The sequence below is a fragment of the Ruditapes philippinarum genome, unplaced genomic scaffold (assembly GCF_026571515.1).
Source record: "Ruditapes philippinarum isolate M1 unplaced genomic scaffold, ASM2657151v2 ctg629_1_1_1_1, whole genome shotgun sequence".
Taxonomy (NCBI): Eukaryota; Metazoa; Mollusca; class Bivalvia; order Venerida; family Veneridae; genus Ruditapes; species Ruditapes philippinarum.
This window is the reverse complement of record NW_026858135.1, coordinates 208,018-280,106: the sequence shown is the minus strand read 5'-3', so window position 1 is coordinate 280,106 and position 72,089 is coordinate 208,018. Positions and strand designations below refer to the sequence as shown.

At 30.0% G+C, this 72,089-nt stretch overlaps 1 protein-coding gene across 1 annotated transcript; it reads right to left on the bottom strand.

Annotated features, from left to right (window-relative positions):
• Window positions 1-42,601: 42,601 nt before the first annotated feature.
• Window positions 42,602-61,074, bottom strand: LOC132752247 (homeobox protein engrailed-like SMOX-2). The gene is made up of 2 exons (XM_060742564.1): window positions 60,052-61,074; window positions 42,602-43,539 (listed from the first exon to the last, which is right to left on the bottom strand). Exons 1-2 carry the CDS (start codon window positions 60,737-60,739, stop codon window positions 43,232-43,234), a joined length of 996 nt encoding a protein of 331 aa, XP_060598547.1. The 5' UTR covers window positions 60,740-61,074; the 3' UTR covers window positions 42,602-43,231.
• Between the last annotated feature and the right edge of the window lie 11,015 nt (window positions 61,075-72,089).

Below are 72,089 nucleotides of genomic sequence, written 5' to 3'. Positions count from 1 at the left end.
TTGATCGCTAAATGTTAAATTTGGATTTTCCTATCCTAAGAATGTGCCGTTATTGATAATTCTTTTACATCACTTTGTCATTTTTAACAAACACAATAATGTAAATTAATGTCTCCATTAAAAATATATTTGTTCGTGGGGTTTTATGTAAGATTTATGTATTGTCAATGTTTTTAGTTACCTAATGTTCATTTCTTGACAAAATATGTGTCTCTTCACGCAACAGCTTTGTTGAGCATTTTCTGTAATTGCAAGGTCAAATGGTGAATCTGCACTATAGCATGGGAGGCATATGTTTGTCTTCGTTCAAATACTCGAGCTATCTCTAGAGAAACATTATCACCTCCATGTCCGAATAAATGTTTTTGTAACAAGGTAACTTCATCAGTGTTACGTGGGTAATTAGGGAGGACAAAATAGAGGGGATATAAAACAATTATCTCAAGGGTGAGGTGAAACACACGTTTACTGGGTGATAATTACGAGAAATGGTCAGCATCTGTGGAAAATAGGAATCAGGAGGATAAATAAATACCTTGTCACTCATACAAATAGATAAACATTGGAGATATGGTGTTATGATTTCGGGGTGTCAGGGTAAAACTAATAACGAATCATACGAGATTTGTTTGGATTCATAGCATTTTGTCATTTGTCAAGTCTCCTGTTGCTGTTTTTCTTTGTAAAATGCTTTTGTCAATTCCGCTTGTCAGAATAGATTTGCCACGAAAAACATTATATAAATTGTTAGAATTTTAACACACGACTTTTAACTACACACGGTATAATTATTAAAAGAAATAACCTAACAAATGCACTTATACTCAGAAAAATTACTCCATCATTAAAGATTTTAGAATGCTAAAAATAAATCTAATATTGCTTTTGGATTACATTTTGTCATTCCCATCAAAGCAAAATCTGATATTCAATATTTGCATTAATATATCAAATCAGAACTGTAAAATCCTAGGGGATATTGAAATGAAGAAAAAGATGACGGTGAAAAAAAGTTAATTGTAAACAAATTAGTTACTTATCAAAATTTCACCTTTCTAAAATTGTGGAAATCTATATGAGAGCCATATTTTCTTGCAAGAAGAAAAAACTTTTGTTAAGTTTGTATATCCTTGAATTAAGGAAAAGGATAACTACAGATTTATTCATTTGGCCTGCACTAGATATATTGCATATGATTAATTTATATTTGATGTTTCTAACGCTTAAATTTTCCTTGATATATCGCTCGGAATGTTCTGTAATTAGGCATCTTATACAATAAGTATTTAATTGCTCGTCGACAAGAAATATGATAAAATATATTATTTCTAAAGCTTTCCTAGCATTAAAATCTCGTGTATTTTCAGACATGCGTATTATAAATTTACCAGCTTTAAAGTAAAAGATATCAATTTAATATTCTGTAAATTGAACAAGCACTTCTAGTTAATCGTATATCTGACGGTTCTTCGGCAGGAATTACAGCCCTTTCAAGTATTCATTTCATGTTACGTAAATGATCATTTCAAGTAATCTTCTGATTACATCAATATAGACCTGGAATTGTGAATAATCGTTCTTCGCGTAAATTACCACGCTGATAATGGCGGAATGCTAACTTCTCTGTCATTAAAGTGTAAACGTACACCTATTTGCTAATTAGAAAAGAAAATTATTTGTTTTTGCAGAGTAATTGGTACGTGATTATTGTAAATTGTTAGTGCAAGAGTATATTATCTGCACTGCACTTATATTTAAGACATTGTTTTTTCTATCAGTGTTTATGTTTGTTACGCTGGTGCACGAAGAAGGTGTATCACACACAGCTAATGATATTTGTGCCAATTATTCCAAAAATAATAACAATTAGCGATAAATGAGATTGCACCAAGATCACGTCTACAAAGAAAACAGAATATATTAATTAAAACAGATATTAATAAAGCACTTATGTGTCAAAATCTGGGAAAAGGTGATCCCTCGGAAGCACCAGAAACAACAATATTATATAAAAATTGCAGACTCGGTTTGGTTGAGTTTGTTCATGAGAGAGATACTTTAAGTGCAACATCTCTCACGCCACTAGCACCAAATGTTTTTCAAATTGTGTATTTGGTTTTATTTTCCGACGAATACTACAGATAAAACTATACATATTGATTTAATATATCTAAATGAGTTTTGGTTTGGAAGTTTCATGGCAGGCATATTATCAAAGAGTACCGGTAATTGGTTATCCGTATTTCAAATGAATTGCTGCGTCGTTCTTGACAAAGTCAAGTTTAAATTTTTTTCTATCAATACTTACCTCTAAAAAATATTCGATGCACATAGTTTGAACGTCAACAAACATTTCCCGACACAAATATGTAATATAATTTTCAAATTAATGTCAATTTAGCGATAGTTTACATACATGTCCTATTTGTTTGCAAACAATTCTTTCTTTAGCATTCCATTAAAATAAGATTTAGAAATTTTTCAGAGAACGAAATACTAGGTTTTGGTAAAAAAATAAACGATTAAAATCTATTGCATTATGATAATGATTATATTTAGTTTGAATGGTAAATTTTCAAGAAATTATTGTTTTAAGAAAATTTGATGAATGATAAGTAAATATCTAATTAGTTTGTATGCAAGTTTTCAACATGCGTTTCGTACACATGCAATATTATTCTTAGCAAATAAGCGACCAAAATATTGATATATTTAGCAAAATAAATAAACAGATAAAAACAAAACAAAAACAACAACAATGAATTAAATAAAAGTCAAATGTGAAGATAAACAAATAGGAATAGAACAATGTTCACAGAACGTATCATATAACAACATTATTGTTTAAAAACTGAAATGCTTATGATGCTTTAAGCATGCATTGTATCTCCATTCTAGGACATATGAAGACCAGCTTCATACATTTCATTAAAGATGGAAAAGTTGGCAGTGGGGGACATGAATTTAAATAAATGTTCCGTTACACAAAGATCAAACTCGGCCGTAAAAGAAAGCCACAGAACTCCATTTTATTGCAATCATTGTACAAAATCACACCTATCAAACCTATTAGACGTAACAAATTTAGAACAAACATATAAAGTCCGTTTAATCATATCAAAATGACTTGACTTCAACTTTGCCTGCAAAGAACTTGCTACCATACTTACGTTTTGACCGTTAAAAAGCTTTCGGCGTCGGGTGGTGTTTTTTAATCAACTGAACATGTGTATAATATCATTTTTTTCTATTTTAAAGTATTTGCTTTGTTTCGATAAAAATGTGTTTCCTGACAAGTGACTTTGATATGGAAATAATGTCACATTTTAGCATAGAAGATACCAATCGCCGATATATAATACAGCGAATATGAGATCAATGGCATTCTTATTAACTACCCGTCGCATGTCATTTCATAGATCAAGATATCAATGGTAAAGCTATAATGTTCCAAATATTAAGTCAAGACGCACATTTACATATCGTTAACATTGACATATGCACCTCGAAACAAAAACATTTTTCTGCCGTGTTTCGTGTCACCGCTAAATTCAGAGATAATATTCTTCTTATGTGGGTATTCTAATTACTGTATTCACAGTTATCTATGACCCCAATCTTTGCAAAAAAGGGAACAACTTTAAATCGTTTTGTACTGGGTAATCTAGCAGGAGACATTTATTATATTCTAACGAATATTAGAAATCATAAATAAGCTAAATAAATAATTAAATAAAACCACGTTCAAAATCGTCACTAGTCGTGTTTTTCCTTTCCTCTTCCTTTAAATATATTCATTAAACAAACAAAAAACTGTTTTGGTTGCCGTTGTTATGCACCGAGGATAAATTCTTGATAACAATGTTCTTCTTTTTGCCTAAAAACACCTGAATCTATTTTGTTAAAAAGAAAAAAAGGAAAAAAGACAGAAACATTAATATATATTACTCATATTGTTCAAATTTACTTTTCATAATATTTCGACTGAGAGAAGCAATAGGTTCTATTCACCTTTACCCTTTGCGGCAACAAAATACACGCAGAACAAATCTGCAGGAACATCCTTGTCCGCTTGATAATCGCCTGCAGTATTTGCTACTCAGTCAGCGCCAATGTTTAAAATATTCCTAAGATCATGAATCATAAATATTTATTATTAAACGGAAAAGAAGAAGAAAAAATTTAATCTTAACACATGTCGTATTATGAAACATATGTCTTTATGTAATTTGAAAGATGTATGTCCACTTTGTCGCTGAGAGATTGCCTTTAAATATTGAGGCATCATATTTGCAGCCACTGTTTATTCCTGCGTGATCGTATCCTTCGACTAAATGGGTTCGAATAATTAGAGTCTATGCATCCCTTAGCTCCAGCAGGTGAGATGATTCAGCTTTCCTGTTCAGGCGCCATATGACCTTAATTGTGTTGGTTTGCCGTAAAACTAAACAAAATCAAACCAACAAAAGAAACATGAATGTAAATATTGATATATGAAAATAACCACTGTATATTTATAAATAAAATTTGAATATTTAATCACTGACACTCAAAAGAAGAATTTTGTACCAAAACCGCACGCACCTTTTTAAATGATCAAGTTTAGTGGATGAGCCATTAAACCAACAGCGTTATTAACAATACATTTGTGTTTGAAATCATTCGCGCAATGAAAAGGGACTCCGTTGGTGCACCACTAACAAGAGATATAACAAAATTGATTTAAAATTGGATTAAGAACACATTGTTACAATCAATGAACACACACTTGGACAATCTATACATGTAATGTGAATTTATCGTGTATTTATTTCTAAAAATTCACTGACATGCAAACTAAGTGGTAGGTAAACTTGTGTATTTGTGCATTCAAGAGCGTTTCCGCTCAATAAAATCCTTAAGTCACGTTATTATATCATACGATCTTTGTGACATTCAAAGCAGTTTTTGTCTTTTGGGGTCAGGGGATCAAATTCATGGAGTTGAATTTTTGTTAAATCTGATATGGTGGCATTTGATACATGGCAGGCAAGACCTACAGTGTCAAAGGTATAGGATAAAATACCATGATCTGACAAACTAGGACAAAAGTGGAACAATTTAATTAAATAAGTTCAACCCTTGCGCATTTTTTTCTCTAAAATATGACCATCAAATTGGAATATATATTCACTGATTTTTGCTTTGCAAATGTATGTTTTCAGAACGATAACCCTGATTTTGACCGATATGAATTGTACTCAAATTACCAATAACACAGCTTTTGTTTTTATATATTATTGCCATTGCATATATTGCACGTAAAGTGTTTTTTCAAAATGTACACAAAATGTTATGGTTTTGCCAACTTTGCTGGTACATGTATGTTCCTTGTAAATTTGGTTTTAGAAACGCATTTGAAAATCGGTAACTTTTTACAATTCTAGATAAATTTACATGTTTTATGCAATTAATGACTGATTTTGCAGTATTTGTATTTACTAATGCGTGGATAATGCAGTAAGGGCTATTTTTGCATAAACTAAAATATTTTTGGCAATTTTCGTAGATTTTAAGTGCTTTGCAATGTGTAAGTTACTTTCTATGCTCACTTGACAATAATTTTACTTTTTAATACATTTAAAAAAATTGTCACGGAAAGGAGCATAAATCTTTGGGGCATGCTGCTTTAAAGCTTTATATTATTTAAATTTATCAAATTTTTCAAACAAATGGAAAAAAATAAGAAAATTTACCTTCTGGTTTGAAAAATAGTGACGATTTAATTCAAACTTTTGTATCAATGTATCAATTGTATATAAAAGCAACAACTATTTTTGCCATCAGTTCAAGTACGATTTTATTTAATTCATCTTTATTCAACTTTAGAAACACCTATAGTTTTAAAATAAAAAAGAATATCAGATTCATTTTGGTTAATTAAAACAGGTATGTGTCAGATTTGATAAAAAAAATAAGACGGCGGGTTCAGAGCCGGTCATATTTGTTATCATTTATTGGGACTTGCTTATATCTTCATAAAATAATTAATTAAATATCTAGATACAATTTGAAAAAATTGTGTTAATAATAAGGGAGGTTTACTAACCAGAAAATATAAATATTTCAAGTTGTTAAACTACCCTCTTTCCACTCATTTAACATTAAGAAGTACATCATTATCAAAAATATCTTATTTCAAGAATTAAAAAAAAACAACGACGGGGGGTTGAACCCACACCTCAACTCTGTATTTTCATATAGATAAATACTCTTTAAAAAGGAGGTCTGCATATGAGGTATCTATTACCTTAATTTTAGAACATTTTTTCTATTTATTACTGTATTTGTTAACTGGTTATATATTCGTCTTTATCACTATTTTTCGTTTTAGATTAAATGTTTGACAGTTTTGATTTTGTATTATTTTTTATACCGTTATATGTACAATATTTATATTTTAAAGATGAGCATTTACCACATTTGAAGTGCTATTTTGAAAGTTATAAATAATTTACAATATCAATTAAACTTTTTCCAATTAGTTGCACCTGCTCAAAGTTTAAGATGAAGAATCAAATATGTTTTAGAAACAAGTATTTACCTAAATTTACAACCGGTGTTTGTCCTAAGGGGAAATATTTTAGCGTTTAAACTCTAATAATAAATATAGGATGCATGAAAAATACTTATTTCTCTTAAAGATTCGGGCCTGAAATACAAAATATGTTTATATGTGCATTAAGATATCATTGATAGTTTGACAAATATCAGGTTTTCTAATATCTTAAGAAAGATGTAACATAAAAAATAGAATTTATATGAACCATTTTACATTATCAGTACAAAAACACAAATTTGCATAAAATTGGAATCATACAAATTATGGGCAATAAGACATATTTCTAAATGATAATTCTCCCCTTAACACGTGCGTTTGGAGCTATTACGCGATTTATGATTGTTTGATGGTCCTATTTTCTGATTACTAAGATGATTACGTAAAACATATTGCCTTTTCTTCAAACTCATACATAGGAACTATAAAATATATTAATTAATAATATGGGTTGGGAGGCACTCGTTTCTTGTATAATTATCGCACATTTTTTTACAACAGTTGCAGTTGCATCGTTAGACGAATCTAAATCCTCTACGTTTAATATCTAAATGATACTACGATTAAACTCGCGGATCTTCGCCCTTAAGGCAGCCTGCACATGTTTTATTATCTTTGTGCAGGTCGTTAAGCAATTAAAACTTTCATAGCATGCATATAATAATTTGTATCTTAATAAATTCTCGTAAAAGAAGCACTTGTAAAGAAGTTTATTTATCTTTATAGTTCTATTTGGATATGCTAGTGTAATTGAATTATTAAATGAAGCTTTTTGTAGTAAAGCCATTACCATTTCTTGAATTGAAACTGTTTTGAAACCACGAATTACTAGTAATGTTACGGTCTGATCAGGATCCATGCTGTTCGCTATCAGTTTCTCTATTTGTTATAGGGTTTGTAAGCGAACAGCATGGATCCTGATCAGACTGCGCGGATTCGCAGGCTGGTCTGGATCCATGCTGGTCGCAAACCCATTATGTTGGTTTTGTCATGGCGCGGCTCATTAATATATTTCGTGCATTGATACCGAATGACAAGAGCATTTTGTGACAGCGATATAAAGAATGGGACGAGACCATACAGACGTCAAGCGCAAAGTATATATACAAAGTATTATAATTAACGCTGAACTTTGTTTAAAGTAATGAAAAGGCGTATTAAATGTAAATATTGTGGCTATTTTATATGTTTCAATCAATCAAATTGCGAATTCATATAGTTATATAAATTACTATACGTAATGTAAATTTCAATGAAAGAATTTTTTTTTAAACTATAATGTTTTATATAAGTATAATTGTTTGAGATGTCTTGCATGATTATATATTTTCTACTCCATTTTCAAATCAACACAAATTGTACTCTGAATATCAATTCCTTTATTTATCATTATGTGCTTTACCACTGCAATATAATGATATTAGATTTGATATACTTTCAGAAATACGTTCCTGCTTAATCAAGCAATCGAAGCAATACTCTGAGATCTAAAACAATTATCTTTCCTAACATTCAAGCTGACTGATTACACCAAGATTATAAATCTATATTTATAATTGAGCCGCGTCACGACAAAACCAACATAATGGTTTTGCGACCAGCATCAATCCATCCGCACATCTGATCAGGATCCATGCTGTTCGCTTACCAACCCTATTACAAGTAGAGAAACTGATAGCGAACAGCATGGATCCTGATCAGATTGTGCGGATGCGCAGGCTGGTCTGGATCCATGCTGGTCGCAAACGCACTATGTTGGTTTTGTCGTGACGCGGCTCATATGTATATAATAACTGGTATTATCATTCTATCAAATAATTCAGGGAAGACAAGATCCTTCGTGAGCAGCAGCAACAACAATAACATTAACAACAAAATACATGTAGTTGAAAATTTCAGACTAATTGAATCTGTTCGTGAGAAGTAATGGAACGTCCAACATCTTTCATGTCATCTAATACCAGTTTAAGCGGTATTCAATATTAAAGGCACATTAAGGCCCAAAATGAAGAAATATAACATTCTTTAAAAAGGGAAAACATGAGTTTCATTACGTTTAAACAGTGATTTTAGAGAATGTTAGATGCTTATCACCTGAAACAAGTAGAGCTGAATGGATAATTTCTTGTCCTGTAAGTGGCAAATGTAAACTAAGTAGAATTGTGACTTCCATATAAATCAATATAACTGTATCTATTGCCAAAAGGCAAGAGAAGCAAAAGATGACTCAGAAAATTAGCCAATGAGTAACATTTTGGAAACTATAATTGGACACCAAAAATAAAAAAAACAAAAACAACAACAACAATTTTACTAATAAAACTAAAAGCATTTCTCGGGCAAAATGGGCTTTTGACTCTAAAATATGCTCGAATCAATGCTCCTGAAGCATCAGCAGATTTAACAAAACTACAATGAAGTATAGAAATCTACAATAAACTGATTTATAGCTGGGTTTTTTTTTGTAAAAATATCTGGAAGGGGAGATCTCTCAAGAGCAATGAGAAACAAATCGATGAAAAATTGCAGACCCGGTATCAAATCATTGAAGCAACTTATTGTATATGTAAACATGTTCAAATCTATTTATATTACTCTGTTGTTTGCTTCCACAATTTGATGTTCACCTCAAAACAAACGTACGGCAGGTTTGTCCTTCCAAAATGAAATAATTGCATGCTTGCTGATTTAAACATGTTGAACTTTTGAAAAACTTTTATGAAAGTTGTGCTGTTGGTTGAGGAGAACACAAATGGAGAGCTAAAAGGTGATAATTGCAGACACAATGTGATTAAGTCACACCCTTACCAGTGTCTTAAGCAGTGTTAATTTTTCAACAAGGTATCAATGGATACGATACAAAGATAGAGTGAGGAGCATCTTTTACAGCCACCACACAGTACTTGGCACCCTCTGTGATTAAGGCATCTTTATTGTTATATACTTGAAGTTGGTAACATTATTTGCTGCTAACATTTTCAAACAATGCCTGATCACATATGTGTTTGTTTCTGTGAGACAATGGTAATTTTAAATCGCTTTGTTGTTTTAAACAAACAAAAAAAAAGATTTCTATGCAGAAAGAAATTCATCACAGGATAAAAACTTATTTATGTTACTTTCTTATTATGGTAATGTGTAAATCAAAATAGATTATTTAATTAAGTGAATCATGTTTTGTTGGCTTGCTGTTTTCAAGTTATTAAATTAGCTTTTTTCTTTTAATGTTGTAATATTAAATTATGTTAACATGCACTAAAATAAAAAGAAAGTGGAGACGTTGTCATCAATTTATTCTATTTTAGACGAAGCAACCGTTAAAACATTTACTATAAATAGCTACTCCGCAAGCCGGTGCTTGGGAGGTTCATGTAAAATAGTTTGGACGAAGTTGCGGTGGTTAAGGGTAAGAATAGATAGATAATATAATTTATATTTACGTTTATGTTTTATGAGCCATCTCAAATGAATTAAACGTGCGCGACCAGACTGTCGCTTTGTTTTCATTGACTGTTAAGGAATGATTCTGGAAAAGTATCAAAAGGTCATTCAAATTATATATTTCATTTATTTTGAAATATTCATATCAATTAACTTCTTTTTTGAATTGGGAATAAAGATTACAATTTCTTTATGTTTTCATACGATGAAGCACATGTAGGAAACTACCGCAGAATGTCAATAAAAAAGACAAATATGTTAAAAGACATTTTCCTTATCTAAATAGTGTATTTTTCAAACAAACTAAACTAATCTTTTAATATCTCGGATTTCTGTTTCTTTTTTTTCTTTGTGTTTTAAACTGTATAAAGATTCACTTTAAAAAGTTTAGTAATCATTCTTCACACGACGTGTTCCAGGTATCATTCCTCATGGCAAATATATTTAACATATATTCCATTGGCAATTACCAGTGTTTATAACCATATGCTTCAGCAGAAGTAGCGATAAATAATGCCAACACGAAATGAACACGCATTTAAGGGCCAATCATTCTGCTGCAACCGATCTGCAAATGCCATTTCATTCGCCAAATTGACGGGCCGTGACTGATTATCGTTAATTAAGTCGGTAATGACAGACTTGTACCCATGCCGTCGGAGTTAAGTGTTTAATATTATACGTTATTCATTACAGTAATGACTTAAATTGTTAGTAACTTAAGCTCGGTCCTGTAATTAAAGAGATATAATATACGCAAACTAAACTAGTCAGATATGCATAAATATAATACAAGGGACATAAATCAAGGTAACCAAGCTTGATTTTTTTATGGAAGATGAATTTCTTTTAAAGTACGGACTGCAATTCTGCTTGCAACACGGTTGCCTATTATTTGAAGCGCGGTTATAGATTATAGAAAACAAATACTGCTAGCTGATTTATGTAAAGCATTTGACATATCGGTAAAGAAAGTTATAATTATTTCGCAACAAATTTCACGGTAATAAGTATCCGAGATATAGTCTCGAAGATTTATGAATTATGCAAGTGTACGTAAAATGCATTGAAAATTTGCAACTTAATATTGGGTTTAATGCTTCTTTCGGAAAAGTTTAGCAATTATAGTCACAAATTTATATTTATAATGATACATTTTGCTGAAAATAGATGGCAAAACGCCGTCGTAAATTACATAAGGTGTTCAGTTTGTCTGAGGGGTATTTTACCATGTCAGTAATAGATTTGAGCCTCAAAATCCATGAATGAATAAAAGTAGTTTACGCGATAAGTATCTGATATCAGGTCCTTTATAATTTTTAGACTATTTTACAGCATAATTGATATATTTTATCAAACCATTACTTATATGATATCAATCATTCTTACTTACATAAGTATACGTATATATTAAAGTCAGTGTGAAAAAACAATTTAAGTGTGTCTTTATATTTCTTGGTAATGCACTATAATATTTGTTCACATACATTTTTTAATAATTATAAAAAACACTTTTCAATCCAATTACAAATAATATGAATAAATGATTCATTGATTATTTGTTTATTTGATTGATTGATTGATTGAATGAATGAATGAATGAATAAAAATAAATGAATGAATGAATGAATGAATGAATCAGTCAGTCAGTCAGTCAGTCAGTCAGTCAGTCAGTCAGTCAATCAATCAATCAATCAATTAATTAAGCAATCAATCAGTTAATCAATCTATCAATCAATCAATCAACCAATCAAACAATCAATCATTCCATTATGCTACTTTAATGTGCGCATCTTTCTTGTACATGATATCTATTTTTTAAAACATAGATACAACATGCAAATCATTACCAATGATACGAATTACAAGAAAACTGGTACTCTTAACAGAATGTTATGGATTTTTATACCTAAAAGGTTGAATAAGATATACTTCAGTGTTTTGTGATATACATTGACGAAATTTTGTACGAATGATGATAAAAAAAATCTTAATTGTCTCATTGAACGATCATGGTGTTGCTATAGGTTATGTTTAATAAAAGATAATCTATGATAAAAATTCATCTACTTGAAAAAGGAAAACTAAACGCACCTGTTTACATTACAGTATCTTAAACAAGAGGGATTTATCAATATATGTAATTTATAATATAAATGCAATAAATATGTAAATTAATTGCTACGAATCAGGGATTGCAGCGTTTGTTAATACATTAAGAACAAATGTTATTTTCTTGATACTATAAATAAAACCTTGTAAAAATTATATAAAATGCTCTTCCGTTGCATACTTTATTACATATAATTTTAAATTAATACTTTATTAATGGTTATCAGAATTAAACATCAAAGGGTACACAACTTCTTCCGTAAGTTTGAAATAATTACGGTATATTTAATGCTTATCATGCAATCAATTTATTTAGATATATAATACTAGGAGATATAGATATTTGCAATTATCAGTGCAATAGAGAAATTAACCCTCCTTATTGAAAATACTGTATTGAAAGTGCAAATTATATAATATAATATGAATTTAGGTGTGTATAATGTATAAAGGTATTATCACTATTTTCATTTCTTCCTGAAATTTGGTACATACACTTATATTGCTCAGGTTCACAATGCAAAGCACAGTCGATCCATTGTGATTAATGATGATATAAAACATTTAGTAAAAGGAATTCCACAACGTTTTTTTTTTCTCTTTTATTTTTATTTATCTTTATTTATTTTCTTTATTTATTATTATTGTTATTTTTATTATTATTATTATTATTATTGACATTTTTTTCTGCATAATCCTTCTTTTGAAGCAAATTGACCCGAAATAAAATTCGTTAAATACTCAAATCGGGCAAAATATCTCACACACAATCTATTTTCAGTTATATTCCGAGTATATTTCTTTATTTTTATTTTTGCATATGTTTCCGTTTTAAAGTACCCGGATGATCTATGAAACAATGGAGTCCTTTTAGATTTTTATTTCTTTTCTTGATTTTGAAAGTTCATAACATTACACATGTTCGGTATTTTAGGACATTTTGGATATGATGTTTTCTTAAGTCATTAAATATACTAAACATTAATACCAAATTATAAAAACCTCCAATGTACATAAATTCAATCGCCATGTTTTCTGAAGAAGGGCGTCTTTTTATCTTTGGTGTCCTGTTATAGTGTCCAAAATGTTAGTCATTGGCCATTTACCAGAATAGTATTTGTTTCATTAGGTTTTTTAAACTTAGTAGTTATATTGATTTAATATTTTGTATGGCGGTCAAAATACTGTTTTGCTTACATTTTGGTACCTTTAAGACAAATAATTTCACATTCAGCATTACATTCTTTTGCTAATACGCATCTAACATGCTCCAAAAACAATTTTTTAAACGTTATAATACCCATGTTTGCACTTTCTAATGTAGGAAAACAAATCAATTCTGAGACATAATGAGTCTTAAAAATACGCATATTAGTTAAGAATAACAAGTCAGTATATCATGAATCCTTCATAGTTTTATCTCTTTTTACTGAAAAATTATCAATGAAATATTTATATTTTCAAACTATTTATGAATTCTAATTTCCCTATTTTTTTCAATTCACACCTGGGTACGGGTGGTCTAAATTAGGTTTTTAAGAATAAATATATCACACTCAAATAACCTTATTTTTATGAATCACTTTTCAAGCACTCCAGATGACGGAGAGTAAAATAGAATTGCCTACACAGAATGTGTGTAATTTACGAGACATATTTATTGTTATATATTTTATATCCCGAATAAATGAGCTACCGGTGGAAAGAATAATTTTTCACAATGTTGAGATAAGGATGAATGATGGCCAATAGAAAAAGTTCAGAGGGTAGGTGTGACAATGAGAACCCCATATATCTCTACATTATATCATCCCAAATCAGGACACACACAGGTCCTACCCGATACAATCTAAACACATTTAAAGGACGTTAAAAACCGTTAAAATGATATACACCTTTTTAGCAATAATGATATCAAAAACAAAATAAACCAAAAATTACACAGCTGTATTATTGAATATTATTTCTTCTTTAAAATACTGGTGGTCAATTGCGTACATAAATAGTGAAAGGAAGACATGAATAAAAAAAAGCAGCTATTTGGGGATACTCTTTAAAAAAAAAAAAAAAAAATACAGACTACTCTCCTCAACTTTTAACTATTTTTACTTGCACAACGCCTTAAAATGTATCATTCCGACGCAACGAAAGAATGGGTTACCTGTATCTAAACAATACAACGATGGCATTGATTAGCTTTATGTAAACAACACAACGAAAGTATGAGTAATCAGTATCATTTCGACACAACGAAAGCATGGGTTAACTGTGTCTGAACAACACAATGGAAGTATTGGTAATCTGTATTATTACGACACAACAAAAACATCTAACCAACACAATAGAAGTATGGTTAATCTATATCACTACTCCGACCCAACGAAAGCATGGGATATCCGCGTAAATCAACACAACGAAAACATTGGATATCTGTATCTAACTAACACAACGGAAGCATGGGTAAACTGTATCACTCTGATGGTAAACTGTAGCTAAACAACACAACGAAATCATGTATAATCTGTAACAACGCATCAATTGTGGTAGAAAGTAATATTAAATAATACTTATTCTTGGGTTTGTTTGTGTATGTGTTTTTGTTGTTGTTGTTTTAAGGATAGATGAACAGTGAAAAACAAAATTGGTTTGTACATACATTTTTTCTACAATTGTACAGCTTTCGATTGGAAGAAAAAAAATAAGAATGAAAATAAATGAAATAATATACACTGAATTTCTCACTTTTACACATAGGCCTACAAGTATTTCAAAATTGTTTATTTCAATGTTTAATAGCGGAAAAGGTTTAAATTTTATTGAATTTAAGTAATCTTAATTTCTTGTTTTAACAGTTTTTTTTAAAAAGGAATTTATCTCACCATTTCAATAGCCGTAAACATTAAACGAAATATATGGGTCATTTAGTAAGAAGTCATTTTTCATCGCAAATATGTTTACTAATTATGCCTTTAAAATTAATAAAAAAGTATATCTATGATCTAAACTAAGTTTATAAGGTATTAAATATCCCCAGGTGTGAAAATCTAATTGTTATGTGATGTTTAATAAAATCCTTCAAGTCAATAGTTAATTGTTGAAATATTTCAACCGCTTACCTGAGTCATTAGGATATAGGTGGGTTATGCATGGAATTTTCGGTCAACTTTATTTGATAACAAGAAGTAACAGCTGGCAATTACGCGCATGCGTCATTACGAGCATGCGTATTAAGACAATTTGAATATTACACACTCGATGATTTGAAAATGTTTTCTTTTTTGGAAAAGGCAAACATGAGTTTGAGGCGCGCCATGACAAAATGGCGCCATGGCGCGCCACATCCGCGCAGTCTGATCAGGATCCATGCTGTTCGCTTACAAATCCTATAACAAGTAGAGAAACTGAAAGCGAACAACAATGATCCTGATCAGACTGCGCGGATGCGCAGGCTGGTCTGGATCCATACTGGTCGCAAACCCATTATGTTGGTTTTGTCATGGCGCGGCTCATATTTTAGATAATGTTATTTTACAGCATTTCAGATGCTCGTCACCTAAATAAAGTAGTTATTTATTAATTCATCGTATCATATTTTGTTACTTAAATTCTGAAAAAATAAATTCTGTTTTTAGAGAAAAAAATGAAATTTTCGAATAACCAATTACCTTCTGGCTGGTAGTTGGGAACCAATTTAGTGCCCTGGTCGAATTATTGTGAAGGTTGGGTAACCATATTATAGAAAAGACATATCTCGTTATATAACATTTGTTTCATAAAATACTTATTGTTTTCATAGATGTATGCAATGTTATATATATCCGTTACATTTATTTTGGAAAAGTACTTTTTTAGGGGAAAGCATATTAAATTTAAATTACGCGAATTCATTCTTTTTTATTCTGTGCTTAATGTTCAAACATTTCATGCTGGTGATAACGGATGCATGGGCTATTATGTGACAAGTGTCCTGTGTATAAGTATTGCCCTGTGCGTCAGGTATGTGTTTAAGTAGTGTCTTGTGTGTCAGTGTGTGAGCAGTGTGTTGTGTGTGACAGTAGTGTCCTGTGTGACAGTAGTGTCACTGTGTGTCAGTGTGTGAGTAGTGTACTGTGTTACAGGTCAGAGTGTGAGTATTGTCCTGTGTGTCAGTGTGTGAGCAGTGTCCTATGTGTCAGTGTGTGGGTAGTGTCCTGTGTGTGAGTAGTGTCATGTGTGTGAGTAGTGTCCTGTGTGTGAGGACAGTGTGTGAGTTAGTGTCGTATGTGGCAGTGTTTAAGTAGCGTCCTATGTGGCAATGTGTGAGAAGTGTTATGTGTGGCAGTGTATGAGTAGAGTTCTGTGTGTCAGTGTGTGTGGTGGCAGTGTGTGAGTAGTGTACTGTGTGTCAGGACAGTGTGTGAGTAGTGGCCTGTGTGTCAGGACAGTGTGTGAGTAGTGTCCTATGTGGCAGTGTGTGAGAAGTGTTCTGTGTGTCGGGACAGTGTGTGAGTAGTGTTCTATGTGACAGTGTGTGAGTACTGTTTTGTGTGTGCAGTGTGTGAGTAGTGTACTGTATGTCAGGACAGTGTGTGAGTAGTGTCCTGTGTGTCAGGACAGTGTGTGAGTAGTGTTCTATGTGACAGTGTGTGAGTACTGTTTTGTGTGTGCAGTGTGTGAGTAGTGTACTGTATGTCAGGACAGTGTGTGAGTAGTGACCTGTGTGTCAGGACAGTGTGTGAGTAGTGACCTGTGTGTCAGGACAGTGTGTGAGTAGTGACCTGTGTGTCAGGACAGTGTGTGAGTAGTGACCTGTGTGTCAGGACAGTGTGTGAGTAGTGTCCTATGTGGCAGTGTGTGAGTAGTGTTCTGTGTGTCGGGACAGTGTGTGAGTAGTGTCCTGTGTGTCAGTGTGTGAGTAATGTCCTGTGTGTCAGGACAGTGTGTGAGTAGTGTTCTGTGTGTCGGGACAGTGTGTGAGTAGTGTCCTGTGTGGCAGTGTGTGAGTAATGCACTGTATGTCAGGACAGTGTGTGAGTAGTATTCTGTGTGCCGGGACAGTGTGTGAGTAGTGTCCTGTGTGGCAGTGTGTGAGTAATGTCCTGTGTGTCAGGACAGTGTGTGAGTAGTGACCTGTGTGGCAGTGTGTGAGTAATGTCCTGTGTGTCAGGACAGTGTGTGAGTAGTGACCTGTGTGTCAGGACAGTGTGTGAGTAGTGACCTGTGTGTCAGGACAGTGTGTGAGTAGTGGCCTGTGTGTCAGGACAGTGTGTGAGTAGTGGCCTGTGTGTCAGGACAGTGTGTGAGTAGTGGCCTGTGTGTCAGGACAGTATGTGAGTAGTGTCCTATGTGGCAGTGTGTGAGTAGTGTTCTGTGTGTCGGGCAAGTGTGTGAGTAGTGTCCTGTGTGGCAGTGTGTGAGTAATGTCCTGTGTGTCAGGAAAGTGTGTGAGTAGTGACCTGTGTGTCAGGACAGTGTGTGAGTAGTGACCTGTGTGTCAGGACAGTGTGTGAGTAGTGGCCTGTGTGTCAGGACAGTATGTGAGTAGTGTCCTATGTGGCAGTGTGTGAGTAGTGTTCTGTGTGTCGGGCAAGTGTGTGAGTAGTGTCCTGTGTGGCAGTGTGTGAGTAATGTCCTGTGTGTCAGGACAGTGTGTGAGTAATAGCCTGTGTGTCAGGACAGTGTGTGAGTAGTGACCTGTGTGTCAGGACAGTGTGTGAGTAGTGTCCTGTGTGTCAGGTCAGTGTTTTAGTTGTGTCCTGTGCGAAAGATCTGTGTTTGAGTAGTGCCCTGTGTGTCCGTAGTGTCTTGCGTGTCAGTGCGTGAGAAGTGTCCTGTGTATCAGATCTGTGTTTTATTAGTGTCAGGTGAAAATAAAATGCTAAAACAGCAAACCTCCCGGCTAATGTTCATGAAAAATTAAAAAATGTAATGTAAAATAAAGGTAAAATATTTTCAAGTAAACAGAAGAAAGTAATTTACATATTGCAAACAACACTTTTAATCCATGTAAATTACCAAATAAATGTCAAATTATGCAAAAAAAAGTCCTTACTGCGTTAGTCACGCAAAATAGTTTTATCTAAATTTGATCATAAGTTTTTTACTGAGTAATAGTAACAGATATATGACAAGATAGATGAATTCTACCAAATGGTACCACCCCACATTCTTTTTTGACGTCAATCCTTAAAACTGTATTGAAAAATGTAAGATGTGTTCTAACATTTCATGCTGGTGAAAGTGGATTGGGTTACCGACTACCACCTGCTAAATAGTTGGGAATTACGGAAAACCAACTAGTAGGTTGTTAGTTATTCGAAATCCAACTACCAACTACATACCAAATTTACGTCCATTCTTTAAATCATTATCGGTTCAGATTTAAGATAATATTTCTTTATTATTTGTTGTTGTTTGTTGTTGTTTTTTTTTTCGTTAAATATGAAAAAGATTCTGTAATCTTTATTTTTATTTGATCCATCAGAATCTAAAGACAATAAAAAAGGTATTTTTACATTGCGCACTATTTTATTGACGTTCTATCTTGAAATGTCAATACGGCAATACAATTATTAAGAAATAACATCAGTAAACACATACATTTTTTGTATTTAATGTGGAGATCAGCAACGCTTTACACAAATGGATATAATGTTCATGTGTTCAATTATTATAAAAATGAATGCTAGATAGTTTTCATAAAGAAAAAAAGCTCAGTTCATACATTTTCTTCTCATTTTAAGCAACACATCAGCTGCTGGTGGGGAAACTCCAAATTATTACAACTAAAAAAAGGAGAGACAGTAAAAAGCAATAAAAACAATAATTTTGTATTTTTTTCAGACTTGGTAGTTTAATTGAGTCTGCTCGTCAGAGAAAATGTAATGTTGCAACATCTTTCAGCCCCCACCCCAAGCACCGGCTTAACCAGTATTCAACAACAACAACAATAAAGAAATTGATATTCATCTTCGACCATTCGCATATTACAATTTGTACAAATCCTATCTTGTCTATTCCATCTTCAATAATAAACGAGCTGGAATCAATTGATTATATACCAACACTGTAGTGTTAGAATGCACCTAGATTCTTGCGTTTTAACACTTATTTAATACGGTTCTTTCTATAGATTTAGAATATATATGGCATTGAATTTATATGGTCTATATCCTATGTAAGACATTAGTTTTCAAATACATAATAAGTAGCTATTCTTTATGCAATATTTCTTTAAATCTATGAAAAAATTGTAAAGCAAAAATGGACCAAAGGGGTTACACTTTTGGATGATCATATTTGTAAAGAAAACAACAACATAAATCACTATAATTAAAAATAAATGTTCGGAAAAAAACCCATGCCTCAAAACTTCATTTGAAGTGGTAAAAATATTCTTAAATATAGATAATAATATTTTCAAAAAGAACCGTGTGTGACTTGATTAAAAGAAAGCAATTATTTAAAATTATAGTTCCGCTCGAAATGTTTAAACTACTATTATGTAACTAAATATTTGCATATTATTCTGTCGAAACTACTAAATTACATTTCAGATGTATACCTGACTCTAGCTGATTATACTCAAAGAGGTTTTACTCGCGGTAATTGAAAAGTGCGCTATTAAAATTTAAGTAGTTGCAAAACGGTCTTTTGCACGGATTGTGGCAGGTAGGAAGGCTTTGAAACGAAGCAACAATTGCTTTGATTTGTTTAAAATTACCAGTGTTTGATAACATAAGGGGCGGACTGTTAGACAAATAGTAAATTTGAAAATCAGCAGAGCTGAAGGTTTAAATACTATCTAGGACAAAATTGATCGCACTTCTTTTGTGCGCAAAGAAGGTAAATTTATGTGTTCAATACTTAGTTTTGACGGATTCAAGTTTCGAGAAATGATTTAAGATGACATGTAAGAAATTAGGGTTTTTTAAAGATTGACGTATTGATGATTTCTCAATAGACATATCTTCAAGATTTAATGTCAAACTTTTTTTGACACTTTAAATTTACGGTTTTTCGTAATACATCAAAAGAAAGGTAAATATTTCTGTCACTTAACCATTTACCTTTACCATTTCAATAAAGATTATAAGAATATTCTTATATTCTTATATCGGTAAAGTTGAAGGATGTTGGAATTATGTTTTCAACTAATAAATAGCTATAATCGTACAATAAACATATATGTGTAGCTAATATGATATGGTTATTATTATTCATGGCTATAGTATTTATTATATATATATTTCATTCGGGAACGTCGGTTCTATTGAGATTCTAAACTTGCTTGAAATAATGCACGGTGTGTGGGGCACTTGAAATCCTCTACCATCAGTAAACCTTGGAAGTTACCATATGATCTCTACAACACGGTGTGACATAAAACCCAAAAGCAGAAGAAGCAGGTCCAACATAGTCATCAAAATTTAAAAAAAAACCCAAAAAACCCCAAACAAACAAAATAACAACAACACACAAACAAGCACACCCCAAACACAAACAAAAGAAAACCCAAAACAAATGCACACGCCTTCGGCAGATTCAAAATTTACTGTGTTATACCTCCATGTTAAAAAATAACACATTTTTATTTTTCATTTCTAACTTTATTGTTTCCATGACATTTATACTTTACTTTTGGCACTTCAACAACGTCATTTTAATTGTTTTATTGTGAATAATAATCTCTATGAAACTTTAATCTTAACAATATAATAGCATTGACACTTAAGCAATTATACAAATTAAATGAACACACAAAAATATGTGAAATGAATAGTTGATTTTATTAAATATTGTGAAATGTAATTCAATTCTACAAAGGTTTTGATTCATTTTCTCGCGAATAAAGAAAATCAAAGGCGTGTTAAATTCCCATGAAATCATACTAAAAGAATAAAAGGCGTACAAAATTGTCCTGTACATGTCATTTGTTCCGTTCGAGTACCTTACTTCCATTTTGTATTCATACGCCTTGTTTATTGGCAACTGACCGGCAAATTAGTAATGAGAAATTGAATATATGATCTATGATGTGTAGAAGCCCCTCCATGAGGCCTTTTACCATACTACTAATGCACATTAAATTTGATGAATTTCCAACACCTTCACCGGCACTGCTGAAATCGCGAGAAATTTTCGAAATTCTATCCGGTTTTCGTTCATCAATAATGTTAATTATTCTCATCCTCCTATAATTAGGCGTAGAGGTTTGATGCTGTTTAAGATATAATTCTTCTTTCACTGGGAGAAGTCAGCAAACTTGCCAATAAATGAAATCAGCAAGAATCCACACATTGTTTGGAATAGGTCATAAATTAGCAATTGAATAATCACAGTGAAGTATCAAAATTACGGCCATGTTTTGTGGGTTTTATAGCGGTAGTTTGCGAGCAGACCCGCTGTTAGGGCAGCACCTCACACGATGTTCTTTGGAACTAGGAAACAAATCCATTAGGTTTTATTATTATGATTTGTGTTCGTTCTTTTTTTCCTTCTGAAATTATTATCCTAGACCCAATATAAATATTCATGTGTTTTACACGTGTTGAGATGATCATAGTTTATCAGAGTTTTTTTTTAAAAAAGGCCTTGAACCTGATGTTGTTAGTGCTACATCTTTATAAAACATTCACCTTTATTCATATTTTGAATCAGACAAAACAATCAGCAAAGGGAAGCTACTTATCGTTTTAAATCATTGCATGAAACTAGTATGAATTTCTTCCCTTTGAAAACTGATCATTATTGAATTTATTGTTTATATTAAGCATATGTTGAAATACTACTTGTAAGATGAATCCACTTTTTTCAATAAGAGCATAGACCCTTAAGTTAACTGTATAATTATTGAATTAATATTATATGGCACAAGAAAGATAGTAAATAAATATTAAATGACACTAGTAAGACATCCTAGGAAATTTTAATCCAGTATGCCTTCAGATTCATGCTAATGTTCATGAAAAATATAAAAATGAACTAAAAGTAAAATACTGTGTAGTGAACAAAGAAAGTAACTTACTTATTGCAAACGACGGACGCTTACAATCCACGTAGATTACCAAAAAAATGTTAAAATATGCAAAAAATAGCATTTCCTGCATAAGTCACACAGTAGAAATATAGTGATAAATATTGCAAACTCATTACATATAAAACATTACATAAATCTTAAATGTTTTTTTTATACTTTTCTCCGCTTTTTCAAATGTTGATTTTCTTGAAATTCAGAAGGCATGTAGCTTTCATGGTGTTCAGATGGTGTTCAGATCAAATTGTTTGTGCATGAACATGAACACACATTCCACATATGTACCAATCTTATTATAATCGAATATTAACATTCATTTTAAAGTGATATTATGCCAATCCAAGTGTAAATAGATAAAAGTCAAAATAACTTTACATACCTAAACATTTTAATTTAAATTTAATATTCTATTTCACAAAAAAAAATCAATAACTCACATGAACAACAGAAATTTCCAAGAAAATCCTTCGTAAGTAACCGAGAATGTTCACTTGATAAAGAATGGCATACTTTTTTATTATGATTATTTTAGGCGTTTTTCATATTGTATTATAATAATTTGTCACTATCATTTTTTTTGGCCAAAGTCAATATTTTGCAACATATAGAGCTACGTAATCAGCTAAACTTGACAACGGAAAAGGATCATTTTGTTAAAAAAATATCATGTGAAGTTTTTATATAAAATTCATGAACCTTGCAAGATGTGATGATGGTGATAATAAGGAACAAATATTTCAAGTAATTCAATATATTACGTAACTTCTTTAAGCTTTTACCGCATGAGCATGTTGTGAAAAAATGGCCGTTTTCATTGAAAGCCTTCTGTTACAAGTTCAAACTGCTATAAAATTATGAAAAATCCTTCAATACTGATGAAACTTGGCTCAAATAATGACTTGACCATAGCTTTTGAACAGCATGCTCAATTTTAAATTTCCTGTTACCATGGCAAGGGGGACCGTCTCAAAATTGTCAAAATTTACTATTTTGCATTGCTTTTTTCATCAAAACTGATTTCAAATTGCTGCGACTTGCAAATGGATTGAGATTGAGTACAAGGCTTTTCAGTGTTGGATACACGATACCTTAAGGTCGCCCTGAGGCCATTTTAAGCCTGTCACAGAAGGGGGCACATCCCCCTCTGGCACCCCCTTGATGTAACTTTTTTTATAGGGGGCGGTGCCGAAAAAGTGATCACTTTTTAAAACAAAATTTCTCTCAAACGAAAACAAGTGTTTGGCGTCTAAATGGGGCATGGGGTCAGAGAAGCCGTCAAAACACGTCTATATGAGGTAAAAGGATAACAAAAATGATGAAAAACCTTGGAATTACCCAAAATCTAATTTTTCAATGTTAACACGTGGCCTTACACCTAGTTTCTGTGAAAAAAAAGTTGTTTTGTGGCATTTTTTAACTTTTAAATTAAATGATCACGAATTCAGAGTGAAATTATTTTTTAAATATTGTAATTTGAAAGGTAAAAATACCTTCTGAAATTAAAGAAACAGATTTATGAACCTTGCCGTGTGTGTTGTTGAGCTGATAAGGAACTTTTATTAGTAATTATAACATTTTTGTTCATGAAATTCTAAGTGTATTTGATATATAATTCTAGATATACAGATGCCGGAGTGATGAACCTTGTTGTATGCAATATGAGTCATGGTAATGCATTTTTGGCCGGGTTGCACAGGTGCAAACCCGGTTTATAATATATTGAATGTTTGGCGGGCAGGTTGGTTATAGTATAGTGAATGTTGGGAAAAACTTTCATAACAGCTTTCTCAGCAAATACTTAGCACAGGCTTTTGATATTTGGTATACAGCATCAACATGTGGTCCCATACCGTGGGATTCGATTTCAGGTCTGTCGCTCATCCACTTCCTGTTTGCCTACTTAGTTAAGTTTTCGACATTTATGGTCAATAGTAGAAAATTTTCCTAACAGTTTTCTCAGCAACTACTTATCACAGCCTTTTGATATTTGGTATACAGCATTATCACATGGTCCCGTACCGTGTGATTTGAGTTTAGGTCTGTTGCTCGTCCACTTCCGGTTTACCGACTTAGTTAAATTTTTTAACATCAATGGTCAATGGTAGAAAATTAACATCGCAGCCTTATGATATTTGGTATACATATGCAACCCGGCCTTTTCTGACTTTGACCCATTTTTTTCTAGTGTGAAGAAAATATCGTTTTCGATTAAGAAAATAAAGAACAAACTTTATTGCTGATAAGAAATTTTCACGCGGATAATGCTGCTACATTGGGCAAATTGTACATCAGTAATAATCGAAACAAGAGAAATCTATTTTGGATATTCCTATAGAATATTTTTTATAAAAAAAGAGCTTTTTTATATTTAAAGTTGTAAACGATTTCGTATGAGCATATATATGATGTATGATGAATAAAATCATCTAAATATGTTTTGTATGTGATATGTTATATCTGATCATTGATCTGACACTGAAATTCATCTTGCCAAATAAATTCTTAGAAGCTCTTGTATATATCATTACTTTTCACAGAAAGGAACTTCATCGGTGCAACCTTTGCAAAACCACTATCTGAAGATTGAAGAGCAATAATCTTCAAACAGCAAGAGTAACATTTCTTCCCGAAAAAGGACTTTGTGATAGAACAACATCTTTCAAAAACAACAAAATCTCTGTATTCAAACTGCTGTTGCCATGTTAACGTTGCACCGGAAAGTATGAGCAATTTTCCTTTATTATCAGTTTGCGTACATGTATCAGTGTTGTTTCACACCACTTTCAAGGTCAAACTTAATCTTAAAAATCATTTATTTGATTAACATGTGAAATCTCATTTAGCAAAACAGTTTCAAATATTAATGAAGTGTTTCACTTTCAAATACACCATACAAACATGAAGTTGTTAATAAGTCATAGCTACAAGGTTATGGTTCAATGGTGCAAAACCATCTAGTTACTATGGTCGTGACAACATTTTTAGATCTTCACTAAATATAATATCAATCAAAGTTTTTTTATGGCAGTAAAATACTCTAATTAAAAGTATTGATTTAGTCTTCACTCCTTACAAACGCATATTTTATGATTTACAATTTGCAAAACCTACAAGATTTTGCAAGAGGCACAAGAGGAAAGAAATAAAATTGATAAACGCTTTAGAAGCATCGCTGTGCTGTACCTTTTAACTTTTACCTTTCCAAGATGCTTTCCATTCGAGAGTGATTGTCAAAACAAAACTTTTTGTTAACTGCTTGCAGACTTCCTCAAATAAATGATAAGTATTTAATATTTTTTATTGAACAAGTTCTATAATAATGTTTTTATTAATTTGTCAGAGCACAAAGTCTTATTTCATGAATGACATTTATTATATACTGATACATAGCAAATGACTAGTAAATACGTTTATTGCCAAAAACGCTGGAATTTGACGTGCTTATAAATGTTTTCTGATAATCGATCGACACCATCAAATGATAATATCAATTATGTCACTCACAGCTTCACGATTGCGTATAGAAGGTAGAATCAACACAGGTACATATAATTGAAGAAGCGTTTTTATAAAACTATCATATATAAAAAATAAACAGAAAAGGGTGGACTAAACACAATTTAAAGTCTTAGACAAAAATATAAAAAGACTGACCTGACTGAAAAAATTGTTTACCACTGGACACAAATTTAGGGAATAAGGAAGTTGTCCGACCATTGGGTAGCCCATCAATTGACGTACGGTCAGGCGGAATGTCGCGTGAAAGCTGTTCCGCTATTATTTTATCATAGTTCAGTATGGTGACTTTCTAACAAAATTTTGATAGTGGTAAAATGTGGGTAAGATCACATAGATTTTTGTGATATGTTGGTAAGAGGTGAAATGTGGGAAATTATTGAAATGTGGTAAGATCAAAAAGCTAAAGAAACAAATAGTTGTTGAGAGAGATACTGAAATACCTATTATAAGTGAAGTTCATTTATTAGTATAAAAGAAATACTATTCTGTTGAACTTGATGTCTAACTATCTAAATAATTACACTCATTGTTATATCATACATGGCAAATCTAGTGTTTCAGTAAATCATATTCAATGCAAACAGAATCTTTAAATTTGTATACATATAAGTATTTTTGTCAATTGTAGTACATTAATTCTAAGAAATATAAACAATATAAACAAATAATTCCCTGCATTGCATACATTAAAATATATTAGCAAATTTTCCTGTCTATTGTTTATTCTACCTAACTATTGTCAATAAAATTATGGGCGATTTGATTTTTGTGCGCTTTTTTAATTTTTATGTTGACAATTAGTCATACAGATATAAAATTGTGTTTTGAAAACAATTAGATGAGTAAACTAAGGATTGGTATGTTTTTCTTCCAATGAGCCTTTCCTCCAGAATTTATATAAATTATAAACTGTCAGACACCCTGTCTCATACCAACAAACATCAAAAGTCAGAAAATCTCTATAAGTGTCACATTGCTCAACTAATATGACATTATTGCCTTCGTGTCTACTTACTAATATTATGCTAATAATCAGTTTCCGTAAATATAGGGGTTAATTTATTTCATTAACTTTTAATTGTCCCATAACATTTGTTTTAAGGAATCGCTCAGTACTTAAAATTTTATAGCTATATTTTGTATGCAAATTTGAGTGACAATTTCTGTAATTGAAGTCAGTGCTTGTTTCGTACTACAAGACATGTCATATGCATGAAACATGCTTTCTGACTTTTATAGCTCCCCGAGCATATGTAATTGTTGGCCAATTAATGAGTTTAAACAAGAAACTTTACTATTGCAACAAGCACTATTTCATTACACGTTATAACATAGAACATGTTTAATAGATATAAATGAAATATATTTTAAATTATCTCCTGGATGACCGTGATCGAATAATTCAAGAAGAATTATATTTTTCATTACTTTTCACATTCAAATTTGAATATTCAAAATTACTTTCGCCGTATCCAGAGACACTGAATAGTTCTTAAATTCAGTATTTTATTTCTCAACTGATTAACTTTTAAATGCAATGTATACCAGTCTGTTTTTGTTTTGGTTGGTTTTACGGCGAACCAACACAATGTAGGTCAATTGGGGGCCCCAGGAAAAATTAATTTGGGGAAAATCAAATATTACAAATTTAATTTCTATACCAGGGTCAAACCTCACTGCTAGCTAAAAATGCATAGACCATAATTCGAATTTTTATTTCTTCTTACGTTAGCAGGGTTAAACTGGGCTGCAGTTTGATGTCTCAAGTTGGGAACCTTCCGCACAAGGGAAAAAGTCGTAAAAAAATATTTCTTAAAAAAATTAAAAGCTCGTGACGGATTTAAACGTTATTTACATAAATCTTTAAAAGCTTTTTAACGAATGCTTAAAGTGGATAATTTGGAAACAGCCCCCCATTGGTTGTGATCAAGGGTTGCGTTCCCGTTTTGCCGCAACCAGATAATCTTTTTTATATTTACTTTGTGTATATCCTTTTAGAAATTTTCATATTTTGTTAAAACTTCCCCCTAGAATTTTCATGTACCTTCCTGTAGTCTTAATTTTAGAATTTAATAACTTTGCCTGTATTTTTTCTAGAATTTTCTTTCCCCAAAAATTTTCTTTTATATATTGTTTTGAAAAAAGTCCCTATCTTAAATGATATGAGGAAAAGAAATTTTCAAAATTTAATAATAATAAAATTGTAAGAGAGGGGAAATATTGAATGTTGGCGTCATTTTTTTTTAATTTTAGGAATATATTAACACGTTTCTTCTAGAAAATGAAAAGTAAAATTTTAATAATGTACAATTTCCTTTCATTTTCGAAAGGTTAATTAAGATATTAATGTAACGGGATGGCTGTTAGCCTTTTCATCTGAAAACAAAATCTCTATAAATGCTTCAATAAAACACTCATATTGTATTCTTTCAAAATCAGAAGAAAATGCATAAAGCTTTGTTATCAATCTTGAGAATTGTCACAAGAAATACTTCATAATCATTTGTTTTTGCAGTGGTATGGTATCACAACATTCTTGAAATAAAGAAGAATGAATCCAGATTTCGTGCTTATGTTCAGGAAAAATTTGAAATTGTATTTAAAAGTAAAACAAGTCGAGTGAACAATGAAAGTAATTTACGCGCTTACAATCCACGTAAATTACCAAAAAAAATAGGTCAAAATATACTAAATTAGGCCTTACTGCATTAGTCACACAGTAAAAATTTGCAGTAGAGTAAACTGGACGAACTTTGCATTTCATTGTTAAAGATCAGTAATCTTGTATGATTATTGAAGACAAGTAATATATAAATGCTGATTTCTGGTAACCTTTGCAATATTGCCAAGCAAGAACACATCTTGCAAAGCAGGTACAAATGTTATAATTAGCTACTACGATAGTCATTCATCTAATTTGTTCTTATTTTAGATTTTTTTATAACGTTTATCACATTTTATTGCCACAACATACTTCAGTCATCATTAAAAAAACTAAAATGCCATAATGTCATTTGACTGTTGATAGTTGACATTTACTCTTTTTGTTTCCCCCGTAATTGGAATCTTGTTTTATAATCTTAATAATTTTTGCATATTATACTGAGCAATTTTTATTGTGACTGGACCCTCGTATATACAAACTAGTCTAAATTAATGGCAAATTTCTTGACATCCGCTTAAATTGTCAAGTAATGATTCTCCCTAATTGCCGCCACTTGACACACGAGCTCAGAAAAAGTATTTGTATACAAAAATAGCGCATAAGATGGCAATGTTTTTCTCTGTGAACGTACACCTTCAGAGAGAAAAAACTGAATAATTAAGTAAGTTATAAAAACTTTGATAGGTTGTGTAATGTTTGAGACGTCTTCTTTCTTTAAAACTAGTGCTAAAACACCATGATGTATAACATGTCACATAAATGCCAGTATTTCGTTGGTTAAATTTACATTTTCTAGAAGTCGAAATGAAAAAAGGAATGAAAATGAAATATAATAAATTTAAAAAAAGAGAGTTACAGATATACCCCTAAAATTAATGGTGCCAAAGATCATATGACTTTTTCCATAAATGAAGATATTATCATATTAAATATTATGGCAATTTTTGCAATGTTTCGAAAGATCTTCGTCATGCATTAAATCTTTAATAATATCCTTTAATATGTTAAATGATTCATTATTAATTAGTATTACTTTATACAATTATATATATTGAGTTATTTCAAGAACTCGATCGAAACAGGTCATAATGATCTATGATAACACTATAGAAACCAATTCCTGGGTGAACAAAGGAAAACAATCATGCTCTTAAAACTATTAATGTAACACAAACTTGTATAATTATCATTTTGACATTTTACAGAGGAAAAACATATAGTTCATCAATTAACATAATATATTCAAAGGAAGGACATGAAAAAAACAACAAATTTATTAAAACGTGTTTCAAATAACTGTAGTTTGTTATTTATGTATTTTAAACCCTTTTAAAAAGGTATTGCGCTTCTATGTCTTGGTTTCAAACAGTTTAATGGATACAAGATAGACAATGATGGAGAATATTTATATATAATTCTTAACAGGCTGGTAATTAACATTTTGACATTTTGCATATGTCAAAATAAAAGAAAACATATTTCAACAAGACATGTTAAAAACGAACATGAGCTGTTGTATGAATTACTAGGTTTAGATTACAATTATTCAGAATTACATTGCACTTCGGTTCTTTTAAAACTTTTTTTTGCGTTGGAGATTAAACGAATCTCACTGTTCGAAGTAAAAAAAGATGATCTTATTAAACCTGATCAGGAACTTATTCTTTGATATGAGATTATAGCCAAATGATTTTAAGTGACGTAATTGACATGTTTTTGTTGATAAAGAGCTTCATTATATCATTTATAAATGCTTGTCTATAATGTCTATGTTTTCTGGTCGATTATTGCTCTTTCTGACTGTTGAAATTAATTTGTCAATAATAGTAAATATTTTTTTATATGAGTAAATCATCATCAAGATAGAGAAACGAGATAAGTATAAAGTGGTTATATTTGACATTCTGTCAAATTATATGTAATACAAAGTAGCAATAATATATACAAGTAACTGCACAACCTTAAAATTGTGTAATATCTCACCTCTTTATTATACAATGCTTTTGCAAACACATTATTTGAAGTTTTTTTTATAATTTCAAACGTTGTATCCCTGTACGTTATCATGTCGTTGCCATCCTCTTTAATGACAAACTTTTTGATTGCTTTCTTTCTTTTTTGTTCTTTTTTTTCATTAAGGATAGTCTGTCATTTTGAGAAAGTTTAAAATGTTATGCATATTACTCTCCAGTAATATATTTGCAAACTAATGTTGTTTTTATTTCATCCTTTTAAACCGATACTGGGTTACTTTAGGTTATTCTAAAAACAAAACACTCTTGTTATGTTCTTGTCAAGATATTCTCGCTTTAACTGTTACGATAGAGGTAAAATGATAATTGTATTTGTCTAGTTTTGTTTTGTAATTCAAGGCATATGTATAACAATAAAAGTATCATGTAAATGTTAACTTATTGCAATATATATACATGTGGTATTATCAATATCTCATTCATCAGTATATCAGTTAAGATAACAAATCGAGGTTTACAAGAACATGTTTACATACAAATATGCATTCAGAACTTAATTTAAAATATAAAAAGTCTTTATTAACAATAATTAATAATGGTATTAATAGACTATGTTCATTGAAATATTGTTGCAAATCAATACTAGTATATTTGCTTCTGTCATTAACATTTTAAGTTCATTATCGAAATAATATGTTAATAAGTATTAATTTTTTCCAGTTGTTAAAACACTATTTAACAAACTGGTTATCCTGCAAGTAAAGTATTTACTTTCGTCTCATTAAAGATGTGTTTTGCTCGTTTAGAACGTAATGATATCATAATACCTTATAATACATCATCATCTATAATAGTTTGGTAGCTGCTTTATGGTTATGAAATACGTTTCTACAGACTCAATGAAACACTTTAAATTGCATGGCTATTTTTAATGTGCAAAAATGAAAATTTGTTTTATTCATTTTCTTTGAGGTATCCTTTCAAATTGCAGATATACAGATTTATAACTTATTTTCCTTGGCGTATCCTTGCAAATATACAGATTTTACATTTTATTTTCTTTGTAGTATCTTTGAAAATATACTGGTTTTATTTTTTTTCTTGAGTGGTCTTTTGCAAATACACATGTTTTTGTTTTCGTTTTCTTTGAAAAATCCTTGCAAAAATATAGACTGAATTACTCATTTTCCCTGAAGTGTCCTTGCAAATATACAGGTTTTATAATTAATTTTCCTTGAAAGTGTCCTGGCAAAACATACAGGTTCTGTAATAAATATTTATTGACGTGTCCTTCCAAATATATAGGTTTTATTATTTATATTTCTTGAAGTGTCCTTTCAAACATACAGATTGTAATATTCATTTTTCTTGTAGTGTCCTTGCCATATACAGGCTGTATAAGTATTAAAGTAAAATGAGCTACATTTATTTAAGATAAATTTTAAGTATGTAAGTTTGCTATTAAAGATAATAAATTTGTACTAATAAACAATGTTTATTATTTATCTAGTCACACACCGTTTGAATTATTATTGTACATAGATATGTTATTTTGTCTTGGTCATATTCTATAATTGTTTACTTGTAAATGGCCGTAGGCATATTTATGCTTTATTTATTGTTTGATTATTCATTTGCAATTATACATGTTTTATTATTCATTTTCTTGAAGTGTCCTTGCCTTGCAAAATATTAATGATATGACAAAACTTTCACGTTCTAACTCCATTTATAAAGCATTCTAAAAATTAACATTACTGAATAGAGAATATATCTCTTTGCTCGTTTGCTTGTTACTTAATTTTTCATTTTTTTTAAATCAAAGCGCTTAGATCAATTTTTTAAGTTTTGTATTACTGAGCAGGTACTAATTATGCTTGACCGTGTCGGAATTCAACTATATAGCTCATACAGTTATTTAATTAAACCGGGCATGCATATCTACGTAAGGATGTTTTGTGTTGTCTAAGCCTACAACCGTGTCTTACAATTAATGATTCTTTTACATAACACATAGGTATGGTCATATAAGCTTATTTTCTTTTTTAAGCTCTTGTATTAAAATTTCGAATAAAAAAGAAGGCATACTCTTTACAAGCAATCAACTAGTAGTTGTTCACATGTTTATTTCTGAAAAAAAGATGAGTGCAGGGGGGTTTGGTTGTTTGCATTTATTTTATGACTGATTATCAACAATATCAATTCAGATTGTTTGCAATGGTTATTGTTCCGACCTTGCTATTTTATAATTACTTTCCTCAATTTACAAAACACGTCAACGAGAATTAGTTATTTACATTTGTAGAGAAAACGATTTGAATAATTACCTTAATTCTGAAAACATATCAACGATACTTCCACATTAATCTATTATAGAAAATATAAATGGACACATATAATACATTCCTTTTTTGTCAATGTCTTATATAGCATGTTAAGTCTTCCACTCATTATTTTCAAAAAGCTATCAGTACTTTGTTCCAACGTTATTGTACAAAAGAGAACAAATGTATAATTAACAGACATAGAACATAAAAATAGAAGATTGCTAATACTTTTGCTATATGCATATCTAGGAAGATCGGGCGTTTTATTTGGAAATTGAAATAAACAAAATGAAAAACCAAAGAGTGTTGTTTATAAAGTTTAAACCGCTCCTATGATACAAATGTTCATTGATGTAATAGCTGTTTATAATTTCTAAGATAAACGAATCCTAATGTTTATAAAAAAAAATTATTATACATCAACGTTTATTTAAAATTAAATAAGGTTATGACATTTCGCCTTAGATATTATCTTATGAACAATCATTTTCATTTTCTGTTGAAGCATTTATCTTCGAATTTACTGTAGGAAATGGCAATATTTTCATGATTTACGTTCAGTAAAACACAGTTTATTGTCTTGCACTTATCAAGCTTTAAATAAATGACAAACACATCTTGAAAGGTATGGCTCAGGATCATTGTAAACAAAGTGACTTCCAATCAGAACATTCGGCGATTGCCTAAAATGACGTGCTTATGAACTTAAAGGTACACAATATACAAGTAAACTATTCATGTAAAAGTTTTTATACGACATTCAATGTATCGCGCCTTCGTTTAGTAAAGCATGAAATATGAAAGATACTATCGTAGGAGTCATAGTGGGTACATTCGCCTTAAATCATATCTTAAAATCATATAGTTATATCGCCATGCCAGAACTCACAAGTAGAACCATAAATCTTTTGGAATTTGAATCATGAGCCTCGTTTCTGGTTTTTTTGCTATGCAGATGTTATCATCATTCCCCATTCAGGTGGGATTTATTGCAATATTTTGGTTCAGGAAGATACTTTATGCACTAAAATAGCTTAATATTGCATAATTTAATAATACAAATATTAAGCATGCATTATAACCATTCATTTTTAAAACTTAATTTTAATTTTAATGCGACATTAGAACACCATTGTGTAATCTAAAACTCATCTTGAAAGGATTAAGCAAACATATGCCTTCCAATAAGGCAAAATAAAGGTTTTTTTGTGTACTGTAATGATGAACTTTAAAAGAAAAATATAAATAAATTTTCATCAAAATCTACTTAATTGCTTAACAGAACAAAATGTTAACCAAATAATGATAATAATGTGTAAATACATTGAATGGTAATTATATCATGTTGAAAAAAATCTCCTTGCATTTAGTCAACTTTGGAAGATTTAAGAAGACTGTACAAATATTGAAGCTTCTCCCAGAAAAGAAATATTTTCATAACCCAATACTGCTATTATCAGTCCGAAAGAAGTGCCAATAACATTGGGTTTATGACAATATAATCCCGAATATATTGTTCATAAACACTATAATACTGGCAATACCAACAAATCAATGCCAGCAAAATAATTCTAGATTTGAATCACCCAATAATGAATAAACGTATTTATAACTTTATGCTCTGGAAAGGACCATTTTGATACAGTATTAAGACATTAACAATGTTCACAGCATACTAACATATGTATTCCATTTTCACACTGTTTAAAATTTGGACCCGGTTTAACGGCAACTTGACACCCATTACACCAACTAGTTGACCATAGTTTGCAAACCCGATACGCATCATTGTTCTTACGTACCCGACATAACAAACAAAAGCCGCCGTGTCCATTATTGTTTATCAATAAATTATGTGCAAATAGATAATTACTGCTGTCGTCACTAATTAAACATTGAATTAACTTTACAACATTTTATTATACATTTTATTGTACATGTAAATAGAAAATAAAAGGAAAACCTTCTCGTTATGTATTGATTTATTTAATTTTTTTGTTTTCTTTGACAAAGCAGGGACTAACTTTATTATTCATCTGTCCTTAGACTAGAACGTAAACATTGTTGCCAAAGTTTGGGAGGATTTTGAGAAGTTAATAGTGGCATTTGGTATGTAAGACGCATTCAGGCAAACCGTGACTAGTCGTTTTCTTGTGACCTTATTCATAAAGAGGAATGGTGTATTTGAATATATATTATTTTTTTTTACCAAGGTAACAGTAAGTAAACAATCATTTTACAATGGTAAATGGCAAAACTTTTTTTTTTCATTTACATATAGCCAAAAGTGAAATACCACATAAGCCATATCTTACAAGCTTTTTTTTCCAAAACAAATCATATTATATCAGCACGGTAAACAATGTCATAAAAATAAAATTTGATGTGAACATCTACAATTTTGATGTTTTTTGTTGCTTAACTGACAGCTAAACAAATATTTACAATTGTAATAACACAGTTAAAGCCATGATATGCTAATTGTATTTATTATTGTAACAGTATAACCCTTAAAATTTACTGGTGTTTTCTCTGCATACATCTACTTCCACATTAAAATCGAACGGGCAAATCACTTGTCAATTACGATGATCATGATAATACGAATGCAGTTCTAAAACATCACATGACTGTAGTTTAAACAATATTTTATTTATAAGTATTACATTTACATGATAATTGACAAATAATAAATAGTACGGATTGAGTAGTAAGCTTGAAAGCTTTTTTAAAAACTCTTTCCGTAATGACTATCTCAAACAGTATGTAAAATGGTAACAATTATATGCATTTTTGAGTTAAATATACATAACATTTTCACTATAAACTTGCTTCTTTACATGTACAGGAAAGTTAGCAATTTACACTCTGGTTTTCCTAATCGAAACGACCTTAATAATAGAATATTGACATAAAAATGTGAAAGAAAACCCTATAGTTCTATAGCATAAATACACGTAAGTGATAAATGCACAGATTAGCACGTTTAAACTTTTCAAGAAAAATAATAGAACTTTTAAGCATGTTTTAAAAAAAATTTAAAGAAAAATAAAGAAATGGAAACGTTAGTTAATTGTTGAAATTGTTGGGTAATAGATGGTAGGAAATAAGAGACAGATTTGAGAGAAAGGAAAAGAAAGACAACAGGAATGGTCACTAAAATACTATGGAGTTGATGGAACGAGTTTACAATATACTTTTGAGAAGATATTATGCATCTAAATCTCTATTTCATATTAGTCGAAAAAATAACTTTCTATTACATTTCAAAACGTTTTGTTCTGTGTAAATATGAGTGTATATGAAGGACTATTGCTTCATTTAAATCGTCAGCAATTGAATTATCACCATAGAGTAAAACGTTAAGTGTGACAGTTGTTATTTCACTTAAATTATTAAGGAGGACATTTCGTTCATCTTGGTACCTTGGACACGAGAAGAAATAATGAGATGTGTTTTCTATGTCACCACATTCACATAGGGGACTTTCTATTATGTTTTTTGAAAACAAATGTTCTTTGAGAGAACTACAATGTGTTCTAAGTCGTGTGTGTATAATCTGGTATTTTCTCTCACCTACATAATAATGAGAAGGCACACTTTGAACATCTTCATTAAGTCTACTTTTGAAAATTGAAATGGATGGTGAATTTCTGTAATTAGCAGGAAGATTGTTCCAGTCTTTAATTGATGATGGCAAAAATGAATGAGAATAAAGTTGTGTGTGACAAAATATATTTCTAGTGTTGTCTGCATTTCGTAAATTATAATCTGAAGATTCTCCTACTGTATCGGGAACTAATGAAGAGAGGTAATGAGGAGAAAGATTATTGAACATTTTATTTGTTTTATAAGTATTTGTTTGTGTTTGTAGCGTCTTACTTTAAGGGGTTGGATGCAAGTATCTTCATAAAGATTAGAGATAGAAACTAGTTTTGTTGTACCGGTTATTATTCTGCAGGCTTCAAGTTGTATTTTTTCAAGTTCAAATTCATCTTGTTGAGTTATGTTGTCCCAAACAACATCCGAGTATTCCAGAAGGGGCCGAATGAAAGAGAGATATATAGTTTCAAGTGACTTACGATCAAGAATGAATTTCAAAGATCTCATTATATAAATTCTTTGCCAGGCTTTTTTGGTAATATTTTGTATGTGAGAATGCCAATTTCCATCATTAGAAAATGTTACTCCAAGATGTTTGTGTGAGGTCACTTCATTTATTTGCACTCCGTTCATTGTCAATGGGGGATGAATTGGTTTGTTTACTTTACGAGAGATAATTACTGATTCCGTTTTACTTGGATTGAAGTCTACAAGCCAACCATTTGCCCATTCTGTAATTTTTTTCAGATCAGAATTAAGAGTCACCGCAGCATGAAGTGGATTATCAACAATGATATATAAACTTGTATCGTCTGCAAAGAGTCTGATATATGAGTTAATGTCAAGAACAATGTCATTTATATAGATTAAAAAGAGAAGAGGGCCTAGAATGGACCCTTGAGGAACTCCGGCTGAAATAAAAACGGTTTGAGAGGAACCGCCTGGAAGAACCACCTTTTGTTTTCTATCACTGAGATAGTCACTAAACCAGTTTAAAAGCCCACCATTTATTCCAGCAGACTGAAGCTTGAAAATGAGACCTTTATGCCAGACACGATCAAAGGCTTTTGAAATATCGTTCATCTTGGTACCTTGGACACGAGAAGAAATAATGAGATGTGTTTTCTATGTCACCACATTCACATAGGGGACTTTCTATTATGTTTTTTGAAAACAAATGTTCTTTGAGAGAACTACAATGTGTTCTAAGTCGTGTGTGTATAATCTGGTATTTTCTCTCACCTACATAATAATGAGAAGGCACACTTTGAACATCTTCATTAAGTCTACTTTTGAAAATTGAAATGGATGGTGAATTTCTGTAATTAACAGGAAGATTGTTCCAGTCTTTAATTGATGATGGCAAAAATGAATGAGAATAAAGTTGTGTGTGACAAAATATATTTCTAGTGTTGTCTGCATTTCGTAAATTATAATCTGAAGATTCTCCTACTGTATCGGGAACTAATGAAGAGAGGTAATGAGGAGAAAGATTATTGAACATTTTATTTGTTTTATAAGTATTTGTTTGTGTTTGTAGCGTCTTACTTTAAGGGGTTGGATGCAAGTATCTTCATAAAGATTAGAGATAGAAACTAGTTTTGTTGTACCGGTAATTATTCTGCAGGCTTCAAGTTGGATTTTTTCATGTTCAAATTCATCTTGTTGAGTTATGTTGTCCCAAACAACATCCGAGTATTCCAGAAGGGGCCGAATGAAAGAGAGATATATAGTTTCAAGTGACTTACGATCAAGAATGAATTTCAAAGATCTCATAATATAAATTCTTTGCCAGGCTTTTTTGGTAATATTTTGTATGTGGGAATGCCAATTTCCATCATTAGAAAATGTTACTCCAAGATGTTTGTGTGAGGTCACTTCATTTATTTGCACTCCGTTCATTGTCAATGGGGGATGAATTGGTTTGTTTACTTTACGAGAGATTATTACTGATTTCGTTTTACTTGGGTTGAAGTCTACAAGCCAACCATTTGCCCATTCTGTATTTTTTTTCAGATCAGAATTAAGAGTCTCCGCAGCATGAAGTGGATTATCAACAATGATATATAAACTTGTATCGTCTGCAAAGAGTCTGATATATGAGTTAATGTCAAGAACAATGTCATTTATATAGATTAAAAAGAGAAGAGGGCCTAGAATGGACCCTTGAGGAACTCCGGCTGAAATAAAAACGGTTTGAGAGGAACCGCCTGGAAGAACCACCTTTTGTTTTCTATCACTGAGATAGTCACTAAACCAGTTTAAAAGCCCACCATTTATTCCAGCAGACTGAAGCTTGAAAATGAGACCTTTATGCCAGACACGATCAAAGGCTTTTGAAATATCGCAAAAGACAGCTCTCACTTCTTTTCCATCATCAAGGGCTTTGCAAAATGTATTATATATAGAAACAAGTTGATTTGTTGTTCAGTCATTGGGAACAAACCCAGATTGTAATGAAGTTATTGTGTTATTAGCAACAAAGAAATTGAATATATGCTTATGTATAATTTTTTCTAAAGATTTGCTGATCGTGCTAAGAAGTGATATAGGTCTGTAATTAGAAACAATTGAGGGGTCACCTTTCTTGTAGACTGCACATACATTGGCAAGCTTCCATTGTGAAGGGACTTTACAAGCTGTTAATGATTTTCTGAAAAGATGACAGAGAGGTACAGAGAGTTCTTCTGACAATTCCTTTAGTATCCTATTGTTGATATTATCAGGTCCTGATGCTTTACCAACATTGAGAGTTTTAAAAGTATCACGTACCTCATCATAAGTTATATTTATTGTGTCAAGTTTATTAATATTTTGATGTACATGAAAGTTTGGTAAAGACTTATTTTTATCATCAAGTGAGGATTGTGATTGGAAAAATTGGTTAAGTAAATTTGCTTTTTCAGTGTCAGAAGTCAATATGGTGCCATTATCATTCAAAATCTTAATTTTACTATTTACTGTTGGTTTAATGAATTGTTTGAGAATTTTCCAGTAATCTGTTGTTTTTAAATTTTCTCCTTTTATTTTTTCTGATAATTGTTTAGTATAATCTGTTTTTGCAGTAGGTGAGTTGTTTTGTTTCTTAATGTTTTGTATTTGTTCCAGTGTTCAATATTATTTGATTTTTTAGCTCTGTCATATGCCCTTTTCTTTTCCGTATATATTTTCTTATTTCATTATGCATCCAAGGAGGGTCTGTTTGTCTTATAGTAACTATTTTGTTTGGAATGTGTTTTTTGATAATGTAATCAAGGTTTCAGTAATATTACTAGCATAAGTATCGATATCGTCACTTTCAAGGGATTCCCAGTTATATGAAGCCGCTTCACGTCGCATATTATTAAAGTTGCATTGATCATATTTCCAGATAAGACGTTTAAATGATTTAGCATGTGACTTTTGACAGTTAAGTAAGCAATATACTGGACAATGATATCTTAGTTGTTGTTCAAGAAATGGATCACCTACACCCGAAGCATGGACACTACACGAAGAAGAAACAAGGAAAACGTCAATCAGAGAGGAAGATGATTCTGTGAAATGCGTTGGTTCGTTTATTATTTGTGTCATGTTGTATTGATTTGCTATATCAAGTAGTTTCTTGGATGATGCTGTTTTTAAGATATCTAAGTTGAGATCACCGGTGATTATTATATTCTTAATGCTAGTATCAAAGGCAAGGTCAATTGATCGTTCAATATTGGAGCCAACAAGAAATTTCGAATGATGAATCGTTAACTCTATCCAAATACATTCAATACCACTAATCTCGAGATCTTGTCTTCTTACGGCTGGAATGCTATTTTTAACGTATACTAAAATGCCACCATGGTTATCAGCAACTCTGTCCTTTCTAAATGGAGTAGAAAAATTTTCAAAAGAGATCGATTCCGAGTCTATATTGCTGTTAAGCCATGTTTCTGTGACAGAAATTATATCAAAATGTTGTAGTTCTCCTTGTACGATATCTTTCTTTGAGAAGAAACTCTGGACATTATAATGGACAATTGATAAGGAGTTATTGAAACTCTCTAAGATTTCGTTTTACCGTTGAAGAGGAAGATGTATAATTAAAAGAGTCTGGGCTATTTAGATCGGGACCAGGATTTTTGTGAATATCGCCTGCTCTATATAGAAGAAAATAAACCCAGAGTTTGAAAAAAATAAATAAAAATATCTTCTCGGATATAAGAAAACAAATTAAAACCGAACCTCACCCTGGATATATACATGTTCAGGGACATTATGTAACACCAGGGTTGTAATTATTTCTGGGTGAGGAACTCCATAGATAAAAGTGACACAAGAAGAAGAGAGAAAGGAAGGAAGAAGAGGTACATGATAAATAAATCAGATTGGAAAAATATGAAATAGGAAAATGCATGTACATAGTCCTATTGTTAAGTGTGACCACACGACAGTTGCTTGATTGCAATTAATTGTGGATTAGATGACACTTTATTTTAAATTAAATGTGTATAGTATCAGTCATGCGACAGACAATTTTGACAGTTGAAGATGTGCAGGCTATATTACAAAACGTGTAAATAAAAGAATGACCCTTCATCGTGTAAATACTATACATTATTATGGTCAACATTAGCCGCATGAGTAGTTTCGAGTGTACACACGTTTTATGAATGAAATTCCATTATATTACTACAGTCGAATTATTATTATCATGGAAAATGTGGTTATTATGTATAAATGTAATAAAATATTGTGATAATTTGGTCTGATATGCTTGTTTACATTTAAAAGAATGATTTAATCAATCAAAAACATGACTGTCTTGACCAATGCTCAACATAGTTTTTTTTAAAAAGTGTTGTGAATTGAACACTTGTCAAAGTCATTTTGATTATATGCTTGTATCATATCAAAAGGTAAAGAAAAATTCAAAAAGAATGCTGTAGAAAATTAAAGGGAGACACAGGCAAAATTTTAATTTCTTAGTTTTGGATTGTTCTTTCATTATTCTGTAAATGTCCTCAAAATGAATACATTAAACAGTCAAAGGAACAAAACTTTTCTCCATATAAAGAATAAAATGGTGTTTTCCTGACTTGACCCGCGTGGGTCAGATTAGAGCGCTAAGATTTCACAATAGCTGTCACTGTGTACTCTGGAACGTTAAAGAACATGTCAAATCAATAACTTAGACTTGTTTCAATCATACCATATCCGCAATACCTGTTATTATAACTTCCGAGGGTTTGTTCACATCACATGACTTGTTTTTAAACTATTCGGTGATTCTGTTGGCGTCTAAACTTTGTTCAACATATATAGATATATTTAAGTTTCAAACCCAAAATATACAGAATTTATACAGAAATTCATGCTGGGACTTTAAGAAATGTCATTTTTGGGTGATTTGAGTACAGAAGATCATTTTTATATTTTTGTCATTATTTTGCCTGAGTATCCCTTTAAGGTCAATCAATGAAGAAAATTATAAACAACAAACTATTAAATGATGAAATTACAAAAAAAAAACCCAAACAAAACAATAAGCAACTGCAAAATAGGTTTTATTCTGTCTGAACTTGAGGCATTATTGATAAAGCGACATCTCTCATGCCCTTTTAGTACCGTTGGTGGCCGTCCATTTCAAAACATTAAAATAGAAGACTAGCAAATAAGAGTTCGATAGGAAATGAAATAACTATTATTTATGTAAACAAAACTAGTCCCTTTTGTGAACAAACTCATTTTCAAAAGGAAACCTACTTAACATGCTGGACAGTGTAACCAAGTAATAAACATTTAAGTTATACCGGGCTTCCAGACTTTCTGACATTCTCTTTCAGCACGAAACTTGAATTTTAAAGCACCTAAATTTACTGTTCCCGTGACGTGTCGCTGATGAAACATATGCGGTGGGTCTGTTTAATGTGCTTTATTGTGCCATCAACGCTATATTTTACCTTGATCAATGCAAAAACAAGATATCAATGGTGCGTGCTATGCATGGCTTAGAGCATGTCTCAGTTAGATAACAAGATTAAATATTGACGTTTTTCAGGTGGAATGAGACAAGCTGTAACTAATGCATAAAAAAGTTTCAACAAGGCGTGTGGTATAAAAACTTTACCGACTGTTAAGCACATTGCGCAGCAACTACAGTGGCAATTTAATTCATGTGTAACGCATAACATATTCCATAATTACTAAACATTTGGTGTTATCAGTAGTACAGCAGACAAACTGTTATGCAACGTTTTTATATCTACAACTTTGCAAAGAAAGAGTAATTTGCAAAGTTTAGTATGTGGTCAGTCAACCGTTAAATGTATTGTACTGAAAAATGGGAACATCTTAATTTTAAAATCAACACATATCCATTTATCGGATCAATTTATTAAAATTAAAGATACTGAACATTCATTTTTCAAGTTTGTCATAAATAACAGCACTACATAAAAAGCAAGTGTTTGTATAAACGTTCTGTATATTTGTAACAGGAAAGCAAACACCAGCTTCAAAACATTCCACTTTTTCTTTCATTAAAGCAGCCAAATATTACTTTAAGTCGTGATACTAATATTCTTTGATACATCAAACCTGTATACAACTGTTAATTGTCAGGGATACACAATTTTGTTCTGCTAAATGAAAAACAAAAAAATCTCTGTCAATATGCTGCTTGAAGGAAAGCATTTCAAAAAAAATCTTTGCTTACCCTTTTGTATCTTCATTTATACTTAAAATATAGTTCTTATTATATATTAAGTAAATACATATGAAAATGTTTCTTTTTTGTCATTTCAACAAGTATTTAGCAACTTGATACATATTCATTCAACCTACAATTGGTGAGTTTTAATGGTTAAAATGACAGCGTAGTATGCTCAATGATGATTAAAATATTGCACATAAATGTTTTCACACCGAAAGTATGGCACAAAAAACAGTACCTTAACGGTAACTTTCACTAGTCCATTCCATCTATAAAAATAAGAAAGGGACATGTCACTTTCCTTCATTATCTGATTCCATTCTAGGAGGAGGACTTTTTGTAACAACGTCATTCTTCATTTCTTCAATGTCTCGTTTAAACTTTGCTCTTCTATTTTGAAACCAGGTTATCACTTGTGCACACGAAAGTCCTAGTTTTGCAGCAATCTCATCCCTATCACTTGGTGTCAAATATTTTTGTAAAATGAAACGTTTTTCGAGTTCATATATTTGCTGATTTGTAAAAGCTGTTCGTGTTTTCCTTTTCTTTTTCGGGATTTGAGATTTTCCATGTTGATCATCTTCTCGGTTTTTACGGTCATCTGCAATAGATTTTTAAATATTAAATTAACTAACAAAACATTTTGTTCAAGTCACCTTAAATATAAAGGTCAAATCAAATAGAGTAGTCGTTGTAAATCTACATGTATTGTCAATAGTAATATTTTTATCTTCTAGGCAATTGGCCATCCAAATGTCTAATACTGTGGGAATCGAGACGAAAGCACATGAAAGCTTGCAACCCAAATATATTGTAAACAAGCTCTTAACCGCGTTTTAATATATTGTATGTCATTGTGTTAGGATGTTTTCGGAGTGCAAAATATTTAAACAGTTTTTTACATTATTTTATTAATTCAAATATTTATGGTTTCATATACAAATAACTTATTTTTCATTAGATTCATTAAAAGACAATGATTATATGGACTGCTCGGTATGCAGTAGGATCAAGAACGGTATTTGTTATTTCTTATTATAACAACGTGTTATAAAATGTGTGTTTTGTTCAGAGCAAGCTGGGTCGCAAATACATATATTTTATTTGGAGGGAAAGCTGATAGCTTGGCTGAACACACATTTTATTTGAAACTTGACAAAGACTATATGTGAAATTATTTTCGATATTTTTATTGTATAAAAACAAATCACGGAGCCTCTTTGCTTTTGTGTTGTATATATATTAAATTATTTATTACCGTTTAAAGACCACTAGAATGTTGACAAAAATGATTTTTCTGTGTTTCTGAGACTATCTGTAACATTATTGTTGTTGATGTTTGAAAGAGACAAGAAAAGAAGATCATGGATCAAGTACGTATATTATGAAGCCACAAGCGTACATTACAATTAATGTTAGAGTTTTAAGTTAGAGTTGATCTATTTAATGTTTTTTCTTTGAATCGTGATAACAGCATCACGTTAATTAAAGAACCGATTCGTTAATTTGATAATTAACATTCCTTCATCTTTAATGTTTGTTTTATTGACTAAATCTAGAGTTATAAAGGTTTTGGGAACATAATAAAATTATTACTTTATGTACAAGAAAATGTCTTCGTGTCAAGGAGATTGCAAACATAGACAACAGAGGACACAACCATCACATATTTTGAGGTATGTTTTCAGTGTTATTTGCATCACTAATGCAGTGTAATGCTTCTATCTAAAGAGAAACAAAAACACAACAAATTGTACAAGATGTGTCCATCACAAACTCTTTAAAGGCAAAGTTTTTTTTTACCTGAAAGCATTCTTTATTAGATTACAAATGCACTGGTTGTGTTCTTTTGTTTCCTGTCTGGTATTAATAAATACTAGCAAAAAGCCGCCATTTAATTTTAGAGTGTCAAATTTGAATATATGCAAACTATTAACGTAACAATAACAATCACAGTTTCTATGTCTTTATGATTATTTAAGCGACACATTACTATTATAAAATATCAAGTTTAATTAGAAACAAATAATGTTATTGCACAAAACCTCAACAACATCGTATTTAAACAAAGCTCGTTTCACACTATCGTGCGAAGATAAGATACAAATATAAACAGCTAACAACTTCAAACATAAACCCCCTGATTTTTTGCATATAGATTCTATGAAATTATTTTAAAATAGTGTGTGAAATAATTTGTTGCTGAATTTTGAGAGCTAAACCAAACCAATGTAATTAGAGATACACATTTTTATAATCATTTTCAGATAGTAGAGATATACATCAACACACGTAAGTTTAAAAATATACGGTACAAAGCAGTATGAAACAAATAGAACAGATTATGAACAAATATTATATATAATATATCTGCAAAAACAACGTTTTTCACAATGAACAAATAAAAACACAAACAAAGTTACATTTTATGAGTGAAATAAACGAAGCAAGCTTTTCTGTTCTTTTAAAATCAAATAGACATTAAGTAGATTTTGATATGTGTCGTCGCCTTGTTTTTACAATGCTCTACAAAAAACCCAAAAACATTAACAAATGATCTTAAGATCGATGTCAAGACACTTCCATTATGTTTAGCATATTGAGAATGTCAAAGGCGAATCTGACATAGAAACCCCGTCGCCTGTCATATTTCGTATTTGACACTAGGTTTTATTCTTACAAACGTCCAGCTGCCTGTGCAGTCCTAATCAATTATTGGGGTGTTGTAGTTTTTGTAAATTTTGTATATTGTTTCAGGTGTGCATTTTTTCTGTGTTTACCTTTGAGATGATAAGATTTTATTGTAGCAATTTATAGTGTTACATAAGACAAAAGAAATATTTGGAAGTGTTGATCAACAAAGACACAAGATGAAAAATATACGATACATAAGTCTTTTTTGTATTTTATGAAATCATCATACGATCACATTTTATTTTAATTATGCTTAGGTAATGATTCTATTTATCAAAGACAACGCCAGCAAGTCATAAAACGACAGCATAATCCAGCTTATGTCATCAGAAGATGATTAATGTTCACCTCTTATTGAATATACACAAAACCTTTCTAACATATTTATTCAAATGTAACAATGACATGTTGTTAAAAACAAACAAAACAAATTATCTAATATTGTGTATTTGAACAGTCAAAATATACCATAGATATATATTTATATTTATATTTTATATCAAATTATCAAATCACGTTTCAGTTTATTTGTTAAACTTCTTGTCCCTACGGATTATTGCTTTCTGAAAATACTACGTTTTGAAACCTTAAACTAGATATATCTCATAAAATGCATTTGCTTTTCACTAAGCAAGTCTGCAAAGTCCTATAACAGTTTAAAGATATACTATATTCATCCTTGAGTAAAATATTTTTATCACAGAAATTTATCCATATCTATGAAATTCTTACTGAATATTCTGATTTGAATAAAAGAACGAATAAACAATGTACGGGAAGCAGCGCTATCTATTATAGGTCAAGTAAAAATGGTATTTTCTTAAAAAAAAAAGCCAGATTTTTTAATGACACTATGTTTTCATACTGTGACCACTTATAGTGTGTACAGTTTAAATACCATATCAACTTTGTATGAAGTCAAAACTTGTTTATTTTATATTAATAAAGATACTATGTATTATCAAATTTGAACAATTAATACTTGTTTATACATAACAGGATAATTTGCATTTCGCTTAAAACAAACTTGTACATAAGTTTTGTATTTATTGTCACCATTGGTGCAGCAGTGTCAAATTACAGTGCTTGCTTTCTTCTGTACTATTTTAAACTACATTTTCAATCCTTGATGATGTTTACTATATTAGATATGTGATAATTGTTTATACTACTATGTGAGTGGGCGAATTCTGGTCGTGATTAGAATATCTGTAACAAATATTAAACCATGAACGATGGGATAACAAATAATTAAAGTGAGTCACGTGACAAAGTTTATATTTCAAATATGTCACATAAACGAGACATATATTGATTAGGGGTTGTGTTTTATGTCAAAGTTGAAGTACTTTATTTTGACAGATTACAGACGGATTCTTGAGAAAAGTATTTTAACAAATTTTGTGACTTTGAGGAAGTATTAGGTAATACCTGAAGGAAAAAATGCTTGCCAATGATGTTGATAAATATATATACCCATGACATTGCTTTGTATTGTATCATCCGAAATGACCAAAATAGTCATTGTACTGATATATTGTACTGTTAATTGTGTTTTTCTTAAATAATTTATTCTAAATGAAAACGAAAGCTTTTTCAGCATCTGTATCAAAATATAAAGACTAAGATATTCAATTTCTTTTCGAAAACAAACACCAAATTTAAAATGTAAGCGTTTCATGTCAGATATATTTATAGTGAAAAGAAAGCCTTAATAACTGCCAATTATACTAATTTGAATGGATTGAATGTTCATTATATATTAACATTTAAACAATATTTAGAATACGAATTTCTTTTCAATTCTACAAGCCATATTTACACATTATTTACTTTGAAAATATGCATGTTCCTCCATTATTGACAAAATGTATTAAAATGATATATAAAAGTGACGTTGAAAGATATCTGGCTACTTATTTTTTTCAGTCTGATATTTCATATAACAGATATAAAACGCGGGAACCTTAACCAGTATAATTCATTATGCGCGATTTTCGAGTAATGTGCAAAAAACGAATGCGTTATGGTGAATGTTAAAAGGCATTAAACATTCTGTATAATTAATTCTAAATACGTGTTTTATGGACCTACAGCGAAGCACTATCAGGTGTTGCTTATCTCAGATCATTTGCAGCATCTATCAAAACTAATCACATTTAATGTGTTAATCTAATGCATTTATATTGGCTTTGTATTACTATACAAATTAGTTGATCGACATTTGCAACAATGTTAAGTTTGAGCAGATATATTGTAAATCAGTTATGGTTCATTCACGGAATTTAATCCGTGTATTTATTTACCATACCTGTCCCCCTTGCCCCTCTATACTATCACTAGAGAGGACATCATGCTATTACTCAGACATATGCTTCAAGTGAACTGGCAATACTTTTGTTGTTTTTGTTATTACAGTAGTTGTTGTCAAAAGTAATACGATTGGTGATTATTAACACATCACGTGCAACAGGATCGTCAATGCAATTTGATTTACTTAAGCCCGTTGATTCAAAATTAATCAATATTCTCAATCGATATGCACGTTCTTTGGTTGTGGTTGTTGGTTTTTAAAGCAGTAGACTTAATGCAAATTGTTGTTAATAAAACATGTAAACTAAAATTGAATTTAAAAAGACAAATTCTTTCTGGAACAAAATATTATAATCAGTCATATAGATATTCATACTAAATCACTAAGCAACTCTAAACTCTATCAAGCTTTGTCAAGAAATATTTAATAAGAATATCCAAACGGTATATTTCAATTGTCGTTTTTTTATCAATATATGAAATATTCTGATGGAAAAGTTGTTCATTGTAAACCAATTAAATCAAATTTAAATTCACTTTGAAAATACACGAGATGTTTCTTTTTCTACAATAATAATTTCATGAATGTTTTTCTCATTTACGATGCTTCAATATTATACATTCTAAAAACCCCTTTTTTTCATTTGCCATGTCTTAAATTGCATCTTTTACAAAGTCTTACTTTTCCATTAGGCATGTTTGAATATTTAATATATTTACAAATCTGTCTTTTTTACATTTACAATTTTTCAATATTATATCTCTTACATTTTTTTTCGTTTGTAAAAGCCATGTTTAAATATTGTATCTTTTACAAAGACTTTCTTTCTCACTAGCTATGTCTACATGTATTATCTTACAAATTCTTACTTTTGGCATTGGCCATGTTTCAATATTTTATCTTCATACAAGTCCTGTCTTTTTCATTTGCAATGTTATATCTAAAGAAAGTATTTTCCCTTTCCTGATTGCCATGTTTGAATATTTTATCTTTGACAAAGCATTTCTTTTCTCAGCTGTGTCTAGATGTTACATCTTTTACAAATTCTTGCCTTTTTTCATTGGCGATGTTTAAATATTTTATTTTTGTTACAAATTTCCTTTTTTCTTTTGTCATGTTTGAATATAACATCTTTGACAAAGCTTCTTTTCTTATTTGACATGTCTTATTATTATATCTTTTATAAAATCTTGCTTTTTACATTGGCCATGTTTCAATATTTTATGTTTTTTAAAAGTCCTTCTTTTTTATCTGCAATGTTTCAAAGTTGTATCTTTAGAAAGTTGTTTCCTTTTTCAATTGCAATATTTGAATATTGTATATTCTACAAAGCCATTCTTTTCTCACTAACCATGTCTAAATATCATATCTTTTACAACTTCTTTTAAGGCCATATTTCAATAATTTTTTTTTTACAAATCTTGCCTGTCTTTTTTTCATTTGCAATAGTTTTTTTAACAAATTCTTTCCCTTTTTCATTTGCCATGTTTGAATATTTTATCTTTTACAAAGCTTTTCTTTTCTCAGTAACCACTTTTATAAAGCCTTTCATTCCTCAGTAGCCATGTATAAATATGATTAAATGCTTGCTTTTTTCTTGTCATGTTTTAATACTTTTCTTTACAAATCTGCCTTTTTGTATTTGCAATGTCTCAATGTCATATCTTTAATTTCTTTTATCCTTATTTCATTTGTCATTATTCAATACTACATTTAGCTAACATATCCATCTCCTTTCATTTACAATGTTTCAATATCATTTCTTTTACAATTTTCTTTCTTTTCTCATGTTACGGATTTTTGGCTAAAATTGAAAAATGAAATCATTTTTATTTTTAGTAATCTCTGCAAGCTTATTAGATTTTTACGCACCCAAGAGGAAATATAGAAACAAGTATAAATATAAGAGCAGTATCGACCATTCAGTCAAGATAAAAAGGTACTTACACAAATAATTACTTCCCTTCAATTAATGGACAAAAATATAAACAATCAGGTCAGAGATTACTTTCAAAATGTAACGGCATTTTGACTCTTTTAACGTTTAAATATATTGCATCTCACAACATCTAAAGATGAAATTGTGATATAAACATCAATAATATGATTATTTTAATTATACAATACTTTTTATAGTATTTTGATGTCTTTCTATTACTGTTATGTGGTACAAATAAATACAAAGGTTATTGACTAATTTATAAACTGAAAAAGAAAAGAACCAAATTAATATCATAATGAATGTAAATTGATATTAGATTCATTGTTTATTTGCAAAGTACTTTATTTGTAAATGAAAGCATCACAATATAATCTACGAGACAGGTTCAAAGTGAACATGCATGCAAAGATAAATTATTGTAGTTTTGTTTTACTTCAATCCCTTCTTCAAGTGCAATATTTTTTGACTAAGTAATATAGTACCTCGATATATATTCTTCAATGTAAATATTCCCATATTTATCGTATATATGACATAATTATGCTGATCGAATATCAATTTTGTAAAGAATATAACTGTATTATCTTAAAATGGGATTATAAATACAGTAATTCTCTGATGGTAAACATTAAATTACTGTAATTTTAGTTTACTGATCATTTTACAAAACATCTTGAAATTAAACATTAAGTCAGAATTTCCTTTTTTCGCTTATTATATGAATGTTGAAAACGTAAAAAAGATATAGAAAAAACAATTTTGAACATTATATGAGTTATAGATAATACCATATTGTAGTATCTTGACATGAAATATATATAATCATTAATAAACAAATTTATAGGATGTTAAATGATTATATTTAGATTTGAAGCAACTTAAAAATCTCCAATGCAATAAAACATTGACGAGTTATAAATTGACTTCATCAAAAATAGATTGCTAGATTTCATAGAAAGATAATTGAGACAGATTTGTTTAACTTTATGATAATAATTTTACACATGTTGATTGGTAAAAATGACCGTTCACAAATTTAAAAAATGAAGTACATACCATATATCAAAAATGTAATACTGCAAATGTTTTGAACTGTTTAAAATATGAGAGAAATATTACACAAGAGAAAAATATATTTGTTTATTTTAAACCATATTTGTCAACATAGGTTGATTGATTGTAATCTTAACAATTGTTTTACTTTTAAAGGGTATTGTAAATTTAAAAATCAACCTGAAGAACTGGCACATATACAGTTTAAACTACTACATAGATTATTAATAAATACTTTTATATCTGTTAGTTAGAATTTTATGCACTGATTGTACTTGCTTCATTCGGTTTCTTTTATTTCCCATAAAGTGCCTTTATAATTCATTTTAATGTATAATATAATAATAATGTAGGATACCTTATTTTTCTTTTCACTTCTTTTTTTATCTCCAGGTGGCATAAGCAATTAAAACTATTAAATACAAGTTGAAATTTAGTTAATGTGTTGTTTTTGTATATAACAATATCAAATTTAGTAATCAAGGAGAGATGGAGAACAACACGTCAGGAACACAAGAGTGGGTTTACGTTATTATATTTATCTACGGGGTTCGGTCATATAATGTCAGGATAATACAAAAATATCAAATTTAAAGTAAAGGCAAACACATTTAATGCTTCTGTCATTTCATTACATGTTCCTTTTATTCAAGAATATTGATTTGCATTTCTTTAGTGACTTAAGTTATTTACATATTCCGTAATTAAAGTTGTATAAAGTGTTGTCACTGCATGATGAAAATGTTGTTTTTTATAATTAATGGTTTGGTGTAGGCAAAGTGTTTGTTTATTATAAATTATGAATATTAAATGTTAATGAGATTTTTTTCTGCGCAATGACGTTGGACAAGGCGCCTAGAAACAATCAATTGAAGTTCTTTTTTCCTTTATCAATCCATATAATACTATAATACGAGTAAAATAACAATTAAAAACTTTGTAACGCAAAAAAGTAAGGAAAGAAACAAAGTATGAACTACTAAAAGGGTTTTTAATGAGGATTGTGCCTCACAATATGTCTAGAACCTATTCACCTTTGTTCATAATATGATTTGCAAACTAAATGGTAATAAAAATCTCCACCCTTCCACTTATGTCAACGAGTCACACGCGTTGGTAACTGTATCATGAATCATAATATATTTTATTAGCATTTCTCTTTGTTTTCCTACATAAATATTATTTTGGTCACTTTATACGAATTTTGGAAACGTTTCTTTGATTCTGGTGTAATCATTCAATGACGCTTTATTTTTGAAAATGAAATATTCTAGAAAGAAATGAGACAAAGTGCTTAAAATATAATAAAATCGAACTTTCGCAACAACAACAACAAAAAAAAGAAAAACAAAAACAAAAAAACAGATGCTTTCAAAATGCTTATATGTAATCTTCATTTCATTATTTCCAATTGAATTCATCAATGTCTGAAATACATCAGTGCTTATGTTATAGGATAAATGTAATGTGACATATTAGTGGCCTTTTAATGATTCGAAAAAAACATCCACTGAGTTGGACGCGGACTGCAAAGTTAAAGGATTCATTTGCGTTAATATATAATATGTATCTATAATTCAAACCTACTTATTTCTGAATACATCAACAAACAACATGAAATGATTATGTTGTCATAAACAACCTTTTCTAAACACCAGGGGCAGGGCAGGCTCAATATGTCAAATCAATTGCCCTAAAGCTGAAGCTATGTTTTAATTAAAACAGTATTAAACATATATTGAACTAATTAATAATTATCATCAACTAAATTCATTTTCACAATGACAGCAACACTATATCTCATTAAAACATGATGCTTTTGGGCCTTCCACAAGTGTGTGCAATTATTAGCCTTCTTAAAGTTTAGGCGAGTGTTTCTATCACAAATTAATTTTTTCTCATTTCAATTAAAAGGGCATTACAATTTATTCAAACTTTCATGAAGGTCCCATTTCGTTTATCACTTTACCATTATATTTGTTCAAAATTGCTTAGTACTGGAATCCACTGCTGTAACTACAGTTTATCTGATAACCATACAGTAACAGAAAGCGTTATTCGTTATCGAGAATGTATGAGATAATACATTGTAATTATCTGGTTAAAACAAAGACATTAATTGGTTAAGGGCATTGATGTATGTGAATTGTACAATTATGTAACAGTTTATTCAACAGTTATGCACATATAATTCTAAATGACTCAAATATTTATGAGCCACCAAATCAGTGCATCGGTGATATGTAGCAATTTATGAGCAATTTAAATGCGCATTTACACATGCGCGATTTCGCCATATTTAACTTTCGTTTTATAGGTCGTTATCATTTTGTTATAAAACTTATCTTATGGGAAAAAGGACAAATATTTGTTGGCAGCATTTATTTGCAAATATCATCTCTGAAACAGATTAAATAAATAGTTTCATAAAGGGACATTCGAATAAATATTGATGAAATGGGCAATGTTATTGCATTTGAATTATGAATTAAGAGAAAACTAAATTGCTGTAGAAAAAGGAATCCACTTTCATACATATTTAGTATCATTCAGTGAATTTCTGAATTAAAACTTTATAGGTCACCTTTAGGTAGACAATAATTTTTAAGAATATGAATGGTGACATATTCGGGTTCCGCCCTCTCAGAGCCTGAAAGGGCGGATGAACCCTAGCCTAGCCTAAAATGCATAATGCATAGATGGAAGAAAAGAAGAAAACTGTTATTGACTTGAGAAATGCATTTTTTTCTGTTATGATACAATGTGTACAATTACAAAATACAATACAAGCTTTACTTTGATTTTAAAAATACTGCATAAAATCTGTATAGATATAAAAACGTCAAACAATATCAACTGATATGTATGTAGTGAATAATCTTTAATAGGCTTCAGATGAAGTTATTTTATGTCTTTCGACTTCTACATCTGATTTTGCTTATACTGCATAGTAATTTTATCCAGATTTTCTGTCAATAGAAAAAAGTTTGTTTTTTTGTCAATACATAAATTGTTTATTTTAGGTTGAAAGGCAGTTTTGTGCAAAGGGAATGACAAAAATGACCTTTCAATATTTAAACGAATTTATTTATGATAATAAATAGGCAATTGAAAATTGTTCTTAAAGAATACACTTGATTTCATTTGTGTTAACTGTACATAAAATGTTCAATTTAAAACAATTATGTGTAATTCCCCTATTACGATATTTTGTCCATATTTGTTCATTTTGTAAATAAGCTGAAAATCACTTGCCCCTCACCGCTGTGGTTCGAATCCCAACAAGGACTTGGTATTCTTTATTTGAGAAAGCTATCTTATTTGCTTACGGCATGTCGGTGGTTCTTCTCAGGTTCTCGCTCATGCCTGCAATAATGCGCGGAAAGGCATATGATATCTTCCGTCAGCAGTAAAGATGGAAAGTCGCCATATGACCTATACTGTGTTACTGCGACGTAAAACCACACAAAAAAAATAACCAACAAAAGAAAAACAAAAACGCTGAATACATTTCGACTTGTAAATGTTCGATATCTGTTGAATATGTATTCAACGGGTCATAAAATTCTACTCTAATGAATTATGTAATACATTTTTTCGCTTGACATATCTCCTCGTAAAGAGTGGTTTAAGCACATAGACTTGTTGTGTGGCATTTGTAAACGGTTTACACATTTCTCCCATATAAGACGTGTTTACACATATTCGTCCCAAAAAACACACATGGATTTCATTTCATTTTTTTAACATGATTTCAAAAGATGACATGTATTTTTCGATTTAGCTGACTTTAAAGCATGGCAGTAAAAAAGAGAAACATGAATATTGATAAGAATTTTATAGATAAATGAAAATAAAATTAAACAATCCGATTAAAAAAAAGCAAACTTGAATTAATTAAAGATTTTCTATTCTAATAAGTATTACAAATGATAATGAGGACCAAAGTGAATAAGCTTTACTATTGTTTTATTAATTTCGAAATTGCAAATTAAACTTACTATTTTCGGTTTATTTCTTAATTGCCAACAACCACTTTTAAAATTGTTTACCAATACGTCAATGTTCTTGACATATTTTAAGGATCATCTTTGTGTATCAATTTTTTTGTAGAAATTATTTGCTATCTTAATAATGGCTATAACAATTTGAATCTGCTCGACTAGAGTTTCTTACTTGCAGCTGAATGTCATTTTATTTACGTTTTTTTCTTCTATTTCTTAAACACATGCATTATTTGTCTTTCTATATTTTTTTGGAGAAAAAAAAGTAAATTTTACTAAAAAATTGTTCCCCTATACAACTGACTTCCGTTACAGTTTATTAAGAAAAGGTAAGCAGAAAAGCAATGAATTCTTGATTTCTACTAGGGTTTGTTTTCCTAATGGACAGACATTGAATCAATTATCCATATTCATTGTTTAATTCTTTTTTAATAATTTTCAAAACAATAAATAAATAAATTAAAATTATATTAATATTTTTCATATAAACGCACCAGCGTCGACGAGTGACTTTAAATATAATTTTGTATCAAGCGCTTCATTTATAATTTATATATTTTTTATTTAAATGTCTCCATATTTAAACGCCTGTTGACCTATCCGTTAAGAAAAATAAACAGAATAATGTAAATATAGATATTTCAGTTTTATTTGTATAATGTAAATATGTGTAAAATGTATCTATATCTATTGTTTATATCTTTATAATCAAAAATCACTTATAATATATAATTAAATTTAATAAAATTACTGTTTACATTTCAAATCTATAACCGTGCTATATGTAAATACTAGATCAAATAATAAATAATTTAATAAAATCAATCAATCAATAAATCAATCAGTGAGTGAGTCAGTCAGTCAGTCAATCAATAAATAAATTAATCAATCAGCTAACAAGCCAATCAACCAACTAACCAAACAAACAACTAACCAAATAAATAAATGAATAAATAAATAAATAAAAAAAATAAATAAATAAATATAAAAGTTAATAAATATGCAAATATACATGTTACGACTTTTCTTAAAAATATTTCAATTTCATCACAATAACTTCCTAGTGTCATTGAATTAATATTCCCAACTAATAATCAATAATACGTTTTTTTTAACCTAATCTTATACATGTAGCTATCTTTAACCCTAAAACTGCTGAATGTTTGTAATGAAATGGATTTGTCATGGTAATTTGTAATTTCCAGCTTTGAATTTGAAACAGTCTATTTGAAGTTATAGAATTTTATTATCAAAGTACAACAATTGCGTTTCTTGTAGAATATAGCATGTTCTTATTGCACTGTTGCTATTTATATCAATGCACACATTCTGTTTAAGTTCAATTGCACTCAGGTTAATACAAATCAAATATAAAAGCGAAATTTTCATTAAATAAATTAAGAGAAAAGGGGGGTGTTCACAGTCATGAGATGGAATGGTCAGGAGATGGTTTATATTTGTAGAAATCTCCCATCTTGTTAAGAAAATTAATCATTGTTAGACAGTAGTTTACTATAGGACTGTCAACCGTAAAACACATTACGTTATATTTATTCATATCTTATGCATGCGCAGAAATAATTAATAGCCTACACAAGAATGATATATGCTTTACGCGAGCTATGTTTATTTGTATGTTAATGTAAGAGTAATGTAAATATTTGAGTAATGTAAATGTTACAGTTACATATTAAAGGGATAAGAGTTAGGTTACAACAATACCAGTTTGAAATATATATATTCGTTTGGTATTATAGCAGATGTTTTCTCCCAAGAAAAAAATGTTCTTGCAAACATAACATCAAACCTTTATCAAAATACCACACAGAAGAATGTTTAGGATCGCAATTGATAGTAAAGATTTTTTTCTCTATTTCAGGCAACCCCTTACATAGATAAATTCATTTTCGTTTCGTTCCCAGTTGCAATATCCTTCACTTTGTGTGATATCTTTTTTAATGTTACAAATGTCCCCATTATTACCAATTTTTAGATTGAAGAATTTGCATAGATTGCACTAAGATTTTTTTTAAATATTTGAGCGTTTCATAGATAATTTGACACGGAAATCTTGATAAAAAAGGCCACGAGTGTAATTTTTATTACTGTTAAATACGATTAAAATGTCTGAGCATTGTGATGTTGTAGTTTTTGACACAAAATGTCCACTTTATTTGACCCTTCATAACAAGCGATCAAAGGACATTCACTTTTAAATGTGACATTTACAGGGTCCAGACCATATTTATGACATGAATTGCTTTGCACTAACTACCACCAGTTTATTCAATTAAAAATTTTAATTTAAAGAAATATTCAAGTGTCGTAGTAACATTGAAATATTCAATCAAACATAAAACTATGACAAAGTATCAATATAATATCAATTAACGTTAAATCTTCTTTAAAAGTGATACATTTTTTCTATCAAATTTAAACTATAAACTTAATCACTACATCAACAAAATATTTAATGATATTCATCCTCACACGTTGTTATAATCAAGTAAAGATATAATGGATTAATTAATTGAAAATTTAACACGTTAATGATATTACGGTTATAACCTAAGGTAAAAAGTAATTCAAGTTCACTGTTGATATAACTTGTCTGTTCTCAGCAAACATGACACATCGTTATATCGGCCAACTTTAGGAACACACATTGTCTTCAAATGCAACAACACGTTTAGCAGTTAAATTAACGTTTTCGCTGAATTCTTAATTCAGACACGGTCATATGTGCAACATAATTTCATCCTGGACGGTGATAATTGATTGATTAATTAATTAATTCTTTTTTTCACGGCTGATGAATGTGTTGAAAAATATGCAAGATGACACGTGCTCAGTTGAAGAAGAGTGAATAATTTAAGGTAAAACGATGCATGGCTACTGAGAAAAGAATGGAAACATCCAAATCATGCTTTGCACATTATTAAAAATGTAACTTTGCAGAATTAATCAGACTTTTACTTAATCATATCGCTATTTCTTTACGTATAAAATAAATAATAGCATACTGATTTTATGATGAAATTAATTATATATATATATATATTTAAATTTCTTTTACTTAAGTCTATTATAAATTATTTTGAAAAAAAAAAAACACAAACAAATCACATGATTTTAAAATCAGTCAAAACTGTGTAATATATTTTTATGTTTTGTATAATTATATATGTAATTTTCAGGTTACAGCTAATTGTACATTGTTGAAATATGGTGAGGGCACTTATGACATGCCAAAGGTTCGTGTTAAACAATTATGTGTAATAAATTGTATTTATGTTATGCAAATATTTGAGATAAATCGTGTCAAAACATAGAAACACGAATCATATAATTTTAAGAACACGCTCGTTATAACAGTAAAGTAATATTGCATTATTTTGAAATAAAAAGAATAAAAAAACACTATTTTCAATTTGTATTACAACATAAATTCAAAACTTCAAAACAATTTTTTGAGATACATTTACTTGTTATAAAACAAACTGAGAATCATTTGCACATGATAAAGTAATGATGTAATTTGTTGCATTTTACAGATTTGATCGGTTGTCTATTTCATTATCATCATTATAATTAAAAATGAATCAAGTTTATTTTTCATTCAAAATTATAAGTTAGAGTAGAAAAATATATTTTTGTCTAATTTTAAGGTGTTAACACAACATAATATATTTCCAGATATTACTTTTACCATAGATTATAGTATTATTAATTAATGTGTTAATTAATTAACGTGCTCATTCAATTTAAATTAATAAAAATTATCTATTTAAATGAAAAAAAGTAAAGTATGAATATTTCTAATGGAAAAGTATATACGAAAGTATTTAAGAAAATAAATATTTTATAAATAAATATTGCTTACTTTCGCCTTGATATAATTTTTTTCAGTATCTGAAATTTGATATAGTTATAAAGTTTTCATCCTTATTCTTGCGCTAATTATTATGCTAAAATTTTTCAAATTCGGAAAAAATGGGTGCTGAAATTTCCACTTTTGTCGAGTTGCCGACAATTGAAATGAATATTGTTTATATTTGTGTCTGTCTTTATGTTACACACACATTGCGTTTATATTTTTTTTTTAAATGCAATACTTTTCAATTATTTATCATCAATTTTATTCCGTGAATTTTTCGGCACATTTATTATTTATAATTTACAACTCTAGGGACCGTATGACTAATCTAAAAAGAACGAATGTATACATGAGAAAACATTGAAAATCCTCTTTCATGTTAATTTAGATCGGAAATAATCGATTATGTTGATTAATTCATCCGATTAAAATTGTTTTGTAGTGATTCACAAACGCAAACAACTATTTACACAATTTAAATCACCTATTACAACAATACACAAATTTACAAACATTAAAAAAATGATAAACATATCAAAGTTTGTTTATTCTGATATAAAATAAAATACCTAAGAACAATTTTAAAAGATATTTAGGCTTTTTTTATAGAACCGTTTGCAAGTATGTGAATTTTTATTTAGCAAACATTCAACATATTTTTCTTATGAATATTTTGATAATTGTTACCATTGATTATTCAAAAAAAAATAAAAAGAACATGTAAATAGTACTTCAAATAAAAAGTGAATTGTAAAATGTATTTACCTAAAAAATGTGTTTTTATACCATGATTATATCACAGACATAGAAATCAAATGTAATATTTCTTTTAGAAATGAACACATGCGACACTGACCTTAAATATGACCAACACAGTGGACATTAGTACAGCGATAGATCATAAAACCAAGGTGTGTAATTTATGTGTAATTTTGATAACTTTACAACTGACCTTAAAGTTTGCTTACCTTTTGCGAAAGTTTTATGATTTTGTACCTAAAGATTACCTAAACATGACGATAAATAAAGATAGAATGATGTTGTTTTTTTAATATATGAAATTGTGATGAAACAAAAGTGCATATGTTTTTCTATATTTAATGAGAGCGGTATTTCAAAACAATGTAAAAATATCTTCTTGTTGAGATAACATTTGAATTGCTTAGTGCTTTCAAATTAGGATGTCTTTGCATAATGTATCTAAAGATAACATCACATCTAATTCTTACCAAAATTGTCGAGGCCTATAAAAGCTTTACTGGACATTGCCATTAAGGCATCTAGTGGTGAAACGTCTTGATCATGTATGCTTATAGAGCCATCGCTGACCTCATCCTCGCAACCCTCAACGTCTATCTCCTCTTCGTCCTCAGAATCAAACTCACATCTTCTCGATTTATTACACAGTTTTAGCAAATAATTTCTGTTTTCATTCCGAAAACTGGTTTTATTTTGGTCTTTATCTGTCTCTGAGCTTGTGCTTGATTTTGGAGAATAATTCCATGGCCGTATTATGTTCTGCTCAATCTGTTCATACTTCTGAGGTACGGGATCATTTCTTTTCAATTTTTGTGCATTATATGTTTCCTTGTCTGTTTTGTTAATAGTTCTTAAATCTGGACTTGAAACAATACTATGTTTACGTTGAACATTACTATCAATTCTTCCTGATATCTCAGAACCTTCCGAGTCGCTTGTATCCGCTAAAATGTCATTTATTCTAAACGAAGTGAGCGGTTTTCCGGGATTTTTAGACCCATGCTCGACCATTGCAAGTCTTCGGATAGGTTCAAATGGGTCGCAAATAGACATCCGTTGTTGTTTTTCCACCCACATTTGATATTGCTGTAGCTCCAAAAGCCGTCTTGCATCTATCAAATTCAAAGAATGCCAAACGTTACCGCTTTGAAGATACATGGGTACGTTAAAAAAGAATTAATCTTAACCACGTATAGTTGCTTTTAATATTCTGTCAAAAGGAATCGAAATTAAGATATCAAAAAATTCCTTTGTTGTCATTACATTGACAGACCCTCGTAAAAATATTCCTAAAGTATTAACGGCACACTTCTAATTAAATTAATTTCAAACACAGACAACTACGTCCTCATTTGTTCAATTCATCATCTATTAACCTCTGGTGAACTTCTGTTTTTCATTCCTTAGATCAATTTACGTCTTAAATGCAAGCTTCAGCGTTTCATAATGAAGATGAATACTTCCTTATATTTGGTTTATTCCATCCATTTCGCATCAATAAGTATATGTAATGATAAATACAATTTACACGACGTGTAAAATTACATAAATCAAGTTAATTTGATAGGTAGGCAGGACGAGAAAAATTGAAGAGCCAATTGGAGACCTAGACTGTGCTCGTAGTCATCCAAAACAAGCCGAGCGTGGATTTAATTTATTTGAATACGTAATAATATTGTCCAAGATCACAACGATGTGTTAACGACCAGGTTCGGATGATGGTATTGATTTGACAACGCTGCGTTCTACAAAAATATTCTGTGGGTGGCCTAACTATCATTTCTTTAAGAAGATCTTTATTTTCAAATCTATTGACATTACTTTCTCTTTTTTTTCTACATCTTTAAATCAATTTTATTGTCTTCTATTTCTGAGGGAAATAAACTCCCTATCTCGCCCAGTGATTAATGTTACACATAAATTGTTTGAAATATTTTCGAATAACAATTAATTATCGCAATTTAGCCGGTGATTAACTTAGGAATGAAAATAATTAAAAATACTCACTATGAAATAGTAGATAAAGCCCTAAATAATTTAATGCATATTTAACCTGAATTATTATAAAAAAATCCAAAGCTAGGGCCATTTACATATCAATGATCTTTTTAAAAAAATGATCTATATAAATGGACTGACATGACTATGTGATGGCTAAAAGAATAAAGGTATTTTAGAAGGGACAGTATCTTAATAAAAATACGACCCTCGTTAAAGCTAGCCATCTCCTTATCAAGGATGATAGGTTTTGATGCAAAGAAATGATAACAACTTGAAATAATAAAGCACATGACATGACTTCCAGCTGTCTAAATTATGGTTTTCAGATAGACATATAAAGAAATAAATAAAAATACGAAATACTTAAAATTAAAAAGAAATACTTTGTTTAAACACAAGACAAGAAAATATTAAACATGCAACATGTCTGTTTTCCTTCAGTGTTTCCGAGGATCAGCATGTTCTAAAAAGAACAATCCCATACGCAAGAGGATTATTTCGCATGCAGTAATTCGATGCGACTTTGGCCTGCCGATTGCGTTTTTTTTATTATTATTTTTTGCTTTGTTTTTGTGTCTGAAATATAACTTTTATCATCGTCTTATGATTGATTAATATCAGTCAATTAAATTTTATAAATAGGAAATAATGAGGTATATTCTAAAGGAAAAATGCAACACTACTTTCCAGATGTCGATATACAAAATATTTTTGTGTGAATAAAACCAATAAATTTTGTGTATGAAAAAGTAAAGAAAAAGAAAAATATGGCCATATTTATTACTAACCATTGCATTGTAAATATTTCTATGATTCCGTTTTATCTAGATAACTTTTAATCATGACTATAATTCCTTTTAAAGGTGAGTTATCATTTTATTATTTCGGTATCATGTGGCTCATTTAGGTCAGAGTAAATATCTAAGTATCAAAGGGCGTTTGTGGATCTGTGTGAATTGGTTCTCGGCTCCTATTTTTGTACGGATCTCAACGTTTATTTACCTTGTATATGAAATATAATGGGAACAGATGTTTTGTTGGTGAAAAAAAAATAATTGACATTTTCTCATATTTTAGATCTCATATTTTGTTTATAATTATTACAGAATACTTTCAATTTTATCAAAATATCAAAGAATGTTTTTTTCATAAATATATCAAATGATGGAAAATTAATTAAATATAATTTATGGTAATGAATTTTTGTCATAAACGGTGACGCTTTATATAGTATGAAACGGATAATCGAACTTAATTTTGTGATTTAAAGATTTATGTATACCCCGTACGCTTGTAAACACGTATGAAAAAAATATATATCATTTCAACTAAATTATTAAATGATAATTGATTTATTATAATAACTAAATTATCAATAATGTATTGGTATGTGTCTGACTAGAATTTTTTACTTCTTTCCTTTAAAATTCGCATATACCTTAAGGCCTGATTTAAAATAAAAGCATAAAGAAATGTTAACTTCTGCACAAGATGTGTTTGTTTAAACATCAATTCAACAACAAATGGGGAAAATAAAAATTTGAACAGATATTCAAAGACAATAAATAAAAAGAAAAAAATATTCAGAAATATCTTAAAGTATAGAAAAGAAAAAAATATAGTTGTCTCAATTATTTCTTTGCATATCATAATTTTTAAAATCTCAACATGGGTATCATTTTGAAATTCAAAACTGTCACACAAGTGTCATAAGCTTTATGGTATGGAATATTTAAGAAATCGCATTTATTATTAGTGTTTAAATTTAAACCATTTCAGTTAAGGACAAATATGTATCAATAAAATAGTTGACAATATCTTTTTTGTAAAATTAAACAAATCTTATGACAAGTCTTGGCGGGGGAAATATTCATCAGAATATCGACCTTGGAGATATACGAATGTAAAAAGCCATCTAAGTACTTTTGAGCTAACCTGAGTAAGCAAGAGTTAGATAAAATCTTAGCCACACTATTTTAATTCTATTATGGTTTTATTACAGCGTTCTTCATCCAAATTTTTATGTATCAAATGAGATAGCTGATAGCTAATGAGATTCTAACCTCGTAAATAACAATTCTTATTTCAAAATGTTAAACTGGTAATGTATCCCTCTGCAAGGTTCACAAAGCAGAATGTCAGCGCCCTACTTGTAAATCATATGAAAATTGATGTTTCTTAGGACCACACAGCTCATGCTACGATATCATACACAAAGTTTGACAGATTTTAGAACCGATTTTACGACTTGACTTTTAAATTATGAGCAATATATGTAAACACAATGAAAGGCCACAGGTACAAATTTTATGACCAATTTTGAAAATTATAAGAGGCGTTGAGAAGTGTAAATGGAAGCTGGTGAATTATTACAAATAAAAATAGAATGACGAAGAGAAAAATGATCTTTTGATTTCCAATTGTTTAAAATCAAACGATTTAAAATCTTGTTGAGTTTTCTCTCTAACAATTAACATAAAGATAGCCAGCTGTGTATATCTTATTCCTATGTTTTGGCAATTTGTGCCAAGTTGCCAAGCTGCCATTGAACTAAGTGAAATGGTCAATAGATGAATACATGAATTACAGTGTAGTCATAATAAAGTTATTTAAGAAAGACATCTTTTAGTCGTTCATTTATAATTTTATTCATTTATTGGATTTTTTTTTAAATTCTATTATTCTTTTTTGAATAACTTTGATATTTTTATAAGAATAAATAATTCAATTAATTCAATGTGTAAACATATGATACTTGTTGTACAGTTCAGTGTGGTTAAGACTTTCTCTAATTGGTCATCTCGAGCCATTAATATGTTCATAATTTAAATTACGACATCTTTTCAACTGTACCGCTACACTGATGCGGTCTATAATTTTAAACCTGTATACAAAAAGATAAAATACTAATAAATACGTATAAGATCATAGTTATAATATACTAAATGAGGTAAGCATCACAAAACAATACATTTAAGAAAATGTCTTGTTGATAACGGGCATTTGCTAATAAATTAATTTTGTAGACTTAAGTGTTGGCAAAACAAACATGTTTTATTGATAGAACATACTCTTTCTTCTTCAGTGCTACTTATTTATACAAAACTTTCTGATTGCTAAACTATGAATATGTAATTATATTATAGGAACGTAACAGAACAAAAGAAATAATAAATAACTGATTAGAATTATTGCAGATCGTTGCTCGAAAAAATTCAGCTTGATCAATTGACAAATCATTTCAATATGTTATGAAATATTCTTTATTTATTACTTTATGAAATCTAAAAAAGTCATTCTTATTTCTTCAATTATCTTTTCAATGAAATAAACTGGATTGAATCTATAATTGTGCTCCATTTTCTTAGTAGTGATTTGCAGACAATAGAATAAATGCTTATATTATTTTAGAAAAGAATAATATTCTTAATATTATGAACCTTATAAATCTTGTATGGAACATGCGAATAAAGAAAGTTATTATACGTTATCAATAAATTAACGTGACATTACGCTTATTTTTCACTGTCATGTTGAGCATATTTAGTAATATATTTCAAAGGATTGATCTTCATATTGGTGATTGACCAGCAATTAAGAGAGTTGATAATGAAAAATTTAAAGGAAAAAATATATATAAACTTTCTAAATTATAAAAAGACTGCTTTTTGACTTATAATTTATTGCTACTTATACATTCCGAACGATAGTTATATTAATTTCACTAGGTCACGTGAATTATTGATAACTTTTACATAGTAAAATATAAAATGGAACACAAATACAGCAAAATATTAAGCTATTTTGACTATTACCTGTGCACTCACCATTTACACTTTGATTGGCAAAATGTCACTTTAAGACAACAGAATAAATTTTGTTGACTGAATAAGATCTTGCATTATTATCCTACAATCCGTTATTTTCTTATCTTTTAGCAAACATCTTAATATTGTATTACATTATAAGCAGTGCCTATGTTTTGATGTATAAATCATTGTAATAGTTAACTCATTCTGTATCTCATAGATCACAGCTTCGCTTTCATTTGTCGTAAAAGTGCCAATAAAGAGTAATATTTCATTTGTTGTGAATTTTCTGATTGCACATTTTATGTCACTACCATTTTGCATCATTCTACTCAGAAACAAAAAAAGCATGAAAGATGGTTTAACAAGACAATTAACCTGTTAAATTGAAATTGCGCATGCGTGTAATATAACATGATGTCATGATTACACGTGTTATAGAAATTACATAAAGGTTACTGCAGAAGTATCGCAAACATTAACGATTGTCTTCGTCAATTATGATTTCCGTATTTTCCAACAAATAACTTTTAGTAGCTAATATATTATAAGACTTCACGTAATTTACGTAAACTGGATGTTTTCCATTACAGTTAATATAATGCATCGGTGATTTCGAATTTTATGTCCGATAATGCATGAGGCAGAGAATGAACAATCCTTTTTGATGTAATTATGAACTGAACTTGTATGTTGCATGAACTTTACTTGTAAACTTAGCTGGCTCTTTTCCAAACCCTGAGCATGTATTATACAAAATGATTTTATGCATTTGGGTTTTATTAGACTGGACGACACATTAGAATGACCGGTACGTTTGATCGGCAGTACATTAAATCGGCCTGTATATCTATTTTCAGTTAAACGCATGGCATTATAAACTTGTGCACAACCAAAGACTTATATGACAATTTTTCTTAGTTATAAGTATGGGTAATAATAAATTTTTCTACCCTTTAAAAAATGTTAAACATACGGTAGACTATAAAATTAAATTATTTAATCCATCTTATCATTGCCAAACAGTTACTTTTCCAACTTAAGTATTACCAACTTAAGTATTATATCTTATGAATAACGTTTCAACAATTTTGCATTATTTTATATTGTTGATTTACGTGAACTATTAAACACTCTTAATTTAAATAAGGCTTAAAGACCCATTGGGCCTGGAAGTTATAGTATATTAGTTATATAATTGTTATTGTACATAATTATGTACTTTAATAAAATATTTACTTACTTACTTAAAGCCTTCGTCAATGTACATGTGTAAAGTTTATACACTTTATGGTGAAAATGTTGTTTATTTTCTATAACTGTTTTATGTGATTTTATAATGTTGCTTAATTGATGAACCAGATTTGATGAGGTATTCAAATGACGGAACTTATTTCATTACAAGCGAATACAGTATCACGTGAGAAGAAGACATACGCGAGAGTTCTTTAAATGGAACCAAGAGCAAAATATGTGCCTTCTTAAATGACATTTTCGCCCATGACGATGGTGAAATGTACAATAATTTATACGAATGTAAATACAAGGGCCAAAACATATCTTTTAGTCAATCTTATTTATATCTGATTTATTACTGGCAGAAAATTGGTATATATAAATATATCTTGAAATACGTAATATAACATTTGTGATGAAAGTCGTTACCTGCTTAACATGCTTAATCAAAATAAATACCAAATAGATGTTTGTAGACTTAAGAGGGGAATTAAAACATATTTTACTGTAGGTAAAAAGATTATATAAACATATTTAAGAACCCTGACATTGAAAAAATTGCTTAAAATACTACAAAAGTTCTTAAATGTTTGAAAGATATGTTTTTTAATGTTACTGATATTATTACCGATGTACTGTAAAGAACTGTTTTACTGAAGTAGAAATACTCACACTTTTACTGTTTTAGGCATAATAGTACGTGAGGCTATCTAAATTTAAAACACATTTTTACTATGATTTTGGACACGTTTTAACATTATAATGATACAATATTTAAGTAAGCATAGTGATTATTCGACCTTTTAAGGTGAATAAAATAGTGTAATAAAATAGTCTTCTGTAAATATTCATCGATATATATTCATCGGAAAAAAATGGGGCAGTTTTTTTTTAAATATTTTATACAGAATTATATTTCATCATAAGAATTTTTTTATTGTCAGCTGTGTGTCTGTTAAGAATTAAATCGTCAATAGTCAATTCAGTTTAACTTAACATTGAAAAAATGAGCATAAGCCAAGTTTATGTATAATCTATAAAGCTATCAGGCTTTATAATTTCGGAACAAAAGCATTCAATAGAAAAATCTAAAATGGCTTTTGGGGCGGCCGTGGTTGAGTTGTTAAGGTCGTTGACTTCAAACCACTTGCCCCTAACCGCTGTGGGTTTGAATACCGACAGGGACTTTGGATTCTTTTATGAGAGAAAGCTATCCCGCTAGCTTACGGAACGTTGGTGGTTCTACTCAGTTTCACGTTCGTGCCTGAAATTATGTACGGAAGGACACCTGATGTCTTCCTCCACCAGTAAAGCTGGAACGTCGCCATATGACCTATAATGTGTTGGTGTGACATAAAGTTCAATTAAACAAACAGGCAAACAAAACTAAAATGGCTTTTAAATGTAAAAATTTAACAAATACGAATTAGGAAGCATTAAAAAATAATATTGCCTTAAATCAAAAAGCAGTAGCTGTGTGTTCAAAATGTAATTTATTCAGCTACTATTTTGATCAATGATGCCTAACTTTGAGAATTTGTGACAGTTTGTTTTGTATAAATTGGCCTCAATAGCGTTTATCTTACCATGTCAGCAACTTAGTTTGTTATATGCTTATAAGACAATAAAAAGAAAGGCCTTACACAGTTTCAGTCATTCTTACATCGCTTTTTCTAGAGTTGTGTAAAGGCATAGTATGTATCAGAAACAAATTGATTTCTACTTCTTTAACGTTTATAACGTTTAAATTATGGCTTCATAGCATGTTGAATGCTTGTTACCTCAAATACTCAAATACCTTAAATAATTTTTCTATAAAGTAGCAAAATGTAAACAAAGTAATATTTTGACTTCCATACACAATGCTAAATAACGTTAAATGCACTTACTGTCAAAATGCAATTATAGGAGAAACACGAGATTCAGATAACTTGCCAGAGAAATAAAAATAAAAGCATTTCAAAGGCACAATGGTCAAATCGTTTTATCTTTTATCTTTTCATTTATTTAGCGTCTAACTTTTACATACTGATTCCAACAAAGAAACACATTTTTAATTCAAAGGTTAAGCTTCTAATGCATACAACACAGTATCGTATTTTAAGTATGATTATTTTATTTAATCACTTATATTTGTTTACATTAATGTTTGTATCAATGTTACTTACGGAAGAAAAGATGTCAGAAATAAAAATAAAATAAATAAAATTACAAAAGATGAGATTCTCTTTACACCACCTGAATATTTAGAAACATTTTGAAAAGCAAACTTCGTTTTTTGAAACGTTAACTAATTTTGTTTTATTTCAGACTTAATAAAGAAGATCGTATATATTATTATTATTACTTGCATCCGCTTTATAAAACGTCATATATGAAATTTTGAATAAATTAGAAGTTTTTGTTCTCAAAACAAGATTTAAATAAAATAACTTCAGCAAGTATAAACATATATAAATGTAACGTGCTTAATTAGTGGTTTGATTGAGGTTTTAATAGCGTATTTACAATTAAAACACATTAATTATGGGACTAAATAGATTATCTTGATTACTTTATAGCGCATTGTCACATAATTTACTATTTTATTAAGATATTTAATTTAGGTAAAGGTCATTAGATTTGTACGTGACAGATTTTATTAGTATTTTGAATAAATTATTTAGTGTAAAATTTTATCGAATAATGGTACTAATGCAAATTTTACTTAATTTGCCTGCCTAACATGGTAATATACAATATAATGGCATATCGTAATAAATTGAACCCTTAAACACCGAACATATTCTGAAAAGCAGTACATTTATTCATTTCAGTTATTCTTTTTACTTTTTACGAATTTAAGAAGTAAAGTAGAATTGCCAAAAAAAAGTTTAATTATCTATTTGAGCCGTGTCACGACAAAACCCACATAATGGCTTTGCGACCAGCATGGATCCAGACCAGTCTGCGCATCCGCGCAGTCTGATAAGGATCCATGCTGTTCGCTATCAGTTTCTCTACTTGTTATAGGGTTTGTAAGCGAACGGCATCGATCCTGATCAGACTGTGCGGATGCACAGGCTGGTCTGGATCCATGGTGGTCGCAAACCCATTATGTTGGTTTTGTCGTGACGCGGCTCATTTTATTTTGGTGCCAATATAATTGGAAAAATAATGACCCATTTACACTAAATGGTACAAGAACTAGTACTGGAGATTTTATATTTAAGATACGCATTATGTTTGATGTCACACATTGTCATTTATAAATGATAAAAGGAGGATGGGCGATCTCTCCAAAACAATGATTATTCGTTTAAGCTCTGATAGGGTCATGTCCATATTTCCGCATCTAAACAAATACTGATCAAGTCAAGCGAGTAGACTCGACAGTGGCTCAACACGCTTGGAGCTTTTATCACAATTAAGGTTAAACAAATAATTATTGTAACTTATACATAAAGGCCGATGAAAAATAATTAAATTTAAGTCAGTGTAAATGTTGATATTTTGGATACATTCAACATAGATACTGTTTTTAGAATGAGTAATTTATAGGAACAGAATGAATTAGATTTAGAAGAAAATGTATAAAATATGTTCGAAGTTGCTGAGAGTATAACGACCATGAAAAATCTTGTATAATTTTATAGTGCATTTGAGTGTCATGTCATAACAGTAAAAATAGACGATTAAGAATTGACTGTCTGGAAATAAAAAGGAAAAAATGGATTACATAAAGAACGCCACAAACAACAAAAGTGAAAATATTGCAGGCTCGGTTTGATTAAGTCGCTACATGCACGGTTAGTGGTGCCTTTCTTCTTAGGTAATAGCCACCATCTAGAAAATGATAGTAGAAATCTGAACATTTTAAAGGCGATGTAAAATGGACGTTGTATATTTTGTTGTTGTTTAATAAAAGATATGAGCCGCGTCATGACAAAACCAACATAATGGGTTTGCGACCAATATGGATCCAGACCAGCCTTCGCATCCGCGCAGTCTGATCAGGATCCATGCTATTCGCTTACACCTCTATAACAAGTAGAGAAACTGATAGCGAACAGCATGGATCCTGATCAGACTGTGCGGATGCGCAGGCTGGTCTGGATCCATGCTGGTCGCAAACCCATTATGTTGGTTTTGTCATGATATATAAATATAGCCGAAAAGTAATAAAAATAAACTACATGTCGTTTTCCGAGAGTAAAATCAAATCTAAAACCTAATGGTTCATAAAATATATATGACATAGTTCAATGTTCGATAGTAAAATACAAGTGTTTAAACTTAATATTGCTTGATCATAAAAATAATATAAATGGCTTAATAAACTGTTAATATGTATAATAAAACGTTAAAATACCTGGTATATTGGTAAACAAAATATTTAGAAAGTTATTTACATTGGCTTCTAAATGTTAAAGTAAATTGTCTATGTCCAGCACATTGTATTTGCTTGCGATGCAATCAGTTAAAAACCATAATTATAATATTATATGATATGGTCATGTATAAAATGACGGATTATTGTCTTACTTAAGACGGCAAGCTAGATCTGTGTAATACATCCCTAGTAAATTAATTATTATATTTCAATTAAAGGAAATTATGTTAGGCAATAAATCAAATTCTGTTGGGTGTACTTATTCACATCCATTATGCTCTAGTTAAAATTGATTTATTCTTAATTCCAGACAGAGTGACACTAATTAGTGTTTATAATGTCATTTAAAAACACGCGGTTGACTTTTATAAATACATTGTCCAATCTAAATCTAATTAGTATTCGATGGGACATCATCAAATTGCAGATTTTCTTCATTTTAATTAACAAGAATGTCAAAACAGGAATAAAATATGTAATATTTTGAACAAGAGGTTTCTCCATCAGTCCAAAAAGATGACAAAAGTGAAGAGTTATTTAAGTAGATAGGTTGATATGATACATTGCATCTGTCCGTGAGCAGGACATGAAACATTTATCTACTTTGCAGCGGTAACTCCTTTGTGTGAAATGTCTCAACATATGGTTCATCCGGAAGAAAAAAAGATGCATATATTTGCTTACTTTACTGTTGTAAGTGATACATATAAAGCACTGGTATGTCATAATTTGTTTAAATAGATAAATATATTTTCTTAAAAAATGCATACAAGCCGACTTAGCCTGTATATTTGATGTTTGATATATTACCTCAGATGCATTTAATGAATAAGTTATAGAAACAACAATTTTCATAAGTTTACTTGTAACATTTAACAGTGAAGTGGATTTAACGTTTTAATTTAACATTTAGTCTGTTTTTATGTTTCCTTTTCAAACGAAGCTTTCGCGGGGTTATTATTATAAGATAACAACAGTTGTAGTAGCCACCATGTGTATTATCACACTTTATTTTCAATTTTTAGTGAATCTTAAACATAATAGAAAAAAGTTTAACTGTGTATATACAATCACATACATTCATTACATG

What these genes read in the sequence shown, in the direction of transcription:
- LOC132752247 (XM_060742564.1), bottom strand. Translation starts at nt 60,739, where the DNA reads ATGTATCTTCAAAGCGGTAACGTTTGGCATTCTTTGAATTTGATAGAT. An exon ending in TATAGGCCTCGACAATTTTG is followed by an intron (nt 43,540 to 60,051) that starts GTAAGAATTAGA and finishes AATCTATTGCAG; the next exon opens with ATGACCGTAAAAACCGAGAA.